The sequence below is a fragment of the Macrosteles quadrilineatus genome, unplaced genomic scaffold (genome assembly GCF_028750875.1).
Source record: "Macrosteles quadrilineatus isolate MER2022 unplaced genomic scaffold, UCM_ALF_1.0 Scaffold_9__3_contigs__length_116548681, whole genome shotgun sequence".
In the NCBI taxonomy this organism is placed as follows: Eukaryota; Metazoa; Arthropoda; class Insecta; order Hemiptera; family Cicadellidae; genus Macrosteles; species Macrosteles quadrilineatus.
The window spans coordinates 103,277,637-103,341,490 of NW_026542602.1; the positions used below are offsets into that span (position 1 = coordinate 103,277,637).

The 63,854-nt window shown below is 35.1% G+C and overlaps 3 protein-coding genes across 4 annotated transcripts; 2 read left to right on the top strand and 1 right to left on the bottom strand.

The window, feature by feature from the left end:
- Nucleotides 1-447: 447 nt before the first annotated feature.
- On the bottom strand, nt 448-19,851 carry LOC129003768 (A-kinase anchor protein 17A-like). Of its 2 annotated transcripts, none has more exons than XM_054432062.1 (8): nt 19,644-19,851; nt 14,482-15,269; nt 12,438-12,586; nt 11,113-11,320; nt 10,053-10,130; nt 8,777-8,861; nt 6,055-6,153; nt 448-1,896 (listed from the first exon to the last, which is right to left on the bottom strand). In XM_054432062.1, the coding sequence occupies exons 2-8, from the start codon at nt 15,244-15,246 to the stop codon at nt 1,127-1,129; spliced, it is 2,154 nt and encodes a 717-aa protein (XP_054288037.1). In that variant the 5' UTR covers nt 15,247-15,269; nt 19,644-19,851; the 3' UTR covers nt 448-1,126. The 2 variants fall into 2 exon arrangements, with proteins under 2 accessions (XP_054288037.1, XP_054288036.1); XM_054432061.1 differs by having other exon boundaries at nt 14,482-15,314.
- An 8,120-nt stretch (nt 19,852-27,971) lies between these two features.
- On the top strand, nt 27,972-50,251 carry LOC129003807 (7SK snRNA methylphosphate capping enzyme-like). Its single transcript, XM_054432117.1, has 8 exons — nt 27,972-28,126; nt 31,435-31,723; nt 32,299-32,562; nt 39,551-39,916; nt 42,030-42,369; nt 45,377-45,595; nt 46,500-46,705; nt 48,120-50,251. Exons 2-8 carry the CDS (start codon nt 31,443-31,445, stop codon nt 49,408-49,410), a joined length of 2,967 nt encoding a protein of 988 aa, XP_054288092.1. The 5' UTR covers nt 27,972-28,126; nt 31,435-31,442; the 3' UTR covers nt 49,411-50,251.
- A 10,164-nt stretch (nt 50,252-60,415) lies between these two features.
- On the top strand, nt 60,416-62,635 carry LOC129003695 (uncharacterized). Its single transcript, XM_054431994.1, has one exon. It carries the CDS (start codon nt 60,416-60,418, stop codon nt 62,633-62,635), a length of 2,220 nt encoding a protein of 739 aa, XP_054287969.1.
- Nucleotides 62,636-63,854: the final 1,219 nt, after the last annotated feature.

Here is a 63,854-nt window from a genome sequence, read left to right on the forward strand (position 1 = left end):
AATTTTTAGCCAAGTATGAATGGCGTGATCTTGTAGTCTTGTTAGTGGACTAAGGCCGACTTATACAAAACCCACACTTTGTGTATGTCAAATTAAGACAACTTAAGTTTTTAACACTAAACAATCAATTAATATGGCAATAACTTTTATCCTACCCTGGACGAAATAGTATATTTCGTACCTAGGGCCGAAAATGAGGTTTTGCCGGCTCGAGATAGTTTTTAAGTTCGAGACAAAGTCGAGAACTTAAATCGATCGAGAGCTGCAAAACCATTTCGGCCCGTGGTACGAACGCTATTTTTCACCACACTATACCCTATTACCACTATTCACCACTATAATAATGCACACTGATAGTCAACACAACTACAACTTTAAGGTTATGTAAAGAAATAATTTGAGGAATCAGCAAAAATAAAAATAAAATAGTTGCTAGGCAACGGCGACAATAACACAATTCTATTGCAATGCTATGGATTTTGATTGTGTATTTAAAATGCATACATGTTTTAAGTAAGCAAGCGGACAGCTGATTTTGCGGCCCCGGCCTGTAAAAACCTGCTCGGTCCCCAAATTTCGATGACAGCTGGCATGGCCAGCAAAACGTAACTTTCAGCCACCAATTAACGCATGTAATACAGCCAAAAACATCATAGTGTGGTGAAAAGGATTTTTTGTCTTTATGTAGCTATGGACAAAGCTACACGAGAGTGGCTGCTTAAACCAGAGATCTGAACAAGAGGTTATCTACTGTGTACCTATTGTAAGAAATTGAAGTCTAATGCTCAATACAACCAAAAACTACTGCTCATTGGTTTATTGTAGCTAATAGCCTAGACATCAATGGTAAAAAGAGAAATATATTTTTTTTAATGTATTACTATCAGTATTTAGATTATCCACTTAATTTATATATCAATCAACCCATCCATCACTGTTAAAAACTATTGTAAGAAAACAATTGTATATAACACAGATATCAAGTTTTAAAAGTACGACACTAACCCTATTGACAATTTCACATGTAGTATTAATATTGTAAGAAAATAAAAAAATAAGATACAATGGACCACAATATGATTTTGACATGAACATAATGGATTGACTAGATAACGACTTTATTAAGTTAATTGTCATCCTTTTTCTTTTTCTTCTTCTCTTTCTTCCTTTTTTTCTCTTTCTTGTGCTTGTGACCAGTTGATGAAGAAGGTTCATCTTTACGTTTCTCCCAAGAGAGAGACCTAGAATGGGAAGGAGATCTCGACCATGTATGTACAGACGGAACTTTCTCTACTGATTTATCTCTTTCTACATTTACTTCCACATCCGATTTCTCTTGTTTCTTGTCACTTTTGTGCGAGTGTCTGGAAGAATGGGATTTGCGTCGAGGACTTCGACTCCGGCGTCTACTTCTTCTGCGTCCCCTGGATCTGGATCTAGAACGACTACTGCTTCTGCGAGAGCGAGAGCGCCGATGTCTCGACCTGCTGCCACTACGAGATCTGCTACGACTCCTTGAGTACGACCTAGAGTAGGACCTCGAATACGACCTGGTCCTGGAACTGGAGCGAGATCGAGAACGAGATTTCGACCTAGGGTGGTTGTTCCCGAATGCGACCTTTTGAAAGTATTTGTAATACGGATCATTTATCAGGTAGAAAGGGTCGATGAAAGGAGGGGGAAAGAAGCCATGGTCTCCTCCTCCTCTCCCTCGCTGATATCGAGGCCATCGAGGAAAGCCTCCTCTAGGAAAGAACCCTCCTCGGTTAGGGAACGGCTGGAAAGGCATTTGAGGATGAGGATATTGATTGCCTCTGAAGTTAAAGTTGTTGCGCCACCTTCCTCTGTTGAACCGTCCTCGACCTCTCCCACGATGAAATCCTTGGTTGTACTCTTCTATAACATATAATAAATATTTATTTATATATGAAATTTCTTATTTAGGGAGTTTTCTTCGACAACATCAGGGTTGCCACCAGCCATGAAAACCTTGAAAAGCTTGAATTATGCATGAATTCTTGTGACCATGAAAAAAGGCATGGATTATGCATGGATTTCTCCAATGGACCATGAATTTTCAAAATCAACAATTATTCAACCAATACCATTAAAATTTCCAAATAAAAAATATTTCATATTTACAGTTCATAGAAACGAACACTATTAAAATAATGTTACGAGATGATTATTTAACATGTTCCACGATCAGGAAACAATTGCTTGGTTCATTCGAAGTCATCCAAAGATGCTGATGTCAGCTGAGACTTCTCGAGGACTGAATATGGTTCGAAAAATCATTAGTAGGCCTAACCCCGTGTATGAAAAGGGGTACAGGGACTTAAATCACAAAAACAGAAGTTTTAGACCATGCACGGAATTGAAACGGGGGTGCACAATAAAACCGAATTACAGACTCTGATACCTGTTTTTTTTTAGCTAATTGGATAAAACCATCATATCTTAGTACGTTGTGGAATAAGATAGGCCTGAATCAGAATGCACATTTTTATGACAATTATGTAGGGGGATAAAACAGGACTTTTTTTGGCTGAGTGAGTGGGATTTTTGTTTTATTCCGGTGAAAAGACTGAATTAGACCTAGACTAATATATTTTACAATTCTTCTCCAATATCTCAGCTTGACCAGTTTTGTTTTCAACTTTGTTTTGAATGTTAATAAATCACTCTAAAAAAGTTGTATATTAAGCAAGTATGAAAGGTTATTCTAAAGTAACACACAAAGAAACTGCCTCTTTAACGTCAGTTTATGAAATCAGCAAAACTTATCGACCATGAATTTTTTTAAACTACCAATGAAAACCATGAATTCTGCATGAATTTTATCATCCCACTATGGTGGCAACCCTGAACATTAAAAACGCAAAAATATAAATTTCAACATAGTCTGGTATTCTTAAAAATATTTGACTATATCATGACTGTATTAAAAGACCTATCAATGTTTTTAAAAGTTCTCATTGCTTTCACAACTGGCCACTTATATGGACACCATCTATAAAAATAAAATTACAGGTTTGTCTGTACATAGCGTAGAATCATTTATACAGCCTGAGAAAGCCGAAACGAGTCTTATCTCCAGCAATTTCTGATGCCAAAATGCCGATTCACACGGCCTACTCCTAGGAAACTGGTAAGTTTTATCGATCAAGATTAAAACTGTATTCACTGGATTGGTGATAATGTCTTCATATTAAAACAAGGCCAAGCTACTTTAGAAATAAAATAACAAACGTTTGAAAAACCTAGTTTTATTTTATTTTTGTCACATTTTCTCATACAGTAGAACCTCGATAATTCGAAAACCTCTATAATTAGAAACTTTTGTCTATTCTATTCCCATCAGAAAACCTCTAAAATTCAAAAAATAATATAACGATAATTCAAAGTGATTTTTACACTTTAGGCAGCCTCTATAATTAAAATTTGCACGTACCCAAGCCTCTACAGTTCGAATTTATTGCCGTAATTCGAAGTGTTACCTCCATAATTCTAAGTCAACCTCTACAATTCGAACTGCGTTACCGTAAGCCTCTGCAATTCGAATTCACGACAAAAAAATTATCCTGTTGAAACATGAACTGACGCTCTTATTGATCTTCCCACAGTTAGCTCATCAGTCCCCAACCGTTTTATATGCAACGTAGACGTCTTTAACAGTCAGGCAGATTTTGCGGTGTTAGACCTAATTGATTGTTAGTTGATGAGTGTTAGTGCTAATGCAGTAAGCAAGAATGAGTGGTAAGAAGTACAAGTCCTTAACCTTGGCAGAAAAACTTAAAATAATCGATGAAGTGAACAGAGGTGGAAAACGTAAAAAGGATACAGCTGAAGAGTATGGTATCCCCGCCAGCACATTATCTACGATCCTTAAACAAGAGGAACTAGTTGGGCAACAAATGGAGGCAGGTAATTTAAACAATAAGAGAGTGCGTAAATCCGAATTTCCTGAAGTGGAGGAATGCTTTATAAAAATGTTTAAGCAATGAGGATGGGGGCCAATCCTCAAAGAAAAAGCTGAAAGTTTTGCCAAATCATTAGGCCATGATAATTTTCGAGCAAGTAATGGTTGGTTGGAGAAATTCAAACAAAGAAATGACATTGTTTTTCGTAAGGTGTGTGGATAGAGTGCAATCGTTGATGACAATGTATATAAAAACTGGAAAGAGGAACTAAAAACAATGTTGAAAGACTATGATCCTAAAAACATATTTAATGCTGATAAAACAGCATTGTACTACCAATGTCTTCCCGATAAAACTTTAACTTTCAAAAACGAAAAATGTAATGGCGGTAAGAACAGTAAAGTTCGAGCAACACTTTTGCTTGCGAGTAATATGACAGGAACAGAAAAGTTAAAGCCGTTTATGATCGGTAAATACAAAAAACCGAGATGTTTTGCTGGTGTTAAGTAATTTCCTTTTGAATATGACGCAAAGCTAAAAGCATGGATGAATAGTAACCTTTTTGGGCAATGGTTGCTTAAGCTAGACAAACAAATGAAGAAGGAAAAACGTAAAATTCTTTTATTCATTGACAACTGTAGTGCCCATAATGACATCCCAAAGCTTGACGCAATCAAAGTTCAGTTCCTTCCTGTCAACACAACGTCAAAACTTCAACCGCTGGACCAGCGAATAGTAAAAATTTTCAAGACTACAGGAAAGAAGTTGTTAGACATATTTTATCAAATATCGAAGAAGAGAACGCCATCGTTCCAATCAATATCCTACAAGCGATGAGAATGGCAAACAAATCATGGGAAAATGTAACTCAAGAAACAATTGTTTTAAAACGTGTGGATTTGTAAATGGAGAAACTGAACCAGAAATCGTCACAGTTACACCAGATCCTGTTGAAGATCTAATCGAGAGCGAATGGAATGTTTTAATGACTCACTGTAACGTAAATGACACAACATTTGAAGATTTCGTTGAAGTCGGTGCAACGTTGACAGAAGACGAGATAGTGGCCGACAGGGACCAGGCAGAAGCAGAAGACGATGGGTTGGGTGGAGACGACGAGACGGGAGCAGACGACCAGCTTCACTTCGTTACAATAAAGGAAGCGCGGCGTGCGATAGAAACCATTCACAATTTTATCGAACAATCAAGTGACACTGGTGGTAATGTTTTTTCAGCCATTGTAACCATTGAAAACAGTATTGATATTCAATGCAAAAGAGCCTTAAAACAGTCACGAATAACATACTTTTTTAATACAGAATAAACAATGTTCTATTTCATTTTCTTTGATTTAATATGTAATTTTTTAATACTGTAATTCAATATGTCCTGTACGGTAATATATAAACAGTATTTTGTCCAAGAGATGTGTGTTTAAATTGTATTCTGTTTAGCTTTTAAACAATAAACTTGGACCTCTATAGTTCGAACTTTATTATTTTGACCTCTATAATTCAAACTCCCCACACATAAAACTGGGACCTCCATAATTCGAATTTTATTCATTCTGACCTCTTTAATTCAAACTCTCTATATTTCAAACTTCCCATAGTTCGAAGTATATTGACTTTCCGGTGAAATTCAAATTAGCGGGGTTCTACTGTATTAATTTACGTTTAAATAACCTCGTTTTTCCATATTTTTAAATCCGAACCCATTGACAGACTACACCTTCACTCATAATGTTTGGGCCATACACCGCACACAATTCACGATGAATTTCAGCCGCTGTGTGATTCTTCGACTACAGATATCTGATTACACCACACACTTTACACTTGGCGGAAATTTCTATGGCGGCACTCATGTTTTTTTGTTATAACAACAGAACGCGTGATTGTACGATGCTCTCTCTAGCACAACTAAAAGCGTACTGAATGGCTCCGCACGCCAATGTGAGAACCAGGGCCCTACCCCCACTACTTATCGCACCACACCCAGACGGCAGTTACTTCGTGGATATCCCTTGTAATAAGTTTTCAACTGACTACCCTCGTCCGTATAACAGGCAGACTGCTAGTATTACATAATTTTGTGAAACTAGAATAATAATTTTTAAGTTAAAAGGTACCTTGGTCCATTTCCAGATCATTGTACGCCTCCGGAGCATCAGAAAGATCACAACCACTGCTAGAACCTCTGCCTTCATCTCTGTTCATGTGAGATTTATCTACAAAACATATTTAGCTTTAAACACACTTTTGGTAATGAACACTTACATTATTCCAAACTTATTGTATAAAAAATCAAAGGGCAAATGTCAGGGTCTTTCTTTAGTCATGTAAGTGGATGTCAGCTAGGTAAATGATAGTACAGTAGAACCTCGATAGTTCGACACTTTGTGGACTTAAGGGGTGTCGAACCATCGAAATTTCGTACTATAAGGAGTAAATGGAGTTTAATATACAGGAAAGTAAAAACACAAGTCTTATATAGAAATCACCCGAATTTATAAAATACTAAAAAGCTTAACAATTTCACTGTTCATTAGTTAAGTCTCAAGTCAGCAATAAATGACAAATTAATGTTCAAATCATTTTACATCACAATAGTAACCATTTAATATAACTTGACAAAATAGCTCAGCCCGTGTCGAACTATCGAAGGTTTACTGTAATCATGATGTAAATGGGACGAAAAATAATGTATGTTGAACTGACTGTTTTTTTTTACAAGTTTAATCTTAGGCTTTTGGTTTGGAAACGATAGGGAGTTGAGGAAATGTTGCTCTAGTGTTGATCCGTTTGTAGAGTTTGTAGTCATAAAGGTAAAGTCATGCAGAAATAGTTCAAAGAAAGGTTTTTACGATTGCTCAATAAAATAACTCTAGTCTTGATAACTTAGATCTACATTCAGTTCTTTAGCCGTACTCATTTATCAAAGTCTAATGATGGAGGAGAACAGCTGGATCTAGTTTCAACCATCATAGTGCATTGAAGTTTCCTATGGATAGAACGTAATCTTCATATGACTTTTCAACCACTTGTCATATGAATGAAAGATCAATTACTGAGAATTAATTAACGACCCAGGCCACTTAATCAAAAACATAGTGTTTTAAAATAATTATATTTAAAAAACCAAAATCGTAAACAACTATATTTGTATTTTTTTATTATCGATTGTTGCCTGCTGAAGTAATTAAGGTTACGTACTGACTATCGCTTAGTCTATCACCAGTCTGCTCCCCGACCGAAATGCTATAAGTTTTTTAACCCTTAGCGGTCGGAAGGCCAAGAGATCCGTAACATGCTGACAAGTTGTAAAATATACGAAGATGCCTATAACTCAGCTGGACCACTCATATTGGCCCCCCTCCTTTCCTGGTTTGGCCGCCATTTTTACTACTCTTTTTTACCTCTGAGGCTTGGATTTAAATGCCGTGTTGCAAGCCTTTTAACTCCAAAACACTGATCTTTAACCTAACATATTATAACTGTAAACTTGGTCATCATTAGGATTTAATTATGTACACTAATATTTAATAACAACACTCAAAGTATCTTTTACGGTTACAACTGAATCAAAAATAATGCAAATGGTTAATTTACAATTATCAGCCTGAGCATTCTCAATGTTAACGATGTTATGTCTCTGGCGTCACTTAATAAAGTTGTTTGTGCAGTTATAAAATGTGAGATGGAAAGATCGTCATCTTCATCAACTTGTAATAAATCTCGTATGGTATAGGATGTTAGGTCTCTATTTGAGGACATTTAAAATCATAAATATAAATTTATTACAAATTAAAAGGCATTAAAAGGACTATTGCACAACACACTAAGGAAAACGAGATATATTGCTATAAGCTCATAAAAACAACAGCTTGGTGGATAGTTCCGATGGTTGTCGAGGGAGCGCAGCACCTCCCAAGCGGAGGGAATCGAAAACAAGAAAAATAAAGAAACAGGTGGCCACTATGGGGTAGCTAGCCGAGCTGATCAGAAATTGCTTAAAGGGCCTGCCCGAGCTGTGGGGCTACCTTAAGGGCTGACAATGTCGTGTCATTAAACCAAATGGCCACTAAGTGTGGCCTTTCCGATCCATAGGGAAGGATAATAGAACAACAAATACGACTGCAAAGGGTTAAATGGTCAAATTTATGTTTAAACGTCATTTATGTGTATGTCGTAATCCAAAAGTAATGAATCTGCAAAGAGGATGTTTCATGTTTCTGTAGACTTGATGATGGGTTTAATCCAACCCGAAATGTATACGTACAGAGTCAAATGTACTTGAAAAAGGAATTGCCTGGGCTGAATAAAATATGTAACCTTGATTAAATAGTAGTTAATGTGCCAACAATCAAGGTTATTCTAACCACAGAAACTAATATGCCCGTAAAGTTCTTAAAGGACACTGTACAATAATGAATAACATATCCCTTAAGAGGTTGTACTTGCAGGGATAGCCAGAACTCTTAGCATGTTCAACTTAATAAATTTGACATGGTTTGTTATTGGCTTCAAAGGTAAGTTGTACGTAGTTGACAATACAAACCATTTTTTTTTTTTTTTTTACTAGGTGTAAAACTTAACTACTAATTTTAATTAAATTAAACTCTAGGATCAATATTTAAATGTTCACTGTCTACCAAAAGAGTTAACAGATCTTTGGATTAACTCTTCCCCGTACCCGTGTGGTTTCTTTAGGTCGAAAAACTGCTACAAGTATATAGATCTATCAATACACCTGTATGCAGATATGACCATTTTTTATGTTCAGGGTTTGGATCATTCTCTTACGAATAGTTTATTTAGTTACCAAACAAAAGGTATAATAAATGCACTCACCCTTTTTATCATCGTGCTTAAATTTGTTGACAAGTTTATCTCTAAGCGCTTTCTCTTTTTCTTGAAGGTCATTCCCTGATTCTTCCTGTAATAGACAAGATATATATTTTTCTTAAAACTGCATGGAAATGATCACATTGCCACACTTGCAAATGTACGCAAAATAGCTCATTTCCATTTTATTCATTCTGCTTGCTAAACGAGCTGACTTCACTGTTGGCGTTTCTATTAAACACTCTCATTCCTTCTTAAGTGGGAAAAACTTACAATGCACTACTAATACAAAATAGCTATTCCAACCACATTGGATATTGATAACCTTTAATATTTTAAACATTGGGGAAAACAAGGCTAATACCTGTCTTAATCTGTGATGGTTACAACCAACAATAATGGTAATGACTGCCGTGACACAAAAAAAAATTACAACCATCCACCGCACGCACTGACTCCAAAGATCGTGCAATAGGAAACCGCTATTGCCGCGATCGGGCATCACGACGATGACGTTTCCATGACCACAGGAGTGGATGATAACGTCTCCATGACCACAGGAGATGTTCATGATTTTGCTGCGATCTCGCAAGACGGCGATGACGTTCCGTGACCGGTGACCGCAGGAGGCGATGATAATATCTACATGACCACCAGAGATGTTCATGATTTTTCCACAATCGGGCATGACGACAATGACGTTTCCGTGACCGCCGGAGACAATGATAACGTCTACATGACTGCGGGAGTTGTTCATGATTAAACCCGCGATCGTGCAAGACGACGATAACGTCTCCGTGACCGCGGGAATGGATGATGATGTTTACACAGTTGTGGGAGATAATCAGATTTAGCGGAAGACAACAATAATGTCTAAACGGCCGCGGGAGATGTTTATGATTTTGCCGCGATCGGGCATGGCGACGATGACATTTCCTTGACCGCGGGAGGCGATGATAACGTCTACATGACCACGGGAGATGTTAATGGTTTTGCCCAAACCGCAGAAGACCTCCCCAGCCAAAAGACGCCAGATTACTGGGGTGCTAGAGTGGTGCAGTGCCGGATTAGAGAGGGTAACTGTATTGTTGTTTCTAGGGAAATACCTGACCACTTTTTTGGTACTTTCAACACACTTGTGCAATATTATCACTGAACCTAAAAACTTGCTGAAAATGTGACTGTCAAAATAATGTGTGGCAATTAAAATGATATACAAAATAACAAACATTAAAAATCACATCTCATAGCGGATGTAAATTTTATTTTTGATTACACTCACCGATCCTAGTTTTTTCACACCATCCGACTGTTTTTTCCACTTCTCTCTTTTATTGTATCGTTCATTTTCCTTGGCAACCTAAAATAAGAAAACAATTTAAAAAATGCTTTTGTAAATGGTTGTTTTGAAAAGCAAGGACCTCAGCTAAAACTTCAAGATACAGTGCCACATTTCCTAGTTCAGAATACTTATTATTTGGAATGAAGATCTTATTTACTTCATCATTTACTTTTACTTTATTTTATCATTTAAGTAAATTATGATATCATTTGCACACTATCGAACTATTTATACCATGTTAATGTATAGGTAGAGGTTAACAGTAAGAAAGGACCATGAGGTTCTAAGTTCGCCTCAATAAAGAAGGATTTTCATTTTATTTCATTTCATTTTCATATATTAAAGAAACAACATGAATTATTTCATGGGTTCCAGGAAGAAAAATAATTGGCCAAAGATTTAAAATTTTGACAAAAAAGGTTTTTAAATGAGTATAGGATAATGTCATATTAGAAATAAAAATTCTTAACCTTACATAGATTGATAGGAATGATAGGTTGCCGATTTCATCCAACCATGAATTAAAATGTGGAGTTCTAATTGAGTCTTACTTGTATCAAAGGTATATTGTTTAAAATTCGAAGATATCTATCCACTCTTCCCTATGTCTATGTGACTCATTGAACTAAATAATTTGTTAATAAAAAAAAGGCTGCAGGTTCGTATAGAAGGGATTCCTACATCAGCAGCCAAAAGTCAAAGAACTACCTCCTGATACAGTTTCCAGGGATATTGTAAACCCTGACACAAAAATACTATAAGTAATATGTGAATAACCTTGCCCTAAATACCTAGCCTTAGAATTGTAAAAAAAAATTTAGTCTCCGTATCACTTAGTGAACGTCCTAAATTGTAGATCATTGTTGACATAGCTAAAGCTGACAATAAATGGTTTTAGTCAACTTTGGCTGAATTTTAATAATTTGATTTGACTACACATAACCGATGAGTGTTATTTGCGTAGTGAGTTAGTTAATGTTTTCTTCTTTGACCACCAGACCTTGAGCCGGTTGAACAGCTCTCCCAACAGTCTAAAGGACTCCAGTCTCCGCTGAGCCATGAGCAAGAGTCTTTCTTCTGTCGCTATCTTTTTGTTCATGTCGTCCGCCTCTCGGTGCTTGAGTCTCTCCAACATCTTGGCCTTGCGTCGCTCCTCCCGTTGCCGCTGTCTCTCCAACTTAGCTGCCCTCTCCTCCTCGGCTCGCTTTCTGTTGGCAAATAAGTTGATCAAGAAGGTGTTTTAGGCCATTATGCATTGGCAAAGCATATAGGCTACATAAAAGGAAGTTACACGGCATTTTCTTCTTCAAAGTATCTCTAAAGTTGATACAACGCAAAATAGGTCTTTGAAATGATTCAATATTTTTTGGGCTAGAATTTTAACAAGTTTTACGTTAATGTTATAAAAGAGATACCTTAGTCAGGAACAGGTATCATCTCAACTTTTTCAAATGATTTTTAATATTTTTCCTTGTGTTGTGTTTTTAAAGTCTTTCCTTTTTAATATCATTCCCAGACAAGAGGCAAATACTAGAAATTAGAAAGATAATTAAAGATATAATGATTTAGATAGGCTACTTCAAATCAAGATATACTAATGTCAAAAACTGAAGGGACAAGCAGTTAAGAAGGGTGGCCTGCTCTTCATCATACTCCATTCCACCAGGCGTGGAACCTGACAGATTAGAAGACCTTTTACTCATGAGCTCCTTCGTCTGACCTGCCCGGCCAGACAGGGGACTCAATAATTGGGGTGTCCACTGTCCAGTAATCAAATTTTAATGTTGTATTTGAAATTGTTGTTGAAATTTTTAGAGAAAATGAGATCAAACACTACATGATTAGCCTATGTTAATGATTTGCTAACATAATTTAAAATACCAATTTTATTTTATAACTAAAATATTTACTTCATGATTTTAACTAGTGTCACCAGCACAAACCTCTAAATATTAAATGAAATTAGTATAGAGTTTTAATCATTCAAAAAGTTCATTCACTGTTAATATTTGACTACTAGACATGTAATGAATACATTCAACAGAGACCTTAGCAATTATTGTTAACTGTTACCATAAAACTTCTGTGGGTAATTAGTGAGAATATTTCGTGTGAATACTCTGTTAACGGTTGTTTGGACCCTACCATGACTCAAGACTACTATACAGACTCACGTCCTTAACTATACCAAGAGAGACTAGAGAGGTCTCACATACATCAGTATTCGTATAGTATTGGGCTCATTGTTGTTTTGGTAGTGTTTTATAGTTTACTGATGATGTCCTTAAAGAACATCAGCAATGGACAATGTGTAATTTCACTCACCTCTCTGCAGCCAATTTACGTTCTTCTTCTTCTCTCTTCTGCCGCTCTTGGTCTTCTCGCTCCTGTTCTTTGGCCATGAGCCGCTCTCGCTCGACTCTCCTACGACGAATGCTGCTGTCACTCAGATGTTTTGTCTTATCAAAGTCCACCTGTATATAGCGTCTAGATTAGTCATTATTCCTGCACATGTATTAGCTCAGTAAGCCCATTACCTTAAACACTTGACATAATACTAGGCCTATTACAATTTTTTTAATTGTTTTTTAATAAATAGCAAATAACAGAATCAATTTAATTCAACAAACAATTATTCAAGCTCTCTACAACCACTTTGGTTAGTAATAAACTAGTTCCTATATATTCATGCATTTAATTAAATTGATCCAACTTTTAATTAAATTTGTGCCCCTTTCCAGCGGGCAAAAAGTAAACAATAAGGCCCAGCACACACGGAGTAACCAAAATTGTGCAAGATACAGTTTTTAAGCAAATATCACGGTTTGCGACAATATCGAAACAATTTTAAACCAGATTCAAGCAACTAAGCATACTATTGAGTACTGTGACTGTGGCACACTTCTGTTGCAAAAAATCACAAGGCGTTTTGCTATGCTTCCGGGTGTGTAGTTCTTGTTTTCAACATGACTTCAAGTAGTCATCATAAAGCCTTTTGAAGGTAAGGAGAAATAGAAAGTCTCAATCTTCTATAAGTTTTTTCAAACCTAAAAAATGTTGTGTTTACAACCAGTCCATTATCTCAACTGTGTTAGGCCTATTGCTAGAAAGAATGTTTTTGACATTTTGTAAACTTGCTATCTCATTGAGAGAGCTCCATATCAGAGCAACAAATAAAATAGAGTTAACATTTTTGCTTAACAGGTTCACTACCAGCTCCATCACACTACTCTGTTTTACACTGTAGACATTCATTAATATGGATCATTTTTTTGTTCGATATATTAATAGTTTTGTTTTCCTTTACGATCCATAATCCTCCTTTTTTAACACCTTCAAACGCATTTTTAAATTACAAATTGACAATAATAATGGTTTAATTTACCTCTGTCAATATGGTCCTTGCGTAGTTTGTCACTACTGCAGTTTCGTGCTCGTGGAGCACATCTTCAGGTGAAGATCACAAAAGTTAAAACATTTTCTTCATGTAAAGGTCGTCAATTTTTGAAATGTTTTTTGTACCATTCGTGTGTTAGCCTATTTATGTTTTCGATGTTTTTAAAAAAATTGACGACCTTTACATGAAGAAAATGTTTTAACTCTTGTGATCTTCACCTGAAGATGTGTTCCACGAGCACGAAACTGCAGTAGTGACAAACTACGCAAGGACCATATTGACAGAGGTAAATTAAACCATTATTATTGTTGCTGTATGGTCCAGAGGCTACCCATCATGAAATTACAAATTGACAACTGATATTGTTTAGGCAAAAATAATGGATTAAGAAATGAAACTGTTCTAAACTAACCTAATATAACTAACCAAACTTGCTGTACTGTACTATTTCAAAATTCCCTTTGATAACAGAAAAAGACATGTGGAGAATATCAAGTTACAGCAAGTTGGGTTAAGCTAGTTAGGTTACAGTAACTTAGTTTGGAACAGTTTCATTTCAATATAATTTGTTTTTAATTGTTTGTTGATACTAAACAATATTTATTTAGCCTATGTAGTTGTCAGCTGATATTTTTCAATCCGTTAATATTAATATATCAGATCAAAAAATAAAATATCGAAATATCAGAAAAAACTATCGATAATAGAAATGTTCCCTTTACAGTAAAAAGTACCACCATTCTTTTAAACACTACAGGCCAAAATGTTGCCCTTGTGGCAAAATGAATGAAATGATTCAAAAAAGCTTACGGTAACTAAATTAAAACAATATTCTTGCTGAAATATGTTAAATTTTAATAGGTACCATTTCTCAAAGAGGTTACCCTATTATTTGTGATAATGAACTCTGTAAAACATAAGACTCTTTAAATTACTACCTAATGCATGATTATATTAGCCTAAAAAACTCACCTTAATACTAGCAGTAAAAGCCTTTCCGGTCTCGTCCTTGTGCATTAGTTTCATTCCGCGGAGAGCATCCATGGCTTTCACAAAACACATATACTCTTTAAATTGAACATAAGCCTCAAATATTAAGTTCTGGTTATTGGAAAACATCTTAATACCAGATATGTGAGATTTCATTTGGCTTCTGAAAGGATCCAACATTGGAATATCAACACATCGAACTTCACCAAAAACTTCAAATACTTTTCTCAAAACATATTCACTCGGCTTTGAAGCATCAGATTTTGCAGCAAACCATTTACAAGGAAGATTAGTGATATGAATTGTGTCAGGTCTTTCACCAGGTTTCATTTCATTCATGTTTTTTGCATCCCGGAAGTAAGAATCCCACGAATGACGATTAGGAAAATCAGGTTTAGCTTCAGCCGCTCTCACTTTAAGGCTCTCATGGAAACCTGAGAGTTTCAGAGATCGCCCATTGAGTCGGGCCAAGACGGCCAGAAGTTTTGAGCGGTCTTCTATCTCTGCTTCGAACCTCACTACTTCTAACGTACTCTTGGCTACTTTCAGATGATAGAGCTCTTCTGGCACGGCATAATGTCGCAGTTTCTCCATCACTTCCCAGTTGGAGATACTTTTTCCAGGTGTTTTCAAGTTGGGGAGCTGTACGGATATGTTTAATCGAGCTACAGGTTTGAGGTACAAGCTCTGAGGGGAGGAGAGAGGGGTCGCATCGCTGGTGTTGCTGCAGCTTTGGAACACACTCATCTTGATACCCCATCCACAGGCTCCTGACAAGGTGGTTACAACAACACATCTTGAAGAAAACTTTCCACCTGGTTTTTAAACAGCTAAAACTTTGCATTAATCCTGGAAAAACTAGGCTTCTCATTAGTAGCTTTATATAATTGGTAAATAGAAAATCTTAAATAAATTGACACACTCTAACAATAAAAAGGAGGTACTCTACCGGTACCTTCTTTGCTATATGGTTTAAACTAATGACGCCATCATTTCCCCATGGGGTAAAAGATGAAGAACCGGTAATAAGGTAATAGTAGGTAATAAGGTTGATCCATGTTTAAAAAAAAAAATACTCAACTTTCTTAAAGGCCTACCCAACAATGACGAGCTGTAAAAAGGCCTTTTTACATTAAGTAACTTAGTATACCGTACTATAAAATTTTGTAGCTACGACTTGAACTCTAGTGATTTGACAAAACTAAATCTCAAATCCATAAAAACTTTGGAAAAATTTGGTTTCAAGACTCTACAATCGTGAATCGACAAGTTTTCAGATTCTAAAGTTTTGATATTTAAGATTTTGACAGTTTTTTCACTGTTGACATATTTGTGTGTCATTATCATTGTTTAATAGGTACCATTTCCACAAAAGCTGGCAGCAATGAAGCAACAGCAAACAGTTCACCACTAACAACTAGGCAAAATTATATTTTTAGGCATACAACACCAATCAATGATGTCCACTAAGTGTTTAGGTAATCTTAAATTGATCTAAAGTTCTTGTTAGCCTAAGTTAAGTTAGTGCCAGAAATAAGTAGTTTGATGTAGTGTTTGTGTCGTTTTTGAAAAATAATATTTTTCAGGTTTAAAATGTACTTAGTCACGTAACTTTTAAAGTTTCCTACATATTATTAATATAGGGAGGCCTAATGTCAGGGCCAGGATTCGATTAGCATACTTTCAGTTTTGAGCATAATTCATAATTATTTTATAACTCAGGGCCGCTTTCCCCAAATTACGCTTTTAACTTGAGCTAGTTTAAAATTAAGCTTGAGCTTAAGCCTTTGTTCGTTTTCTCCATGCCCACAGGTATAAGGTTTAGTTTAAGCGTCCATTTGTTTTGGTTGGCTGCTCTGCTTGTGTTGTTTTCTTGTGGATTGTGTTTGATCAACTGTCAAAAGTTATGTTTTATATGTTGCATTAAATATTAATAACTGTTTAATAATTATTTTTACGAAGAAGTAGACAAATTGGTTGGAGCCAATTCAGGTGGGCCTATATCCTCGGACCTTCCAAACTTCAATTTGGTAGATTTACCCAATCATGAAATATTAGAACTAAAACATACAAATGAAAAAGAAATAGTGGAAATTGTACAAAAAGTATGTCGTAAATCTAGTTCAGGTGTGGATGGGGTTCCGTGCAAGGTACTGTTGGCTTGCGTTGATGTAATCGCAAAACCATTATCTGTGATCATTAATAAGTCTTTTGACGAAGGAAAATTTCCAGACATAATCAAAACTTCAAAAATCGTTCCTATACACAAGAAGAATAGTAAAGAGGAGGTAAGCAATTATAGGCCAGTGGCCATACAGTCAGTTTTTTCAAAAATTTTTGAAGTGGCATATTTAAATAGATTAATACCATACTTGGAAAAAAAAGACATTTTAAATTCTAATCAATATGGATTCCGTAAAAATAAGTCAACAATTGATGCTGTGTTCTCGCTGATTAACCATGTACATGAAAAGGTAGATTGCTCGGAAGAAGTACTTGGACTATTTTATGATATGACTAAGGCTTTTGATTGCCTAAATCACTCGATCCTAAGATTAAAACTACAAAAATTGGGTATAGTAAATGCACCTTTAAATTGGATTATGTCATTTCTTGGAAATAGATCTCAGTTAGTAGCCGTAAATAACTTAGGTGCTGATAATGTCATAAGGCAATACAGATCAAAAATTCAGAATAACATCAACACTGGAGTCCCGCAGGGCTCAAATATGGGACCTGTGCTGTATTTGCTATATGTCAATGATTTACAAGAGACAATACAAGAGGGAGCTCTTTGGCTTTTTGCGGATGATGTTTGCCATATAGTTAATAATAAAAACTCTGAGGAAACAATACGCAAGTCCCAGATAGGCGTTCATCAGATGGTGCAACGACAACAAATTAGTACTAAATGAAAACAAAACATCAGTTTTAAATTTTTTCAACACAAAGGCACCTGACCATAGCCCTCTCTTAAAATTAAAAAATCAAAACTTAAAAATAAATGATAACGTAAACTATCTTGGAATCAAAATAAGCAATAACCTTAGATGGAATATCCACATTGATCATATAACCTCAAGACTTGTGGTAGTATGTTGTCTTATGCGCAGACTACAAAACATAGTGGATCATCATATCCTGATGAAAGTTTATTATGGCTGCTTTCATAGTGTATTGAGTTATGGCATCGTACTTTGGGGCAACAGCAGTGAAGCAAACAGAGTCTTTCTACTACAGAAGAGAATTATTAGAATAATTTGTAAAACCCATTTTTTAGAACATTGCAGACCACTTTTTATTAATCTTAAAGTTCCCACCCTTACCTCCGTTTATATATTGGAATCAGCTATGATGATATGGAAATTTCCGGAAGTCTTCAAACGCAACCACGAATTACATAATTACAACACCAGGCAACAAAACCATATACACCTGAATTGTCACCGAACATCATTAGTGACAGCTGGACCACATCACACTGCAAGTAAGATATATAATAAATTGCCGGAAGAAATAAGAAGCTGCCAAGACAAAAATTTATTCAAGAAAAACCTCAAAAATTATTTAATAGAAAAGGCCTATTACAAGCTGGAAGAATTTTTGGAGGATTAAGAGAAGATAGGCCCTACCTGAAAATTAAACAACTTTGACGACCACGGCTGGAAAGCTACTAGTGGGATCAACACAAGTATACAAGTAAGTAAGTAATAAATATTGAGCGAGAGGTTAGGATACAAAGATAGTGTTATAACTGCTGCTGAGGTTTCATTATATAATTAAAGTTCAATTTAATATTTCATAAGCAATTCATCTTGGTTAGGTATCCTTTTTTAACTATTTAGTTTAGTAGAAGAATCTGAAGTGATGGAAGAATCTAGGCAATGCCGTTCAGAATACTCGGTGGTCAGAACATTGTGTGTCTGTGGGAACAATTATTTGGCTTTGTAATTTCTGTTCTTTTTTCGTTATGTTGTTCAAAGAATTGAAAGAAACTTATTTACTTTCGGGCCAGTGACATAACTTTTTTTTAAGTGTATGGTATGACCCATAGGCCTACAGTTTCTGTTAGCCTATAATAAGTTAGGGTAACTTACTATTTATTTGTGCTATGTAGGTACCTATAGGCCTACAATTTTGCCAGCCCGTTAACTTTTATGGTAATTATTTGGACGTAGTGACTACTCGCAAAAGTGAAATTTTTTTCTTTCATAATGACCTAAATTTCACGCTGAATCCGAAAATGGCATTTTTATTTTTCGGAAAATACCGGAAATTCCCGAAAAAAGGGAAAAACGGGAAAAAATATTTTTTACTCAAAATACGTCATGTGGGTACTCAAAATACGCGGGATATTGTGTAGATTAAGAATATGCAAGAATTTTTGATGAAAAACACCGGGGATAGGGCGAAAAAACGGTGAATAATCGGTTAGGTTAGGCTTGGTTAGGTTAGGTTAGGTTTGGTTAGGTTAGGTTCGGTTAGGTTTGGTTAGGTTAGGTTAGGTTCCAAATAAATCTTAGGTTCTCTTAGGTTCTACGTCCAAATAATTACCACTTTTATTTACTGGGCTGCACTTTACTTTAGGTCCTACAAACAACCAAATGAAAATATCGATTATTCAATTGTTTTATTCGATATTTTCATTCGAATGAGTGTAGGACCTAAAGTAAAGTGCAGCCATTTACTGTAGTGTGGGCCGCCAGCTAAAATATCCTCTTTTTTTACAAATTACCATATGGCAACCCTATTATAAATGACACATAGGGTACGGTAACTTTAACAGCAAGGTGATAGGAACATTCCCACTTAGGCCTAAGTTTAAGTAGGCTAACTTATGCTGCTTAGGCTACCACCTAAGATAAAATTAATGCAATAACTTACTTGTCAGGCTCAGGCATAAAGGTTAAAAACTGGGCTACTTAGCCTAGCCTAGGTAACTTATCTTAGGCTATTTGCGAGGAGTCTGATTCTTATTAGAATCAATAGTCCAACCTAACCTCCAAAATTAAATTTCAACAAATGGTCGTCCTGTGAAAATATCAGCTATGACAAGGTGTTAATGATTTGTTTCTAAATTAGGGCCTATGTACATTTATAGACTATGCTAGCCTTAACGTAAAAATAATCTAGTATTTGCCTACTTTGGAGTGATCTAATCTGACGAGTTGAGTGATGGATAGTAGGCCTACAGTTTTTGCATGCAATGAATGACTATCTATCTGACTAGTGACTGGAGGTCGGAGGACTTAAAAATCTCCTGATGTGGTTGAAGAAGGCGAGACGAGTTCAGAGACGTTAACAAAACCAACTTGATGTAGCCGTACTACCATAGCCTATAACTAAGAGTACTTTTAATCTTAATTTTACACTTTCACCACTGATGATAGGGATAGGATTATTATATTCATTCACTCACTAGTCACTACCGAGACCGAGTCACTACACTACACTACATAGCCTAGGCCCAGGCCTATTGAACTTCAATTCAAAAACATCGACTGAAAATGAAATGAACATTGGAACAGAAAACAGAACAACGGTGACCTCAGTCCAGTTCGTGAAGTTAGCGACTCCGACTCTTTTTTTTTCTTTACGCTTTTCATTTTCATCGCCGCTTTTTTACTTTCTCCCCCTATACCATAGGATATGGAAAAAGTATTGTTTTCGTCAAAATTTTCGAGTTTGAGTTTTGAGTGGATATATTCGTTTTGGGTCCCCCTGGACCCAAAGTTTTTTTCCGAGGACTTTTAGTATGTTATTCCGGAAATAAATTTCAATATACGTACCAAGTTTTATACTTATAAGAGTTTTTTTAGGTAATTTCTCAATATGACTAGACTACAAGGTGATTCAGTGTACAGTACAATCATAGATAAAACATACTCCTCAAGGACTACATATACTCCTTGAGGAGTATGTTTTATCTATGGTACAATATATCTAAATTTAAATAGCCACTTAAATGAAAATAAAAGCTTTATTTCAACTTACTCTTCAAAATCTAATCTTTATTTCACAACTTAAAAATCATCAATTTTTTAAAAGGGATTTTTAACAATCCAGTCATACAGTTTATTTTTTTTTTAATACTGTAAGATACTAAATTTTGCTTCTTCAGTCAGCTTATTAAAAAACATTATACAATTTAATTTATGTGAATGTTTGGTTTTTGCCAATCTGTGCTGCAATATATCTATTTTATCCCTACCTCTTATAGTGGTTGTGTACGTCTTTTCGGAAGGAGAATTAATCTAAGTTTGACTTTGTAGGTATATTAGAATTTGGAATATTTAAGATTTACTATGGTTGGTATCCTGAAATTAATGAAAAGAGGTTTACAGTGTGTATCTGAGCATTCTGCAGCAATGCTTTGAACAGATTTTTTTTTAGTAAAAGGATGTCATTAATATGTGGGGAGTGGCCCCACAAAATAAGACCATATAATATGTGTGATTGAAAGAGTCCAAAATAATTGAAAGAGGCCAAAAACACCATCCGTTCAAATCTATATATATAAAAGCACAGATAATAAACCCCTACTAGTAGGGGTTATATTATCTATATATATAAAAGGCAAAGCCCTCACTGACTGACTGACTCACTCACTCATCACTAATTCTCCCACTTCCGATTTATCTAGGAGGCTGAAATTTGGTACACTGATTCTTTAGGCATTAAATAGGAAAACTAAGTTGTTTTTATTCTGATCGGACTCTCGGACTCCGCCCCAGTGGCTCTGGAGTTTCCCATGTTAACATTATGAGTACTCATATTTAAATGGAATTTATGAATCTTAACAGCTGTTTGAATTAAACAAGTTGGTTCTGTTCTATGATGTTCAATACCATTAAAGTTACAAGGATTACCAACTGGGTGCAGCACTATTATTTTATTAAATTTATGACAACAGCTAATTTGCAATCGAAAGGTGAGTGAGCGTAGCGAACGAACTTCAACCTGGTGGCGAGTTAGCGTAGCGAACGAGCTAACAGGCAAGTGAGCACAGCGAACGAGCTCCAACCTAAAGGTGAGTGAGCGTAGCGAACGAACTTCAACCAGGACGTAATTGAGCCATGCGAACGAGCTCACTTATGAAGTAAAACGGGGCAAAGCCCGCGGGTACAGCTAGTCTGTGATAAAAGGCAAAGCCCTCACTGACTGACTCACTCACTCACTCATCACTAATTCTCCCACTTCCCATTTACCTAGGAGGCTGAAAATTGGTACACTGATTCTTTAGGCATTAAATAGGAAAACTAAGTTGTTTTTATTCTGATCGGACTCTCGGGCTCCGCCCCAGTGGCTCTGGAGTTTCCCATGTTAACCTTATGAGTACTCATATTTAAATGGAATTAATGAATCTTAACAGCTGTTTCAATTAAACAAGTTGGTTCTGTTCTATGATGTGCAATAGCATTAAAGTTACAAGGATTACCAACAGGATGCAGCACAATTTTTTTTTAAATTTATGACCACAGCTAATTTGCAACCAAAAGGTGAGTGAGCGTAGCGAACGAACTTCAACCTGGAGGCGAGTTAGTGTAGCGAACGAGCTAACCTGAAGGCAAGTGAGCGCAGTGAACGAGCTCCAACCTAAAGGTGAGTGAGCGTAGCGAACGAACTTCAACCAGGACGTGATTGAGCCATGCGAACGAGCTCACTTATGAAGTAAAACGAGTCAAAGCCCGCGGGTACAGCTAGTTCATATATACAGGGTTAGTAAAAAGTGTGGAGACCCCCTGTTATTTTTTTAACGGCCCATACTAGAAAAACTAAACTCGGCACACCTTATGACATGTGTTGATGACATGTTATGAAGTACTTTTTGGGCATAACCATCACTTGGTGTACATCCCCAAAATGGGGGAAACTCAAACATTTCAAATACAAAGACCCATCGAGTGACCCCTCATTTTGAAGGTCCTGGTAAAAGAAACCCAACAACGCAAACTAGAGGTCTTTATCCCAATCCAGTAAAAAATGGCAGCCAATTGAAATTCTCAGAAGTTAAATTTAACTTAAAGCTTTCCAAGTCTGGAGACCCCCTGTAAATTTTGTAGCGGCTTACACTAGGAAAACTAAACTCTGCACACCTTTTTGGCAGGCTATGAAGTACTTTTTAAGCCTAATAGCCACTTGCTTACCAAACCCCAAATGGGGTATTTTGGGGGAAACTCAAAAGTTTTAAATGATAAGCCCCATCGAGTGATAAAAGAAAACTAACAACGCAAACTAGAGGTTTCTATCTCAATCCAGTAAAACATGGAAGCTGATTGAAATCTTAAGAAATCGGAAATACCTTGTAATTTTATATTCAATTGGGTGCCATATTTTACTGTGTTAAGATGAGACCTATAGTTTGCGTTGTTAGTTTTCTTTTATTATGACCTTCAAAATGAGGGATCACTCGATAGGGCTTATCATTTAATACTTTTGAGTTTCCCCCAAAATCCCCCATTTTGGGTTTGAGAACTTATGAGCTAACTGCTTATGAAACTTATTGGCTGCTATTTTTTTACCGAACTGAGATAGAGACCTCTAATTTGCGTTGATGGTTTTCTTTTACTAGGACCTTCAAAATGAGGGGTCACTCGATGGGTCTTTGTATTTGAAATTTTTTAGTTTCCCTAAAAATCCCCCATTTTGGGGATGAACACCAAGTGGAGGTTATGCCCAAAAAGTACTTCTTAATATGCCATAATGGTGTGCCAAGTTTGGGTTTTCTAGTTTGGGCCGTTAAAAAAATAACAGGGGGTCTCCAAACTTTTTACTAACCCTGTGTATATATAAATATATATACATATGTGTGTGTGTGTGTGTCCGTTAGCGGGATAACTCTATCAAAAATGATCCGATTTTGATGAAACAACGTGTACAAACGTGTAAACCTACGTTTATTCGAACCAGTTCGCGATCCAGCATAATCGGACCATATGGGAACGGGGGTTTATGGGGTAAAAATGGGGTTTTCCCATTTTGACCCTAAAAACAAAAAAATGCAATTTCTTTCTAAACCGTTTTTTGAGCTTAAAAAAAAAATAATTGAAGTGCTGTTGTATGCCTAACGGTCACGGAAAAAATTCAAAAATAGTGTAATTTTAATTCCCATGTTATTCATGGAGAAAATAAACATTGTTATACTGTAGTTTACTTTGTTTATGGATATACAGTATATTGATAAAATTTAGTAAATTTATTTATTTCATCCTATACTATTGACGGTAAAAAAAACACTTTTTACCTTCCCCGTAGCAGCAAACCTAAGCACTCGTTAAATCTAATGTTATTTAAATAGGGAATAAATTTGCCTTATTTATGCAAATATTTTAGTAAAAATGTAATCAGACAAGTTGAAATTCGCTTAGTCTGCAGGTTTGCTGCGGCGGGGGTATTTTTATATTATTAGCGAATTTCCCCTATAGGGAATAAGCTATTACCGTAGTACTCATGGTAAGACCTGGACCCGGGACCGATTTACTTTTTCGTGTTGAGGTCCCTAGAGACCAAAAACACCATCCGTTCAAATTCATATATATATATACTAGCGACAGTGCCCGTTGTGGTTAAATACAACGGTCTCTAGTAACATAATGGTTATGAAATCCATACACCACTTTACTCACTGATATGAATGGTTTATTCTAAAGTTATGAGAACTTTATATAACATTATTTTTAGCCCATTTTAACATTGTGCATTTAGAAACTAAGAACATAATCGCAAAATAGTGCTAGATAAAGATTTATGTATATTATGTGGTGTATAATTATCTTTATCTAGCACTATTTTGCAATTATGTTCTTAGTTTCTAAATGCACAATGTTAAATGGGCTAAAAATAATGTTATATAAAGTTCTCATAACTTTAGAATAGATCAAGATTTTTAAAAACGAATTGCAGCATCGTATTCAGCATAAAAAAGTAGTTTAAAACGATGGGTCACAACCCTACCTTTACATTAAAAAAAAAAACTTTGTATCCAATATGGCGGATCCAAGATAGCGGCCAAAAATTTATACCCAGTCAAAATGAAGTACTTACTACTCTACAATGATCTGACGTGGTCCGGAGTTGATATCTTAAGGAATGTAGAAAAAAGTAGGGGGGGGGACTCATTTAAAACTCACCCTGTATATATAGAATAGATATATTTATATACGTGTCCGTTAGCGCGATAATTTGAGCAAAAATCATCCGATTTTGATGAAATTTGGTACGTTTATTCGAAGGAGTTCGCGAACCAGCATGATCGGACCATGGGAACGGGTGTATGGGGGTTTTATGGGGGGAAATTGGTTTTTCCCATTTTTTGCCCTAAAAACTTAAAATTTAGCATTTCCTTTCCAACCCATTTTGTAGAGCTTAAAAAAACCAAATAATTTAGTATATTGAAGCGTTATTATGGGGGGAAAATAAAAAAACTGTAAATTTAAAATTCCAATGTTATTCTTATGGAGAATAAGTAAACTGTTGTAGTTTGCTTGTTTATGATCATATTTTGATCAAATTTGGAAAATGCATTCATTTCATACTAAACTATTAACATTTAAAAAAAAAACACCTTTTCACCCTCCCTGTTGCAGCAAACCTAAGTACTCGTTAAACTAATGTTATTTAAATAGGGAATAAATGTGATATTTTTAAGGAGACACTTTAGTGTAAATCCAATCAGGCAAATGGAAATTCGCTTAGTCTGCAGGTTTGCTGCGGCGCGGGTATTTTTAATGACTGATGCATTTCAACACTAAGGCCATGGTCACAGTCTTTCACAATGTTATTAAATCTAACATGTAAACAAAGAAAATAAATACAATCACATGTTTAAATTTTAACTGAATCTATCTAGTCTTGGAAAATTATATAATTTTTCCTACAGTTACCTAACAATGTAACACCAATGATCACCAATGTTCTCTCACTGATTTGAGAAAGCAAAGTGGGCAATTCGCTCATCAGTGAGACAATGTTAACATTGTCTCACTCTAATTACTTTGTCTCACTCCAGATTTGCAACGTGAAGGCACGAAATAGTGACCGCGTAACATGCAGACAAGGTCGTATGCGCGCGAAATACGTTGGCAGCGCTGGCTGTAAATCAGCTGGTCAGCTGTTGTACTGTTGTATTTGTCACTTCACATTAAATGTTATATTAAAAGTTCACTTAAATAGGTTATGTTTCTTCACAATTTTATTTGTTTTATGGTAACTGTAGGAAAAGTATAATGTGCAACTCGAGTTCAAAGTACAATTGCCGCACTCGAGAAACCATTCATCACTCGCCTACGACTCGTGAGTAAGGATTTCTCTCGAGTGAGTCAATTGCTCACAAATAACTATTGAATATCGTTATGCCAATGGTTTTAATTGTTAATTTTGTCTTAATTCTTGGATCTTTTCATAAATTGGGTTTAAATTTTGTGTTTGAATTATGTTAAGGATGTTGCTTCCCACGTGTTTGTTGCGTTCCTCCTAGATCCACCTATATTGATCTAATTTATTTGATTTTAAATTGAGTTCGTGTTCAGTTCGAAATAAAAATCACATCGTATAGGAATTGCTACCAAGTCCATTTCAATTTCAGTGCATGAAGAGGTCTGAGTCAAGTGGGGGATACAATTCTGGCCCGTATAGTTGTTTAAATGCCGGTGAATTTAATCGAACCACTCGTGCATAAACAGTATCAAAGTTCTTTGAGGGGAGAGGGGGTTACAATTTCAGCCAGTACACGCTGTTTTGACCGAGAAAAAATACGTCGTCGTAGTATCAATCACCAACCTGGGTACAATTCCGCCACCCCACAGAAAACGTACGTTTTCTGTGGCCACCCCGAAGATACTATAATCAACTTACGATCAGCTCTCAGTGTAGGATCAGCTGGTGCAGCGTTTCCCGTGTCGCAATTAGCGACTTGGCGTGCCATAACCAGTGCAAGGAAGCCCACTTTGTCAGGCAACTGTAGGAAATAGTTATTTATTTGTGTAGCTAGTGGGACAGCAAAGGTAGTTTGCACTCGTGTTACACATTATATTTTTCCTACAGTTACTATAAACCATATAAATAATTAGTCTTTCAAACTTACAACACGTTTTTAGGTAAGGTTAAATCCACACAATGAACGAATTACGAAATGGGAAACGCTGCACCACCTGATCATAGTCGTAATATCTTTAGTGTTGCCAACTTAAATTTTCAAGCGTACACGGGTTACGTGCATAATAAAAGCTCGCTGTTTTGTGTTGTTTTGGTTGGAATATTGGTGTGCGCCGAAGTAAAAACTGTGCCTGTGCGCCAAAGTAAGGCTAACTGTACTATAATCTGTGCAAGGAAGCCCACTTTGTCGGGTGACTTTAGGAATACCCCCGCTGCAGCAAACCTGCCGACTAAGCGAATTTCCATTTGCCTGGATTGATTTTCAATTACTCAATTAAATTTCCATTTATGTTTAACGAGTACCTAGGTCCTAGGTTAGCTGCTACAGGGAAACTAATTAAGTGTTTTTTATTAAAATATCAATAGATTAGTATGAAGTAAATAAATCCGCCAAGTTTGATCAAAATATATCCATAAACAAGTCAACGACAATATTTTACAATATTCTCCATAAGAATAGCATGGGAATTTTAAATTAACAATTTTTTAATTTTCTCCGTAACCAATAACCGTACAAAAACACTTTTGATATAGTAAATTATTTAGTTTTTAAGCTCTTTAAAAAGGTCTGGAGAAAAATTGATAAATTTTGTGTTTTAAGGGTAAAAAATGAGAAAACCCCATTTTTACCCCATAAAACCCCCCTAGGCTAAAATGAATTACACAATTAAACTATGGGAATGATAAATTAAAAAAATACATTAAAAAAGAGATTAAAAACTATCATCTAATTTAATCAGCCTAATAGATAAACTATTATAACTACGTGTTGACCAAATCTAAATTTAAATAATAAGTTAGTGTAAGTGTAGTTTGTAAACACAATTACAGTATTTTGTTCGCCATGTAGGATGCGGAAATGAGAACTGTATTGAAAGCTCGCCATAACAGTTTACCAGTGTAGATGATATTTGATTACTCTTTTAAAGTGAAGTGAATAAACGATATAGTTGAATAAGATATATTTTACATATCAACATAAATACAAAAAACGATAGGATTTAACATAAAAACTCTGATTATCAATAATCTTGACACCTCCAGTCTAAAGTTAACAGTATCGCCAACAAAACGCTAAGGAGGAAATAAATAGTTTTATCATAACACTATTACTTAGTTCCACAGTGTAATGCTTTACTATGATAATGTTACGCAAGAAACATAAATACTCGCATATTACAGCAGTACAGAAAATAATTGCTTTGTTTTAAGCACCTTATTAACCTTTTTTCGAAGACGTGAAATAGTCTTCGGTTGGCAGTTTTGGGAATGAGTGCTTTTGGAGGGGAGAGGGCGAGAACGTTTCAGAACGTTGGCACTATCGGACATTCGCCATATTTCATGGTTGCTCCGTTGGGAGTCAGATCGTGGTAAGGGGTTTAGTGAGAGTTTTTCAGTTAAAACCAGGAGTTTTATCGGTTTTGGGACAATATTTAGTTATTATATGATTTCGTCAGTGAAAGAGTTTATAGAGGTGAGTTTTAATGGACATATTACGCTTTATAAATGTCCTTATTGTACTTGTTTATTAAATGAAATTTTCACGATATGGTTAACAATATGGAGAGCAGACTTCGCGCATGCGCAAAAGTCAACATACGATCTTTGTCATTCCATTCCCTCTCCAAGTTTGAATGGGTGTTTTCGTGTTGAACTCGTCGATTTATTTTTAAATTTCTTAGAGGAGGTAAGAAATTAATAACTTTAAATTGGCAGTCAATTATTGTGTATTATGAATGTTTAGGTTAATAATTTTTCACGATTTTAGTCCAGTAACAATAAAAAATCCGATTAAATATTTGATTTTTTACCTTATAGCCTGTGTTATGGAATCTGTGTATTTAATTGGTATTTAATTAATTAAATACAATTTTGCTAATTTATTTATTTTATCCTATTTAAGTTACTTACCTACTAGTTTTTCTTAACTTAAGTTAGGCTATGTTATTAACATTTTGATCTTAAATCACTTGTTCCCTTCCCTATCAGCAAGCGTATTTACTTAACTTACTCATTAACAAATAGGTACTATAGAATAAATATGACATTTTTAAGGAGCTATTTTAGTGAAGATTCATACATTACTTAACCCTCCGAGTGTCCCTAGTTTTGGCCTTAATGTTTGCCTATTTTTTGCGCATTTGCAAGGTTTTATTAAAACGGATCTGAGAAGCTTAAAAACAATGTTAATTAGGCCTATACTGTTCTATAAGTATACCATTTTGTTTGGAAAATCATGGGCTTCAATATTATACATAAAACATATAGAACATTTGTTTAAAAAAAAATTTTTAGGTAAAAAAATATATTAGAAAATATTAAAAAAAAAAAAAAGTTTGCGCTCAATGAAATTGTATAAATTATAGGCCTATAAATATTTGAAAATAGCCACTTTGTTCTAAATTTTATGAGGATTACAAATATTTAATAATATAAGGAAGTAGATTTGCAAATAAATAAGTTATGGGCAAAAAACAGATTTCAGTACAGCGTTTAGCTAAGAATGCATAGCCTAACCATAGCTAGGAATCTGGCTGATAATTTACATCAATATCACTACCTACTTCTTCAGGATCATCAACCAGCCCTTTAAAATCACTTAAATCTTCTTATAATGCACCACGTATACTTATCACTACTTTTGATTTTTAACACTAAAACAATGATAAATGTAATAAAACACATCAGTCATCGGTGCGAGGTTAACCAAGCTGTTTACAAATACGCACGTCAGCTGTCTGCTACAATTATGATCGGCTCGAGAAAAAAAAGCGCTTAGAGACAGACCTCGGGAGAAAGCTTAGAATCTGCCAAATAAAACAATACCTAACTAGATCCAGTTCAATCCGATTTTGTCAGTCATAGAGCCTTCGCCGTAAACAGTGTTTGTGTGTCGAAAAATCGACACATAACACTCGGAGGGTTAAATCTGTAGGTTTGCTGTAGGTATTTCCCTTTTAATTTCTCAAATAGGCTAGGCCCTAAGTAAGAATTTAAGAAAAAAATAACAGCCTAAGCTATTTTTTTTAAGAAACAAATTTTTCTTAAGAATTAGGCATTACTACACACAATGTACATTACTTAACTTAAATCTGAAACGGACTGTACTCAAAATTAAATTATTCAGTTAAAGGCCTAACTCACAGTTTTGGAGGCTAAAGAGGATGGTCCTAGAACAGCCTTAGTCCGGTGGGGTTTCGGCTCCCTGGACTGTAGGTAACATCACAAAACTAACTACCTAACAGTTTGCTCTTTTAAATGAAAAGCTTTGCTAGCACAACCTCGATAGTGTAACTGACACACAGATGTTTTTAAAAGTTACCAATTTAAAATAGGCCTAATGAATCTAGATAATGGGGATAAACTAAGTTAGTACGTTAACATCCACTGATTTAGATTTTATTCTGCTAAGATGTTTAAAAAAAATGTTAAGTTAGCCTACCTATGTTAAATGGTAAGCTTACATTGATTTCGGCGAGTAGGCCTACACCTAAGCTTTAAGAATAAGTCCCTTGAACTTTACAAATCTTTCAATTAGGCATTTAAATAAGCTATTAAACTTGACATTGTAGGCTATTTGGTGAACTAGCCTTGATATAGGCCTAGTCTTATTTAAGGTTTCAAGATCAGACTGAAACTCTATAGGTACAGTATAACCAAACCAGGTAATTCATTAAGATAAGCCTTTCAAGTAGCTCTTAATTCTTAAGCTTAATTTTAGGTCTTTAGTTTCTTGCGCTGACTGTAACTTATTTTGGTCTTAGGGCGGTAAATTGTGCAACAGTCAATTAAGATATAAGTAATACATTCATTCCGGTATGTTTTTTCCTTCGTGATGGCATTATTAATGTTATTCTTAGGTTGTCGGTTACTCATCACTAAAATAAATTAATCACAATTTACTAAAAAATGTCGAGGTATATTTCAAGTTTACATCAAAACTCATCTTCAGCCTCTAGTAACAACATATCAAGTAAATAAACTATGATTTATAATGTTTGTTTATAAATTAATTAACATATGTTTGAATTATTTTAAAATTAAGTTAGTAGGAAAAAATTTTTATATGTATATATTATGTAGATGTCACAATTAATTTATTATTGTTTTTCCAATTTTAATTTTGTTCTCAACCTCTTCTCGAATTAAAGGTATAAACATAGGGCTGATGGCGGTTGATAAAAGAAGCATATCCCAACCTAGTGCTACAATCAGCCCTATGTTTATATACCTTTAATTCGAGAAGAGGTTGAGAACAAAATTAAAATTGGAAAAACAATAATAAATTAACTGTGACATCTACATAATATATACAATATAAAAATGTTTTCCTACTAACTTAATTTTAAAATAATTCAAACATATGTTAATTAATTTATAAACAAACATTATAAATCATAGTTTATTTACTTGATATGTTGTTACTAGAGGCTGAAGATGAGTTTTGATGTAAACTTGAAATACACCTCGACATTTTTTAGTAAATTGTGATTAATTTATTTTAGTGATGAGTAACCGACAACCTAAGAATAACATAAGTAAACACCTAGGATGTAACAAAAAGAAAAGGCTACCTAAAATTTGATATGGATTCATTGTCAGCATTGATTTTTATCTCTTGGATTTGGACACCTTCACACAATTATGGTTACCGGTACAGTGTAGTCTTAGGCCTACCACATGTTTTTTATACATCTCTGAATTATTAGTTTGCATGCATATTAACTAAAAATGATTGTGTAATAATAAAAACCCGATTTGTCTATTAAGATTTGTTTATAGATTGAGAAATGTCTACTGACGTGCAAACAGTTGATACTGGACTTGACAAACAGTCCCGGCGGCGTAGCAAGGATACGGAAAAAGCCCATCGGCGATCCTCCAATTTCCAGAACAAGAAATTCAAACATGACCACAAATTCCGAAAGAAGATTGCCGCTAATGGGAAGTTCTTTCCTCCCTACAAGAAGCGCAACAAAGACTTCATCATTCCACCCACCAAATTTCTACTGGGTGGGAACATTACTGATCCACTGAACCTCAATAGTCTTCAGGACGAAGATATAAACAGGTTTGTTATCTATTTAATATAAAAATGGAAGCTAATATTTAGTAGTATAATTTAGAACTTGAGATAACTTTTTAAAAAATATGCCTATTGACTTGTTCGTCCTTATAACTTATAAACCCTAACTTCTTCCAGTTTTGTCATTAGCATTGAAAATTTAGGTTTTTCGTAGTACAGTATAAATATAAATTATTAAGGCTTTGGCTTTATCATCTCCATTTAAAAATGGCCATGGATTGATTCCTCTGCTTTTTGTAAGCTTTTGTTTGGTATCATAGTTTTTGTATGGTATGGTAGTAAAACAATAGTGTATAGGTACTGGTAGTAGAAAGTACTGGAGAACAACCCAGAAAGAAGATCACCCCTTGGTAGACCGAAACTGACATGGTGGAACCAAGAATAAATGGACATTTAAGAAAACTGAGAGACAGTGTGGAGGCCAAGTACCATTTAAGGTACCAGTGGCCACAGCAGTAAGTGAGTAAGGTAGTAAAACATTTCTCCTGTTACTGCAGCTGTATTTTAAATGGTTTTTTTTTACCATCCTTTTCTTGACCAAACGTTATTATCCATTTCAGAGCAATGAATGCTGTGACGCCAAAATCGTCGCCTTTGCCTACACCAAAGCACAGAAAAGGAGAGATTGAAGTGATAATTCCTCCTGATATCACAGATCCTTTGAACCTCATAGCTGGGGACGATGACGCTACTTATGAGGCCATGTTAATATCTCCCGTCAAGAAAAATGCCAAGAAGCAGAAGAACAAGAAGAAACGGCATAGAAATAACCGGGCATCGTCTGGCCCAGGTTCGGGGAAGGAGGACTCAATCGAAGGGGCCAAGTAAGCAATAGTCATTGTATGCATAAATTTTGTCTACTAAGCTATAACAACAATCAAAGTGGCTACCCCCAAAGCAGAATGGTTCCTACGTGTCTGCAACGGCCTGTGAAAACCTCAAAATGTGTCCGCAAGCGCTAAAACTAAAAAGCTAAATAATGACTTATATACCGGTATATATATATATATATATATATATATATATATATATATATATTCACTCTTTAGGGCTACTAGTAATATAGTTAAATAAAATAAGTAAATTTCAATAACTTGTATAGCCTACTTTTAAAACAAAAAACTAAAAAACTATTAAGGGGTAGGCATAATCAGGTTATTTAAATTTACTTTTTTTTAAATACGTATATATATATACTAGGGGTCTGCGGTACAGAAAATTTAAGGTCGGTACGGTTCGGTACGGTACAGTATTTTATACCTCGGTTCTCGGTACAAAATCGGTACGGTACGCGGCTACCCGTATTTTTGCGGTTTTCTTCTCAGAACTGTATCTAAACCATTATTTTTAACTTTAATACATAGACATTACTATGAAAATGGATAGTATCCTACATTCATGGTTTTCTAACAACAATTACAACAAGTACCACATATTATTAAAACAAAACCTTTTACTACTACGAGGATTGTGTCAAGAAAAATCACAGTTGAGATAAAGGCTTTACCTATTTTACTCTGAGATACTTTGAATAGCCATGATAAAGTAGTTTAAAAATAGGATAAGAGTTTTTATGAATAAACATGTTTGAAACATTTATTGACAAGATAATTTCACAAAACTGGTAAATTATTTCCAACCGACACAATGTCTAGTTGTTTTTTATTTTATTTTAAAAACATATAAAAGCATTCAGTAGAAGACAATGTAGTTTTGCCAGCTGTTCAAAGCAGATGACAATGAAAAACTGGAGGTTATGATGAAGTAATGGCAAAGACCATTTTTTTTTATCAGCTTCAAAACTAGTTAAGTTATAAGATGGATAAAATTCTTGCAAAGTTTTTTTCTAAAACTAAAATTTGGATTATCACAGAGTAAGAATTCATGTTGGGCAATTAGACTTTATAACTGTGTAAAAGGTGTGTATCCCTGATTTTATAAATTGCATTCTACACTTATTCACTGCCAAACATAATTCAGTAGAACCTTGATGAACCGAGAATTACACTAGCCTACATAACTTCATTACCCCAAGTAAAATACCAAGATAATTTTTATAATTGTATTTGAATCGTATAATCTTAGTTTGTTAAAAATGGATTGTATGTTCAACAATAATTGCAGTCCATTATTGTTAAGCAGTATGGTCCCAAATTATTGTTTTTGATTTTGAAACATCACAGTTCATTTGACAAAATTAATTATAGTTGAAGCAGCTCAATGTCAAGTCACGCTTGTGCAATAGTTTGTTTACATGCTTTCTCCAGACCACGGGGGAGGGGAGGGTCTGATAAGCCGTCTATTGTTCACCCCCAAGAAGGTCCGACCCTCATTAGTGCCGCTCGGCTGCACTCAGTGGGGAACCCAATACCACAAATCAATCTTTTAAACGAATACAAATATTTGGTAATAATTGTTTTATTAATACTCACCTTGAAATTTCAATAAATTTGGTGTAAAATTTGACAAAAATCTGCCATTTAGACAGATTATTAACAATGCCAAATACCAATAAAGTAGTACATTCATTGGTAATTAAATAATAGGTAAAAATTTACTGATTTTCTTCAAGTTTTACCCCCTGCTGTGCGCTATGTCACAAAAGCTGATAACGACATGGGTGATTAGTAACCATGGCAACTTGTTGAATGCGTGATGAAGGGAAACCCAAGAAATAGAAGAACAAAGAGAAAGAATAACGACGTTGTTATCTTTATACCCTTTTTACAATTTCCTATCTTTATGTAAGATTTTATGATTTTGTTTTATAGGTTTATAAAATAATTCTTTTTAACTACGGGAATATCAATTTATAATTTATCAGCAATACCGGATGCATAATAAAGGTCAATGGCCTAAAATATCACGATTGTGCAATATTGTATTTTGATGTTGAAATTAAAATCACGACAAAAGTTTGTATATATCCATGGTCGTCAATAGAAAGATAAAATATCCATAACAAATATTTTAATTTATAAAATAAGATTGTAGATTAGTTACAAGTTTAATATGTAGCCATAAACAGTTTTATGGCAGTAGGCAATGGCCAGCGGCAAATTCAATATTCACGAAAATACTGATTAAGTTAGAGATAACATTTAACAGTCATCATAAAACTATTATTTTTATGATAAAACAGAATTGGGGAAAGTCGTAAAGAAATAAAAGTGATAAAACTCAACAGTTCTTGGAAGTACTTCAATACAACAATTATTGTCGTGATAAAATATTAATGGATTTGGGACTGCTAATGGGTTTTTTATTGCATCATCACGCTAGTAATAAATTATGAAGATCGTAAACAAACATCTGATAAGACTTTTATGTGCTCGGAACCAACTGCCGTTGACTACAATAGTAAACTGAAAGTAATTTATTATTATAATAGGCTGTACCGAACCGAATTTGTACCGTGTAAAATGCTGTACCGAACCGATGACGGTAATTAAGCTTGTACCGTACCGTACCGACTTTTTCGGTGCACCGCAGACCCCTAATATATACACATACCTTAACAAGTGTTAACAAAGTCTTTAGAAGTAAAACTTTAAATGTACTATAGTTTCTTTATATAAATACACTAGGGATGGACGGGATTGAAATTTTAGTTCGGGACGGGACGGGATTTTTATTTCCTTCCCGATTTTCGGGACGGGATGGGACAGGATTTTTTTCTGTGCATAAAAAAAAGTACTGTATTGCAGTTACCAAAAAAGACACACGAAATCAATGTTTACCATTTGTGGCACTGATCTATAAAAACCAAAAAATGGGTAACAATTTACAGGTACCTATAGAAACTTGTGACTCGCGGGTCACGGGGTGATCGTCTGTAGAACTCACGGTCACGGCGCGATCGTCGTCATGACTCGCGGTCACGGCGCGATCGTCGGTATGACTGCGGGACTCCGCGGTCACGGGGTTATCGTCGGTATGACTCCACGGTCACGGCGCGATCGTCGGTATGACTCGCGGTCACGGCGCGATCGTCTAGACTCCTCATCCCATTGTAAATTTTGAAGCTTGTTTTTCATGTCTAGTTCATGTACGTCCACACTGATCGCTGGGGTAGACCACATTTTGTTTCTATTATTTTAGGGTTATTTTCATGATTTGTGCTTTACTATTTGGTTATAGAACTAGGGGACCAGTTATTCTTTATGATTAAATCGTTTTATATGATTAAATGAGGTTTTAAATGACTGAAATAACAAGAAACAAATTGTAAACACAACATAACCTCTACAGTTGGACGTACAGAACAAACAATAAAATTGGCTTCAGCTGTTCCATAAGGATGACAAATCTACTAAGGGAGTATGATTTATCTATGGTATGACTCGCGGTCACGGCGCGATCGTCGGTATGACTCGCGGTCACGGCTCGATCGTCAGCATGACTCCGCCATCACGGCATGATCGTCAGTATGACTCCGCGGTCACGGCGCGATCGTCGGTAGGACTCTGCGGTCACGGCGCGATCGTCGGTAGGACTCTGCGGTCACGACGCGATCGTCGGTATGACTCGCGGTCACGGCGCGATCGTCGGTAGGACTCCGCGGTCACGTCGTGATCGTCGGTATGACTCGCCATCATGGCATGATTGTCAGTATGACTCCGCGGTAACGGCGCAATCGTCGGTAGGACTCCGCGGTCACGGGGCGATCGTCGGTATGACTCGCGGTCACGGCGTGATCGTCGTTATGACTCGTGGTCACAGCGTGATCGTCTGTAGGACTTCGCGGTCACGGCGCGATCGTCGTTATGACTCCGCGGTAACGGCGCGATCGTCGGTAGGACTCCGCGGTCACGGGGCGATCGTCGGTATGACTCGCGGTCACGGCGTGATCGTCGGTATGACTCGTGGTCACAGCGTGATCGTCGGTAGGACTTCGCGGTCACGGCGCGATCGTCGTTATGACTCCGCGGTCACGGTGTGACTGTCGGTATGACTCCGCGGTCACAGCCCGATCGTCGTTATGACTCGCGGTCACGGTGCGATCGTCGGTCCAATAATCGCGGCCACGGCGCGATCGTCGTTATGACTCCGTAAATGTGTCCGCAGGCCCGCGTTTCGTGTCCGCGACAATGTCGCAGCGTCGCTCGTTGTTCTGCTTTGGGGGTGGCTACTAGACATCCTAAAAGCTAAAGTTCTTAGAGCTTCGCAATTTCAGCACTGTACTGTATGTCTTTTACGGGTAGGCCTACCTATAATAATTTAGATGATATAGAGTAAGTTATTCTTATGGCTCTAGGCCAGAATAGGTTTGGTTTAGTTATAGATAGGAAGAAAAAACTAAACAAATTTTATGTTTGTCATGTTGGACTTGACCCCATGAAACCACTTAAGGATACAAACTCATCCTGGATGTTAGATTCATTACTTTGCTGGGCTTCCTTAACAGCAGAAAATCTAAATTTGTTTGTACTTAAGTTAAGTTAAATACTTAGTAAAGACAAGTAAGATGTATTGCATGACGTTCAAGTGCCACGCCATCCAAAAGTACAGTAACTGCAAAAAATATAGTCTTTCTACAAGCTTTGGACGTTGTGAAACAGTGCACTCTAGAATCGTAAAAAAGTATCATTTGTACCACATTTAAAGCCGCTGCCAGTTGCACAACGTCCAAATGCCACGACCTCCAAAGCCACTGGTGCCAGATGCACGACGTCCAATATAGTTCAGCGCTGTAGCACGATGTCCAGAGCTCCTGCATACGGTGAATAAACTGCAGACCCGCAATACATGAATGAGTGTATATTGCGTGCTTAGTAATGAAGTCATCAAGCATTGTTAAATATCAAAACCCATATACTGTATTTAATTACGTAAGGTGATTCTTTGCGGAAAAATTGTGGGCTACTGGGAAGTCGTAGAACTACGTGAGAGGGCTCAAAGTAAAGTTTGATATCCCGTGACGGATAGAGTTTCTCCCTCTTATCCGGACATCGGTTTAACCGGACTACACTTGGTAGAAATGACATCTCTTTAACAGGACAATTTTTATCAGCACATTGGTTTAAAGGGACTAGATCGGCAGGAAGTGGGCGGTACTAAAACGACTGTTTTCATGGGAAAGATTTGAGACCAGTGATCACGTGTCTAAATACATTGCTCTTCTAAATTTAAGTCGAATATCACATTTTAAAGATATTTTAAAGAGTTTTTGGGGACGTCGGTTTAACCGGAAAACCCGTTATCCAGACTGGCCTTGGTCCCGAGGAGTCCGGATAAGAGGGGAGTCTACTGTATATGTCTGCTGCCTTTAGCACTAAGTAGAGTTAAACCTCTAGAAGGATTCATATTATTTATTGAAAATAACATCAACTAAAGCAGCAAAGAGACTGTTTTTTAACACAAAAGATATGGATATCTAAATATAAATTTGGTGTCATTATAGCTCACATTCCGGATTAACAGACACATTCTTATCTCAAAAACCCTTTTGGTTGCTGCCTCAGTGGCTCTGGAGTTTCCTATGTTAACCTTATGACCAAACTTTCTTAAACTGTGTCCTCTCCCATTGTAAACACAAGCACATAGATATGCCATCAATCAAACCAATCATTTGAGGCTAGACAATGGACAAGTATTCTTTTCCTTCAGCTTTGAAAAATCCAAATCTTCTATTTGTGTGACCATCCTGACAGACACCATTGAATTCTACGTTTCTTCGTGTATAAGGGCATATATAAAACCAATGATAAAACTATGTTAAAGGTCAGGGTTAAAGGATCATTTGTAAATTGCGTTTTCAATAGTTCGATCTCTCCTCGGTGACAACTACGTCTGTAAACAAGGCCACTAACAGATGTCCACTAATAGATACATCACTTCAAACATAGTGTTCAAACATGTCCTGTAAACCCGTATATAGCTATTCCTTATGTTTTGAAAAGAGAGAAATAGTCTAAAAAATTAAACAATTGAATAATTTGTATAGTGTATATTGATTAATAATTTAAATAATTGAATAATTTTAAACATTAAACGAAGATAAAGCGGTTGACAACTTGAAACAGTTGTTAGACTGGGCCTAGTTGCCTTCAATAATTGCAATGCAAACTGTATGCACTGAGGGCGGTAAACAGTGTTCACAGTATGCAGGCACTTTGGACGTCGTGAAACAGCTCAAACATATTTTGGACCTCGTGCAACTGGCACCAGCAGCTTTGGACAGTCAAATATTCTATATTGGACGTCGTTAAACACCTCAAAAATTATATTTTGGACATCGTGACACTGACTTATATTATTGGATGCCGTGGCACTTGGATGTGGTGCAAATGATACTTTTTTAGAGCAGGCCTATATATAGTGCACTGTTTCACAATGTCCAATCTTATGACATCCAAAGCTTGTAGAAAGACTATATTTTTTGCAGTTACTGTACTTTTGAATGTCGTCGCACTTAGACGTCGTGCAACAGTCAAATATTTTTTAGTGGACATCGTGCAACAACTTAAAAATGATGTTTTAGACGTCGTGGCACTTAGACGTTGTGCAACACTCCTGACAAATAATTAAGCAATTTTAGCCTTTCCTGTAGTGACTGAGTCTTCTCAATAATAGGAAACGCGTTTGAAATTGAACTTCTTCTATTTTGTGTGTGTGAATATTTGTAATTTGTTTCCTATAGACAAAGACTCCTCCATTATAAAGGTAAACTTGGATGATATTAAGTTATGTATAAAATGCTAAAACATCAACAAGATTAAAACTAAAACCTCATTTCATGTCAAGTGTTTGATCTAACAAAATATTTATGTTCACAAAATTGTACCAAAAAGTTGTTCATACGTTTTACAGGCTAGATGAAACGGAAACTCCTCCCGCCAAAGAAGAGAGTGCTGAACTCAAGGGTGAAGCGAATAAAGATGTTAAAACTGAGGATGAAACTAAAGACACAAAAGAAACGCCTCAAGGGCCACCGCCTGCAAAGCGCCACAAGTGTGAACACAACAATAGAGCCAACCTGCGCAAGATTGAGCTGAAGGAAAGGAAAGCCGACTTGGACAAGATAGTGAGTCCTGTCATTCCACAACCAGGGGCTTGGAATGACCGTCACCGCTTTAGGCCACCTCAACGCACACCTCAGCTAGACAAGTCACAGGCCAAGGAGATGCCTAAATTCAAGGAAAAGGATGCTAAGTTCCAGTTTGGCAACTATTGCAGGTAAAAACTTAATAAAATAAACAGGTTACTGCAACAGTGATATACCCTTGTTTATAATTTCTTACTACCTGATGGGTCTAAATGTTCAAAATCCTACTTGGTAAAACTTTTGGCTTCACATTGTTTGAGCGGTTGGACTCAGTTAATTTTGGATAATACAATATGTTAAAAAATGTTAAAAAAATGTGTGCTAGTCCAAGATAAACCTAACTTACATACTCCTTTGGCCAAACCCAAGATGATTTTTAGCCTCTCCAACAATCCACCTCCGTTCTTCTCAATCTTCTGTCACTTCCTCTCTTGCTCCCAATCTTCTTACATACTTCAGCCTTTGGTCTCTCCACCGCAGTCTTGTCTTCTTAAAAGTCTTCTACCATTGGGTTTACCATTATAAGTCCGTTTTATCAGGCTGGAGTTATCCCTTCTTAATACATGACCCAGCCACCGCAGACGTTTACTTTTTACTATCACAGTTATGTATGGCTTATGATAAATCTGTCTGAGTTCTCTATTTTTTCTTATCCTCCACACCCCTGCTTCATAAATAGGTCCAAATCAGTCTTCTTAGTATGCCTACCTTGTTTTCAAAAGTTAAGAGCTTTCTTTCTGAATTCTTTTAATGCCCAAAGCTCGAAATTTTGAGCAACATGTACACTAGTAAATCCTTATTTTAGTTTTCTTACTTAATATTTTGCTGTTGAGCAGCTTGTTCAGGTCCCAGTAGCATCTTTCTGCGGCCCCAATTCTATAAATGGTTTCTTTTTCTTCTCTATTACTACTAACTATTGTTTGTACTTTTCTGTTAAAGGGGACATTCATTATCAGTGATTTCTTTTCAATATATTGATAGTTTTGTATTCCTTTACGATCCATATTCCTTCCGTTTTAATATCTTCAAACCCAGTTAAATTACAAATTGAGAACTAGTCTTGTTTAGGCAAAAGTATGGATATGGATTAAGAAATGAATCTTTTCTAAACTCACTTAACATAACTAACCAAACATGCTGTACCATTTCAAAATTCCGTTTAATAACAGAAAAGGCATATGGGGAATATCAAACGGAATTTTGAAATGTCACAGCAAGTTTGGTTAGCCAGGTTACGTTAGTTTAGAACAGTTTAATTTCACTATAAGTTGATTTAAACTTAATTTTTCATTCGTTAATATCTGTATATCGGATCAAAAAATAAAATATCTGTATAGGCTATCGAAAAAAATCTATAATAACGAATGTTCCCCTTAACAGGAAAGTACCCTATTGCTCCTCCTTAAGTATTTAAATTCATTAGCTAAATTAAAGCTACTAGTGGCTGGTAGGGACATAAGTCCCTGAAAAGCTGAAATGTAAAACTAATTATTGTAATAAATAGTAGCCTATTTAAAGAAACTCATAATCAAATTTTCTCTTTATCAAATATTTGAACAGCTATACACAGTTATACAAATATTTGACTTGTTATCCAATTTTCTGTTAAAATATTTGTAGCCTAACTTCATTTTTTTCAGCCATTCTAAGTTCAATTTCTTTGATTTGAGCCATCTGCCATGGTTCTACTACTTATCATATGCTTATCATATGCTTACATTAAAATACGAATGATTTCAACATTCCTAAGACATAACAAAAAAGTCTGATTATAAGTAATGCTGTCCCTGATTTTATATAGTATCTAATCAAAATGTTAATATTGCGTACTCTGCTTGATAATAAATCACGATCAGCTGTATTGAAGTAAACAAAAACCACCTGTGAATGGCTTCTAATGCCATTATAAGGGACACATTTTACGTTATATCTTATTTTGCGGTAACATTTTGGGAATTTCACTATTTTTCCCGCCGTTATGGAATGGAGACCTTTAATTTGAGCCCTCCCATCGTTCTACGACTTCCCCGTCACCCACAGTTTTGACACAAAGAATCGCCTTGCGTAATTAAATCCTATAGATGGTTCAGCACATTTAATGATAAACTAGATAAACCTTGCCCTTTGAAAATCCCAATCAAACTTAGTATGTCAATTCAATTATATGTATCATTTATGAGCATTAATGTACTTGTAGTATCCTAAGACAGTTGACAGTAGCATTGATAACGTCTGTGTTTGCAGGTATTACGGCTATCGGAATCCTCATCATGGGCCGGACACGAGGCTCAGATTGTTTGAGAAGCACAAACACCTGTTTGAAGGAAAAGATGTTCTGGACATTGGTTGCAACACGGGCCACCTGACATTGGCAGTGGCGCGAGACTTGCGTCCTAACCGCGTGGTCGGCATGGACATCGACCGCTCACTCATTAAGGCCGCACGGTCCAACATCAGGCATTACGTTAACTGCGGCAGGGAGGATAAGTTCTTCCCTGTTTCAATGCCGATTGTGTATGGTCCGATTGAAATACCCGGTGTGAATGAAGAGAAAGGCTTTCCTCACAATATTACCTTTGTTCACGTGAGTATTTAAAACAAAATAGATTCTGTTCCTTACTTTACCTTTGAATACAATGTATTCACATACAATTTGTAGTCATCATGATCGTTTCTCTATTTTGTTTAAAATTCATTTGGCATATGTGTATGGCATATCAGGCACCCTCCCATCATTAATATTTAAAGATGAGCAGAAAATTTTAATTAATTTGTCATAGCTCACTGTACTGTTTACAGAATATTTTTGCTATGCTTACTCACTATAAATTTGTGGCACAATTCAGAAACCTGAACAATTTTTGAAATTTACTGATTGCATGACTGAGATAAAAAAATGTTATAAGAAAAGTAACAGTAGTTGAATAACCCTTTGTGGAAAAGGTATTGGTCAGATGGGTTTAAAATATGATTTCGGCTAACTTTGAAATTTGTGTATGATTGTTAGGCTACTTTTATTTCACTAAGCTCCTTAAAAGTCATGGTGATTATTGTTACCACCCAGCCTATAATAAAAGTCCTCGGGCTTCGCCCCACTGGCCATCACAATCCCAATGTATTTCTTATGAAGAAAAGATTTTGTTTACTTAAACAGAGGAATAATTTGTATTAACAAGTTAACCTGTTGCTTGAAATCAAGCAATTGAATTCGGGATGAAAATGGAAAGTAACAACTTAATTTGTTTTATTATTTTATTTTGTAACAGTAAAGAACTGTTACAGAAGTTTGTCTGGATCATAATAACTCGCCGTATACTATATTTTTGATACCCTGTTAACAGTTTTAATTTGATCTTTGGTGTTTTATGTAACCAACCTAAAGAAGCAATTCCACTTCAATCATAAAATCAAAACAAAACAGATTCGATTTCAAAACCTTTTATACCCCATGTAAACCTTATGGGAGAAAATCCAACTTGGAAGGAAGCACCTGCCCAAACTAAACAAACCTTAAAAAAAACATTTTATAAGTCAAACTCGATTTATAATAACCAGGTTTTATCACAAACATAGGAAAATATCTTTTTTTATTGAATGTATTACAGAATGTCATCAACTATTACATTCATCATGTTGAAATCTCCATTGGGCAGTACCTTTATGCTCCTTATTTGTTAGTAATGAAGATTTTGACTCCTTTGAAATACTTAGATCGGCTTAGAGCAACATAAAGCTACTTTATTTAACGATTGGCCTTGTGCTTTAATTATGGTCATTGCAAAAGCCAAAGACACTGGGTACTGTTCTAGTTGCATTTTGAACGGAAAATTAATTTCTGATGGACACATTTTAGTTCTTGGTATCAGAATCACTTCTCCCATCCCATTACTCTTGCTGCTCGTGGCATTTTATTTAACCACGGAAAAATATAATTGAATTCTGATATTCTGATATTTATTTGTATCTCACCCAATACTTGCTTTATACTAAAACCATGTGTTGTTTGTTTATATTCAACTAACAATGTGTACACATGACGCAAAATATCTTGACACTTGACAAATTCCATTGAAGTGAGATTTATTAAACGGCTGGGTTAGTAAATTTTTTTCATAAGAAATACATTGGGATTTTGATGGTCTGTGGGGCAAAGCCTGAGGACTTTTATTACAGGAATTTGTGAAATGGGGCGTATACACAAAAAATATTTAATTTTGATTTTGACACATCGTTTGTAAAAATCTGTCCATTATTAATAGATGAGTAGTGTTTCGTAGAAATCTCCTTCATGCAATATATTTAAGGGTGTTTGGTCAAAAATTTGATGTCTTATTTTTTGTTATTTTTCAATTGTACTAAAAATTAGAGATACAAATATATAAGAAAAAATTATTTATTTTGAATACTAAGCGAGATATGGAGCTTGAAAGTAGTAAATTTTTAAACTTTGGTACCAGTTCACAGGGAGAATGGGTAATGTGATCCTCACCAAAATTTGCATTCAGGTGTGGAAAAATAAGATAATAATCACTAGCTATTTAAAATTAAAAAATTTAAAAAAAAAATTATTTTTTATTTTTTATAAATTTTTTAAAAAATAAAAATTTTTTTAAAAATTTAAAAATAGCTTTTTGTTTTTGGGAAAAATGTATCTGTATGTTGAAATAAAAAAAAATGTGAAATGTTAACTCGTTTGGGCTGTGAATTCGTACCTTTGATGCCTTGCGCTGTCGGAGCACTACTCGTTGAGAGTGTGTACACTAACACCGGGGCTCTAGAATACAACGATAAACGTATTCTTTCAATGTTAAAGGATGTTAATAATTACGTGATGTTAAAGTATTCTAAAGCCCCGGTGTTAGTGTACAAACTCTCAATGAGTAGTGCTCCGACAGCGCAAGGCATCAAAGGTACGAATTCACAGCCCAAACGAGTTAACATATCACATTTTTTTTTTATTCCAACATACAGATACATTTTTCCCAAAAACAAACAGCTATTTTTTAATTTTTTTAAAATTTTTTTTATTTTTTTTTAAATTTATAAAAAATAAAAAATAAAATTGTTTTAAAAATTTTTAATTTTAAACAGCTAGTGATTATTATCTTATTTTTCCACACCTGAATGCAAATTTTGGTGAGAATCGCATTACCCATTCTCCCTGTGAACTGGTACCAAAGATTAAAAATTTACTACTTTCAAGCTCCATATCTCGCTTAATATTCAAAATAAAAATTTTTTTCTTATATATTTGTATCTCTAATTTTTAGTACAATTAAACAATAACAAAAAATCAGACATGAAAATTTGCGACCAAACACCCTTAAGGATTGCATACTAAAATAGCTGTTCATAGTAAATACATTATTATGATACACACAAGAGCGCTCATTTTCAGAGTGAGTTTTAAGTTGTTTTGTTTTAAGTTTCGATAACTGGAGTGGAGTGATTGGTTGTCTTTGTGTTGACTCTTTTAACTCATTGGAAATTATGACTGTTTTTCGTTTTTAAATAACGCTTGTAATACTTTGCAATCGCTTGAATTCGAGCAACAGGTGCACTAATAATTATAAAATGTTTGAACATTGCAGGGTAACTATGTGCTGGAGTCTGACGTACTGGTATCGCTAGAACAGCCTCAGTTTGATGTGATCCTGTGTCTGAGCATCACCAAGTGGATCCAACTCAACTGGGGTGACGCGGGGCTCAAGCGAGCATTCAAGCGCATGTTCGCCCAGCTACGCCCTGGAGGCGTACTCATACTGGAGGCGCAGACCTGGAGCTCGTATAAACGCAAACGCAACCTCACAGTAAGTAATACGTTGCCCTTAGCTTAGAAATAGATAGTCCAAGGAAATGTATTGTAGATTTTTCACTTAGCACACAGTAAACAGTAGGGGTGGGCGAGCTAGTGATTTTTAAATTTGAGTTGTTGAGTAAAAAATCTAGTATTGAGTCGAGTAGTTGCACATAAAGTAGGCATAGGCCTTAAGAGGTTAGTTTTTAATGGCTTCTTACATTTAAAATTGAACAAAATTTTTTCTATAGTTATCTAATAGTATTATTTAAAATATGGCCTAGGCCTACTTGTAGGTTGGCTGCTGCATTAAATATAGACTACTCATCATCACTTATTATTGTGTGTTTTAATTATGCTTACCTTTTCTTTTTCCTCACTTACATGATACTTAACCTAAGAACCTTAAGAATAATTAAAATACAGAAACAGCATTTGTACAAATAAATTTATTAAAAAGCAGAAAATAGAACTACACATATATCCTAAGTTAAAAACATGAATATGCAATAAGGTATTTTAAAATTATCACTTGGAATGACCAGCCAGTGCTGCCTTGAGCTTGAAGGTTAGGACTACTAGGGCTAGCCTACCCTTCTCTTCACTCACAACTAATGTGGCCATATATTTTGGGCTCCAAAGCGGGACCGCCAGCTAGGCAGGGGGTCCGGGGTTTATTAGAATATTATATTATTTATTAGACGTTCATCATGGTTTCTGTTTATGCCTAGTAAAGAAATCCTAGTAATGCTACAAATGATCTCATGTATAACGTATGTAATACCAACATTGTAATGTAGACTGATTAATTTAGTTCTAGCCCAGAATGTGCCTTTTTTTGGCTGAACAGGGGGGTAATTTATAGGTACCAAATTTGTTAATGACATCCTACTTTAAACAAGTAAAATGTGTTTCAGCCGGAAACATGGAAGAATTACCACGCCATGGAGTTGTTTCCCCACCACTTCAGCCAGTACCTGTTGACGGAGGTGGGTTTCAGCAAGTGTGAGGTGATGGGAGCCCCGGTACATCCAGTGAAGGGGTTCCAGCGACCAATCCAAATGTATATTAAAGAGGACCCTTCGTTTGACACCCCTCGCCCCCTTGGTAACAACACTGAGAGGTAAAAATAACTTATTTGTTGCTTTTAGGTAAAAAATCTTTATACTAGTGAATTCTAACAAACATTCTAACAAACATCAGTTGTTAGTATTTAAAATATTTTAGATTCTTTTGCTCAACTTTATGACAAGTAGGCCTAATATTGGCAATGATTTTTTTTTCTAAAATAAAGGTGTTTTACAATTAAAGTTAACTCTAGTTCCAAGACTAAGAGCAGATTAAAAATTGTCAATGCATTTAATAAGCTTCAACTGTTTAAGAATATAAAAAGAAAATTTTAAGGGAAAAAATCATAAGGTTTCTTATTCCCTACTGTTATTGAGTTAGCCTGATTCAATCATTTTAAAAGCTAGGAAAATTAAATCCATCACACCTTTTCTTTGTGATTTATATTCTTTCAGAGCCAAAAATAAAACCTTTGAAAGAATAAGATTACCTAGCTACAAAAAAGATTATGAAAAATAGATGACAATGAACTAAGCTTAAAGCTTATTTTCTTTTTAATTTTAATTTCCGTTTAAAACTTATCTCCGAGGCATAAACAATTGCAATACCCTTTTACCTTTGATTACTTTGAGGCAGAAAAATTAACAATTAGAAATCATCATCATATAAATGGTGCATGCTCAAGATAATCATTATATCACCAATACAATACTACTACTATTTTACAATACATATGTAAATTGTAGATATACCATGAGAGTTATTTACCTACCTCAATCAGGGTACAAAGACCGTTGCCTATTGAATATTAATTTTCATGACAGTTTTGTCTCTTGTTTACAAACTAACTGTGGCTGAAAATTCAACTGAAGATAACCAGCTGTTAAATTACAATTCACATTTTAAATTATTTAATATTATTTGCTGAAAGTTGGTCAGCAGCACATGCATTTTTGGAAGTTCATTCTTAAAGTAAATCAAAGGTTAGAGGGGGCAAAATCCTAAAAATAATTATCTTTTTGATTACCATACGTTCCTGCGCTAAATTATAAGCTTTCAAACATACCTCATACGTAAATCTCGGTTATGTAGGGTGGGTGAAATAAGGAGGTTTTTCAGAGAAACACATTATTGTATTGAGTAAATAGCAAGGAGACCTGTGCGCATATTGCACATTTTAATCTGATTCAAAATTTGTCTCCAAGGCATCCTGTAATGAATAATACAATAGGCCTACCCTTTTGTATAGGTAGCTCTTTTGTACAGTACAATTTTTAATACTGGGTCAAGAAAATTCAAAATGAATTTTTTGAGAAAATTTGTCTATGTGGAGATGCAAGGTTGAAAGAGGCTGCCACCCTCTTTTAGTAAAAAAAAAAAACAAACATTAAATTGTATTACCTACATCCATAAATGAAAGGTATGGTAAACAGCTTAACTAATTCAATATTTGTGAACTTGTCCATCAGGTTTGAAAGCTACAGTTTCCGGCTGCCCGACAGCGTTCATTGCTCTGAAGACCTCAGCGGAGACAGTAACTTCCCCTACGAGACCCCCAACTCATTCAACTCGCCAGAGAGTGGGTTTTCCGAGGGATTACACCCGAGGAGGTATCCCATGAGGTTTCCTATGTTCGATATCATGGTGGGTGGAGGAGGAGGAGGGGAAGGACCGAGTACCTCAGAGGAAAACACTGCGTTGTCAGCTGATTCTAGCAGCCAGGAGAATGTCACCTGTCAGGAAGATGACCAACAACAAGAATTAAGTGAACAGAATGAACAGAAAGAGACAATTCCAAAGAATGAAGTTGTACAGGAAGAGATAAGTGAAAGTGATATGGTCGTTGAACAGGAAAAGACAAATGAACATGATGAACAGAAAGAGACAATTCCAAAGGATGAAGTTGTAAAGGAAGAGATAAGTGAAAGTGATATGGTTATTAAACAGGAAAAGACAAATGAAGAGGATGAACAGAAAGATACTATTCCAAAGGATGAAGTTGTACAGGAAGAGATAAGTGAAAGTGATATGGTTGTTAAACAGGAAAAGACAAATGAAGAGGATGAACAGAAAGATACTATTCCAAAGGATGAAGTTGTAAAGGAAGAGATAAGTGAAAGTGATATGGTTGTTAAACAGGAAAATACAAATGAACATGATGAACAGAAAGAGACAATTCCAAAGGATGAAGTTGTAAAGGAAGAGATAAGTGAAAGTGATATGGTTGTTAAACAGGAAAATACAAATGAACAGGATGAACAGATAGATACTATTCCAAAAGATGAAGTTGTACAGGAAGAGATAAGTGAAAGTGATATGGTTGTTAAACAGGAAAAGACAAATGAAGAGGATGAACAGAAAGAGACAATTCCGAAGAATGTAGTTGAACAAGAAGAGATACGTGAAGAGTATGGTGTTGATGAAAAAGTGAAGGAAAGTAAAAAAGATCTGGTAGGTGAACAGGATGAAATAAGAGAACAGGAAAGTGGAGATAAACAAGTTGAGATGAATGAACATAATACAGAGGAGATGAATTTAGGCAATGAACAAGAAAATGTATCCGAAGCAATTAAGCAAAAGACAATGGACGGATGCCAAGTGGATGTCAGTGGGCCTGTGATTTTTGAGAAAACAAGTGAACAAGAACGATGTGAAAATGAGAGGGTTAGTTCTAAAACCAAAGATAATAGTAACCAAACTACCAAAAAAGATGACAGAGATATTGATTTAGTCATCGGAGAAGTTGTTGATAATCAGTAATCTGAAGGGAAACAGAAAAAGAAAGGCTAAATAGTTATTTCAGCCTTGTGGAGAGAGTACCTACGATAAATAGGGGAACTGTATTTTAAGTGATATTTTGCTAAAGCAAATAATTTTGAGTTTTCTTTAGTTTCCTTGGAGTATTTTTCAGACTCAGCAAAGACCTTTAAACCCTAACCTGTTATATATGTATATGATGAACATTGTTTTCTTTTCAAAGGAAGTATATATGCTTTTTTCATTGTCCTGTAAATAGTGAAAAATATTGTATAAAAAATATACATTTCACTTGTAAATAAATATTGTTTTGTTATATCTTGTTATCTATGCAGTTAGTTAAAGATGTATTTAATTAGTTTTTTATGTAAACAAATTAAAATAACTTAACATTTAAGTAAAAATTAAAATCAACTTTGTTTTTAAGAAAAAAGTTCTGTTGAATGATTTTGTCAACAAATTGTAGCAAAAAGCAACTGTCGGTATTTAAAATAACAACGACTCAGTATTTTACTTCCATTCTAGTAACAGTCACTAAACGTTTTATTTTATTTTAATTATTTATTGTTAAAAATTTTACAAAGGTTACAAAAACAGGATAGTTTTACTTATTTGCCTGAATTCTTTAATTACTTAGGTACATACTTAACAGAACTGCACATCATAATAAGTTAGTTTTAGCCTTTTTTAATACACTTAACAGCCTACTGGTTGCACATTTTTTCATCATACTGTCCGGAAAGCAGCCGTTTTTAGTTATCTTAATCGTCCGCAAATTCATAGTTTTCGGGTAACTTCAAATAGAAAACAGAAAAAAAACATATGGTAATTTTTTTGTTTCGCTAACCTCAAATTACTGTATATCAGTGCATTATGAAAACACTGTTAATCACACAATATTTAAAGTATGTTTGCAAAAAACATAAATTTAAACATTTATGACGACTTTGTTTAACCTCAAATTATGTGAGTCTAATTTTGTAACCATTAGAAGGTTACACACTATGATGAAAATAGTTGTTCATCACACGCAGCAAAAGTGTCTTTTTGGTACTTCATTGTATTTTCAAGCTCGGCGGAAAAAGAGCCACTTTCGCTCCTAGTGATGAAAACTACTATTTATGACAGTTATTATTGTACTATGTCTCAATTTACACAAACCTTTCCCCTAAAAAAAAATTTATTGAGTTGATATTTTCCATATTAAATTTCCAAAAAATAGCACCCTTATGGTAGTTACTATAGTATGCCTACATACAACAAAGTTACCATTTCATTTTTATAAATTATTTGTAAAAATTGATTATTATGCTGAGTTGCAAAGAGAAAAACATAATTTGTAAAGCTTATATTTAACTAAAATATAATAATTGTGTCATACCATAGAGAAGTAAGATACAGAGGATACAAGCTTATGGGACAATCGTGCGCCTATAGCTCTGGTATGTTGGGGCGGAAATGTACTAGTATTGAGCAAGGAAGAGCCCGATCAGCAATGGTCACAAAGCATATGTGTACAGCAGTTTAGCGCACAGGGTCTTCCTACTGCGCGAGTGCTGTAGTACCTGATGGCGAGGGGGGAAATGGGAGCGGTAAGGAACAATGAATAGAATTTGCTCTAGACATCGACTGGTGGTAGACCACTTAAGTGTACCGTTGAATGTTTCCTCTGTTTCTTACTTCTCTGTGGTTATACAAAATTAAATGAGGGGTGCATAAGGTTTGTATCTGTATCTTAACAAAATTAAAAAATAGTTTTTTTAATTTCTTACAAAATAAAAATATAGAGCCTAATAAAATAATAAAGATTAGATGAAGAATTTGTCTCTAAGCGTTCTTAACTTACCGTACCTTTTAATTTTTTTCACCCCTACAAAAATTCTATTACTTTAATCATGGTTTTGATACTCAGAACTAGAAAGTTTGTTATACAGTAGTAGTTTATGCAACGACCACGTAAAGATAGTGTTAATGACACAAGTAGAAATTTAAGGTATGAGCCGTGGCGATTGCCCTTAAAACTTCTGTGAGTGTCGTTAAGACTATTTATGCGAGTTGCGTTCTTATTTTACCTACGACCGTTTTTAATTACTAACAATCAATACTCGTAACTTATAAGTGAGGTCACGTTTTCGTTTATAACCTCTCATTGGCACTGACAGTGATGCAACGACTCATTGTACCAACCACTAATTGCACCGATCAAACAATTAAACTTGTAAACAGCTGATTAGTTAAAGTTCAAAGCATTACAATTTTACTTCTTTTCTCTCAATCCTTGAACCTCATTGGTCATAACAACGACTCAGTATTTTACTTCCATTCATGTTGTTAAGTAAAACGATGCTGCTATGTAAGTAAACAATGCTGTTAAGTGAATCTTTTCAATTCTAAGAACTGACCTGAAACGGCTAGTTTAAAAAACGGCCGAAGGTAAAAAATATACACTAAGTTTGTTTAACGAATATACAATTTAATTTAGAAAATTGGAATGGATAAATAGTTTACCAGTAATAAAATGCAATAATTAATTTATGAATACAGAATGTTTTTAAGTTTTGCGGTCCTAGTTTGTATATCTATGTCAGTTACAATAATGTCACATTTCCTAAATCAACTGCTTTACAACTGAGATGCTACTGTACATCTTGTCAGGTTAGCAATTTTGCCAAACTTTTAACACACCGGATGGAAATGATTTCACACATTCATGAACAGAGTATTTAACAGAATCTAATATATGTATGAAGAATTTAAAACTTGCACTTGTTATAACCGTTTTGTTACTAATATGTGACTTGGTTCAGTTTTACGAACAAGAAATATGTACTTTTAAATCAAAAAAGTAAAAAATTAAACGTAAGAAAAACTATTGTTTTTTTATTTATTTTGTAAACAAAATATCCCTTTTACAATATTTATTTTGTGTTGAATACAATACGATTCCACATTCATTTGGTTTTACTGAATACATTTGTTTAGGATCAGTTCAGAATATATATTTTACGTTAGCTCAGAAGTGGTGCATTGTTGTTAATTAAAGTAATTTTGTTACCTATCGGACAAAGGTTTTCTGATAAATTAAATTTGAACTTCTGTATTGGCTCAATTTTGCTAGACAATGTTTCTTCAGGTTACGAGGCCAATTTGTTTTGGACTCTTGCCACTGCCTCTTACTGATAAGAAATTTATTGGAAAGTGTTATATACTATGTTATAATGTAGTAACCGAAGTATTCAGCCATTACATTTATTTTACAATTTTCATTTGTACAAACACAGGGTATCCTCTCAACTTTGAAAACTCTATAACAATGAACCAGAAGGGGGGGTTATACCGGTAGAATCAAGGAACTATTGATTCTTGATACTTTGTAATTTTGGGTTAAAACTGATTCCAGAATCGAGAATCTCGTCAACGATAACGGTGATCTTCCGCCATTTTGTTCTGTGTATTATTTAATAATTTTCTTAGTTTGTTTTCAACTGCTTTGTTTTCTTATGGTTAGAATCTTTACTTTTTCTATAATCGCAACAGAACAGAATGCAGAATAGATGCAGGGGCATCGTCGTACTGCTTTCATTTGAGTGGAAACCCTGAAATATTGAGTATTACAATAGTTAACTTATATTCATTATTTCACTGCTCTGCGATAATCGTGAATGTTGTGTTTCAAATATTCAAAAGCAATATTGTTTCATTATTGTTACATCTACACTGTGCTACAACTTTGTTATGTAAATAAAGACGATTCAATGTGGTTGTCAATTTAAATATGATTTTGGTTTTTGTTTATTTCTGTTGTTTTGTACAATATTGTTATGTAAGTAGTCAACTAATGAGTCACTGTTTAGTTGTGAGCAGCACTTCTTACTTCACGCCTTCACACTAGCAACTTCAGCACAATCTTTGTACAAATGTACTACTCTGTAATATACAACTATTGCCATAAACCAGACTTTTATTACCCTTTCAAAACCTGTTTGAACTACATCAACATTAACATATTTTTTGTGCAAGCACTACACTACAGTGCAAACAACTGATTTGAAAGAATAAGCTAGAGTCTAGGATGTCAGCCATACATTATCCATTTTGAAAAACATTGGCTGAATAAGCCATCATTGTTTTTTTTTGTTAAAATATTATTAGTGTTTATCATTTTAGGTACTGTTTATTATTTCAATCTATAAATTATATATATTATATATAAATATATATATAATAGTTATATATATATTACGAGGCCAATTTGTTTTGGACTCTTGCCACTGCCTCTTACTGATAAGAAATTTATTGGAAAGTGTTATATACTATGTTATAATGTAGTAACCGAAGTATTCAGCCATTACATTTATTTTACAATTTTCATTTGTACAAACACAGGGTATCTTTTTAATAATTTGTCAAAAAGTGAATTTATTTTCTTAATAATAAATAATAAAACTAATGAGGAAAAGGAGAATGCTTGTCATTGGTCTCTGTTGATCTGTGACGTATATAAAAACACAACATATCATTTTGACTCAAAATCTCCATCCAACAGTCAGATTGCCAAGAATATGACCGAAAGACTAAGTAAATGCAGCTTGGGAACTGATGAGATTAATATGTTAGAAGTAGATTGTCTTCAACAACGTGGAAGAGTTGAGTGTGGTGTGTACTGCCTACATTTTGCAAAAATTGTTTGTAACAGAATAATAAACAATAACTTAACCATATCGGACAAGATGTATAAACAGGATTTTCTTGTAGGTAATATCTATAATGAAATTGAATGTCTAAAAAAACAGAGTTTAAAGGTCCCTAATAATAAATGTCAAACAACTAAGATTAGAAATAAATCGTTGGAAGGCATAAAGCAAACCTCAGCTGAAGATCATAAATTTCAAAAAAGTGAGGAATGTAACAGTAAAGTCGATCAATCAAATGATCAAACTTGTGGCGAATGCGGAAAACTCTTTAAAAGCAAAAAAGGATTATCTCTCCATATTTCAAAGAGCCACCACAATAAACATCGTGATCTAATTCTAAACAAGTATTGTCCAGAAAGCTCAAAAACACAGTCTCCAGACAAATTGGATGATAAAACAAGCAATATGTCAAGCAAAGTAAATAGCGAAAGTGATCGCATAAACAAGGATCTCGATTCTTGGTTAACAGTCTTCAATGAACAAACACACTTTGAGTTATTCTCTGAAAATTTTGATAAGTTTTCCAAGTTTTTATCTCACGCTTTACACAATCTTCCTGGGCCTAAACATCCTTCTTACAGGTTTTATAAATTAAGGAAAAAGAAACAAGACTATCCTCAAAATAGTAATTACAAGAAATCATCCAACCCAGAAAGGAAAACTAAAAACGAAAGGAAAAAGAGAAAAGAAAAGTATGAATATGATCTGATCCAATTTGAATACTATAATAGGCGTAGGAAAGCTGTGAGAAGGATAATTGGAGATGGTAATAAAGGATGTGAAATTGATCTAAAAACATTACACGAAGGTTTTACCGAACGTTTCTCTAATCCAAATGAAAATATGAAAATGTCATATAACAATGTGGAAGACACAATAGTGAAAGACTTAGATTCGCATTATAATCAAAAAATTACTGTAGAAGAAGTCGTGAGAGCAATAAATGCAATAAAAATTGACACTTCTCCGGGACCTGACAATATATTAATGAGAATTGTAAAACTTAAGAAAGTAGCAAAGATCCTCTGTTCAATTTATAACACAATACATCTTACAAACCAGATACCTTCATCATTTCAAAGAGCACGAACTATTTTAATTGATAAAGGTGGAGACAAAAAAGAGATTAATAACTGGAGACCAATCACAATATGTTCTGTTTTAAGGAGGATATTAGAAAAAATATTGGACAAAAGACTAAAAGAATATATAAAATTTAACCAGTTTCAAGGAGGTTTTTCTAATACCCCGGGTTCCCATCTTAATACAAGTATTCTAAATGAGGTATTGAGATCAGCAAAATCAAAGAAAACCGACTGCTGTATTATGTTTCTGGATATTGAGAAAGCGTACGACAATATCGGCCATAACCACTTATCCTCAGTCTTGCAGGAGCTGCCTATTCCTAGGAAACTGATTGAAATAATAATTAAACTCCAAATAGGCAATGTTACAAAAGTTGAAACTCATAGAGGGAAAACAAAAGACATCAAAATACAGAGGGGTGTAATGCAGGGATCTCCATTGTCACCCACTTTGTATAACCTATGTATTGACCATATCCTCTCTGAAATGTCACAACATGCCGTAAGTGAGGAGCTAGGGTATAAGCTATGCAAGGACATGCCTTCTCTAAGTATTCTAGGATTCGCTGACGATACCATTTTAATTGGTAAGAATAGAGAAAGTGCTCTTGTATTATTCGATTCGATTTGTGACTTCTTCAGAGAAATTGGATTAACTATAAATATATCAAAAACTAAAATTATTAACATTGAAAAAGGTAGATTACAAGAGGAAAACTTCCAAATATGTTCAAAAGAAATAAAATCTATAACATTTAATGAAAAAATTAAATACTTAGGAGTAAATTTTTCTGAAAGCATAGTATTTGACTCTGAAAAAACAATTAGTTCATTGATAAACAAAATTGAAAAATTTACATGTTCTCCTTTTTTAAGGTCTGAACAAAAAATGTATGTATTGAATCATAATATTTGGCCATCTTTAATATATCCTTTTCAAACCGCACCAATTAAGAAAATTACAATGAAATTCTTTGACGATGTTGATAAAGTGATAAGATCAACAACAAAGGAAATCTTAGATCTTCCAAATGATATGCCAAATTCTATGTTTTATACAAGTACTAAAAACAAAGGGATTGGGTTATGTAAATCAATGTGGGAATCATCAATCCAACATATAAACATATGTCGCGTATTAAAACAAACGGGAAACCCCTACTTAATTAATATTCGTCAATTTGACGAAGAAATTAGGTTTTGTCTGGAAAAATTGAATTTAAGTATTGAATTTATCGAATCAAAACCCAAGATACTGCGAGAAACCTTACGAGACTTAGAGTATCAAAATTGGTGTAAACTTCCATACAAAGGGAATGGGGTGGTTCTTTTCAAAGAATGTAACAAGATCAATAACAATTTGGCTAGAGGTTGTGGCCTCACAGAAGCTGAGTTCAAACAATACTTGAAAATGGTCGGAGACGTTATTCCTCTTAGAAGTCTTCATGGGAGATCCAGGGACGGGAACCAGTGCAGGCATTGTCCTGTATCTGAGAAATTTACTCTTGAAACTCTTGCCCACGTCCTTGGAAAGTGCCCATTTAGTAGTCTTCTACGAAATACCCGCCACCATACCATCAGAAAAATCATAGCTGATCAATTCAGAAAGAAAAGTTACGAGGTCTATGAAGAGGTCACGGCTATAGAAGAAGAGGGCTCTGTGAGGCGGAGTGACATCATTGTTATAGACAAGGAGAAAGATTTCGGTCTCATTATAGACCCAACAGTTCGTCTTGAGACAAATGAAAATCAGCCACAGGAAGTCCACGAAGAAAAAGTTAATATTTATAAGAAAACTATCCCATATTATTCAGAGAAATATAAAATATCAAAATTCGAAGTATATGGACTACTCATTGGATCAAGAGGAACAATTCCTCAACAAGTTGAGAAATTTTGGAAGAAATTCAAGTTAGAAAATCAAGTGCTATATCTAATATCTTTAACAGCCATAAAATTTTCTATTAATATTATAAGAAACTACCTATATAACAATTATCATAATTAGGTTTAAACAAACTTGCAAAATTTAATGTAATATTATTCTTTGTTCTACAGCAGACTACAATGTGTAGTAAGATTTCAATTTTTTAAATAAATTTGAATTTATATATATATAACTAGTTTAGTTATTTATTGGAAAGCAAATATTTCACATTGCTTGACTAAGTTACCCGTTGCATCTTACTATGTATCTTCAAACAAACTAACCAAATTACATAGTGTCTCCGTAAGAGCTGTTCGTTAATAACAGTAGAAAGCTTGTAAAGGCAAAATTATGAAATAAACGGTATCAGCAATCTGATACATACTTTCTCCCATTAGCTTGACAACAACCTTTATCATGGGTAAGCTATGGGAGGGTGGCGTCCTTTAATCCAGCTACTAGGAGGTCACGAATTGTGGATATTTATAGGCATGCACAGTGGATGCGATACTCTCTGGTGTGGATTACAGCTGCACGAGTGAGTACTACGACTATCCGCAGTACTATCCTGATAATTAGACCAATTTTGTATACACCAAGGTGAAAATGTGGTTCGGATTCCACTATAAACTGTAGGTCCAGTTGCCATTAGCTGTATGGGCTATTAATAAAACAGCTGTGTCTAAGGAATGGCGGCCTTAGTCACTACCAAGACTACAAGATCGCGCCACTCATCCTACACTCATCTCCATTCATACTTGGCTTAAAATACCTACTTTGTATGGTCGCCATTTCATTGAACAGTATTAACAGTAACCAAGATATTTTAGGTAAAAGCAAAAATCACGAAATTGCAATAACTTCTAAACCGTAATGGTTACAGCTATGAGAGATTGCACTATTTTGTTTAAAACTACAAGGACCATAACAAGCTTTTTCCCAAAATTTTATTTTTTTTATTTTATGGTTTTTTATGGGAACCGAAAATTACATAATTTACAATAACTTTTACACCTGTTACAAAATGGGCACTCACTAGGAAAAATGGAGGATAGTCTAGATATTTTAAAGAATTGTAAGAAAGGATATGTAATGAATGCTTGGGAAGAATTGTATATTTATAAGGAAAAATGTAAAGATAGAAATAAGTTGATTAATGAACAAATACATTTTGATTCCAGTTGTACTTATAAAAATGTATTGGCCGGTGCTTCCGGTAGCCAATAGGGTATAAGTAGGGACGCCATTCAAGATTCTTGTCATTCGCCTATTGGGTCTGATGATGATTGGAGTGTCCAATCGAAATCGATCACCACTTACCACCTTTTTTGTATATTTACCGTCTTGTGAGTAACAGTATAAGCGTAAATATATGTTTTAAGTGTTATAAGACGTTTCTTTTATTTACTTTCCCTAAATTTAATAACACGTACAATGCTGATCAAGAAGTTATTTAATAACTTTTAAACCGTAATTTTTAACATGAATAGGAGTTCTACCATTTTCTTCAGAATTTAAAGGGCTACAACATACTAAATTTTTATCAAAATCGTTCGGCCGTGAGAAAATTCAATTTTTCCGTTATTTTATGGGAAAATCACCATTAAAAATCAAAATTTCAAAAAATGCCTGGAGAAACCATGAATTAGTACCTACATACCAAATGTCATCAAAATCGGACCACAGGTGTAGTCTGTAGCTCGGTACACATCTGTAGTAAAAAAAACATGTGTCTCCAATTCTTTATTATTGTTTTGTTGTGTTTGTAAACAAGTCCATTATAATTCAATGTAGTATTGTTCAAGTTATTAAAAACCTTTCTAAAGGTAATAAAAGTTCTTTTCATTCATTCTTACTCTCATTACAATTTTAATAACTTGATATTGTGAAATGGATACGATCCTAAAGCCAGACAAGTTTAGTGTAGATCCAAGCTCATCATCTGCAAGTAAGGAATGGACACATTGGCACAAAACATTTCAGAATTTTGTTACCAGCATCACACCACAACCATCCGACTCCGATAAACTCAAAATACTTATAAACTTTATTACTCCAGAAATCAACGAGTACATAAGTGAAAGCGGTACGTATAACGATGCTATATCTGTGCTAAGAAGTATCTATGTAAAACCCGTAAATGAAGTATATTCCAGACATAAACTATCTGCACGTCAGCAGCAACCTGAGGAGACTATTGACCTTATAACACGTCTTATAACACTTATACCAATATCTCCAGGCTCTAAAATTACTAAGTAAAGACTGTCAGTTTAAAGCTGTCATAGCAGAAAAGAATAGGGATGATTATATCCGTGACACATTTATTGCTGGAATAAAATCTTCTGCAATTCGCCAGCGCTTACTAGAAAATGTTTCGTTGACACTAGATCAGGCATATAGTCAAGCCAGATCCCTAGAACTTGCACATGAGCAATCATTAGCTTTTCAATCTTTCCAATCTATAGTAAATGCAACTTCGTCCCAAGAAACTCAAGCGAGCAATCAGAATGTTGATGCAACTTCAAGCAGTTTAGAAAAGTGTTCTCTAGCTGCTGTGACTGAAAAATGTTTCTTTTGTGGTAATCTAAGACATCCTAGGGTCAAATGTCCAGCTAAAAATACAATTTGTCATAACTGTGGTAAACAGGGGCATTTTGCTAAGGTCTGCAGGGCAGGTAAACTACAAACCAAGCAATTGGATAAATCTAAAGAAGTAATGAACTCTATTGACCTAGCAGCTTCGCCCGGTGGGTTAACAAAGAGTACAGTACAAGCCCTAGTTAATGGTAAATCTGTCTTTGCTTTGTCTAAGTTTTATAAACAAATCTACTGCTATTAATTTAGGTATTCCTATAAAACCAGGTAGAGGTACTGTCTCAATGGCTACTACATCAATCACATCCGACATAACAGGTCAATGCAAAGTAAATCTTGTCATTCTTGGTCACTTTTACAAGCAAGTTAATCTTTCATTGTTACCAGATCTTTGTGCAGATATAATTGTTGGACATGATATTTTGAAAAACCATGCAAGTATTAAAGTAGTCTTTGGTGGCAACAAGTCACAACTAACCGTATGTAGCGTGGCAGCCTCAACTGTAGAACCGGTATCTTTGTTTTCTAATTTAAAACCGGAATGTAAGCCAATCGTAATCAAGTATCATCGCCATAGCACCGATGATTTAAAGTTTATTGAAAACGAAGTAAGTAAATTGCTTAAAGACGATGTTATAGAGCCTAGTATGTCTCCATGGAGGGCTCAAGCATTAGTAGTTAGTACTGAAAATCATAGAAAAAGAATGGTCATTGACTACTCCAGGACTATAAATCGTTTTACATTACTGGATGCTTACCCACTACCTAGAATCGATGATATCATTAACAAAGTTGCAAATTATGAGTTTTTCAGTACTATCGACTTGAAAAGTGCGTACCACCAAGTAAAGATAAGAAATGAAGAAAAGCACTACACAGCTTTTGAGGCCTGTGGTCAACTCTACCAGTTTAAGCGTATCCCGTTTGGGGTCACTAATGGGGTGGCAGCATTCCAACGTGTAATTGACCAAGTCATCCGAACAGAACAGTTACAAGACACTTACGCCTATCTTGATGATGTCACAATCTGTGGAAAAACACAAGAACAACACGATATAAACTTAAAAAAGTTTATTGAAGCTGCATCCAAATACAACCTAACTATTAATAATGAGAAGTCTTCATTTTCACTGCGATCGATCAACTTGTTGGGCTATCATATATCAAACAAAACTATCAAGCCTGACCCCAGTCGCCTAGATCCTTTGAAAAATTTACCTCCACCCAGAGACACCGCATCACTGAGGAGGACCCTTGGTATGTTTTCACATTATGCATCACTTATACCAGATTATGCTACCAAAGTGATTCCACTTGCGCGTACTACATTCCCTTTGTCCAAAGCAGGGCTCCAGTCTTTCGAAACTATAAAAAGTGAAATCATCGGATCTGTAGTAAGCTGCATTGACCCTGAAGCACAGTTCATTGTAGAAACTGATGCATCTGAGAGTACCATTGCTGCTACTTTGACTCAATCGAACCGTCCAGTCGCATTCTTCTCAAGGATACTTTCTCCAGCAGAACAAAGACATTCAAGTGTCGAAAAAGAAGCACAAGCTATTGTGGAAGCACTGCGGAAATGGCGTCACTATTTGGTTGGTAAACATTTCAAGCTGATTACTGACCAGAGGTCGGTTTCTTTTATGTTCGATAACAATCGTCATGGCAAAGTGAAAAATGAAAAGATAATGAGGTGGAAACTGGAATTGTCGTGCTTTCATTATGATATTGTATATAGACCCGGTAAAGATAATATGGCTGCAGATGCCCTGACTAGAGTATGTTCTTCAATCCAAAATCAAGAAAAACTGTTGATTGATTTACATGCGAATCTATGTCATCCAGGTGTGACACGTTTGTACCACTGGGTTCGAAGTAAAAACTTGCCCTACTCGATTGATGAAATCAGACGAATAACAAACTCCTGCAATGTGTGTGCTGCTGTGAAGCCTAGATTCTTCAAACACAAAGGGATTTTGATTAAAGCCACTTCTGCATTTGAACGGCTGAATATCGATTTCAAAGGCCCGCTGCCTTCATCAAGTCGAAACCGTTACTTATTAGTAATAGTAGACGAGTTTTCACGGTTCCCTTTCGCTTTCCCTTGTTCAGACATGTCATCGTCAACAGTTAAGTCGAAACTAAAAACATTATTTTCTACTTTTGGGGTACCTAGTTACATACATTCGGACAGAGGAACATCATTTCTGAGCCAAGACTTAAAAAGCTACTTGAACTCACTTGGAATCTCAACTAGTAGAACCACTGCGTACAATCCAGCAGGTAATGGGCAAGTTGAAAGATATAATGGCATTCTATGGAAAACAATTGAACTGGCGTTGAAATCACTTAACTTAGAAATAAACCAATGGGAGACAGTTTTAGAGGATGCCCTCAGCTCAGTGAGATCATTACTTTGCACAGCCACAAATCAAACTCCTCACGAGCGTATGTTCTTACATCCACGTAGATCTGGGAACAATGGTGTTTCAGCTCCTTCGTGGCTTCTAAATTCCGGCCCTGTCTACTTGAAGAGATTCAATCGTACGTCCAAGTATGAGCCACTTGTTGAAGAGGTCCAACTTCTTCACGGGAATGCCGAGTATGCTCATGTTAAGTTGCCTGACGGAAGAGAAACTACCGTGTCTACACGTCATCTTGCTCTGGTTGGTGAGTACCAAACCGACATAGAGCAAACCGATTTTGAGAGTGATGAAAATATTCCATTACCCACTTCTCAACCTGAACCTGAATACTTTCCTAGTCCATCATCAACACAGAACCAAGAAGATGAAATGAATACTACTGCCGAGAATTTACAACTTAGACAAGAAGCTTCTAGAGGAGAGAACCATAACACGTATCCGAGAAGAAGTTTCAGAAGCAGAAGACCTCCTAATTATTTAAATGACTACGTTCATTAACATTAGGGAGGAAGAATGTAGTAAAAAAAACATGTGTCTCCAATTCTTTATTATTGTTTTGTTGTGTTTGTAAACAAGTCCATTATAATTCAATGTAGTATTGTTCAAGTTATTAAAAACCTTTCTAAAGGTAATAAAAGTTCTTTTCATTCATTCTTACTCTCATTACATTTCACTATTGGATTACATACCACACAGACATCACTTTGAAAACCACTTTTTTGGGTCCAGGGGGACCCAAAACACATATATCCACTCAAAACTCAAACTCGAAAATGTTGACGAAAACAAAACTTTCTCCATAGTCCATATACTATGGTATAGGGGGAGAAAGTAAAAAGTTCATTTTGGGAAACAGCCTAAGATTAGTGTAGTATTACACATAAAATGGGTCCAAATACAAGGTGTTAATAAAAGAATGCCAGGATTTTAAACGATTGTTGCTCGGGGACTATTCAAGATAATTAAAGGATTTATGTGGTATTCCCAGTTTCAAGAACAAAATGATTAATTATATTGGTTTACTTTATGATTGCAAGGATCATGAGCTTAAACTTCTACATTCATCAAGAACCTGGCAATCATAAGGTAAACCAACATAAATAATTAAAGGATTTAAGCGTCAAATTGAAGGGAAAAGAACAAAGTTTTTTCTCATACTTTGATACAGTTCGGAATAATTTAATAAAATTCAAATTTTCATCAATCTTATATGAGGGTAAAACTGGCTAAGTTTGTACGCTTAGGGTGATTGGCGGGTTTATCTGATGTCTTAAATGAATCTTTTTAGGCACAAAGAAAGACTATTTTTTACAGATAACATCGTGAAGTGTTGACTTTGTCGGGCAATCGATTTTTTGGGGCTTCTGATGCAGAATTGTCGGATTTATTCGACTATGTCATAGCTCGTTCACAATCGATATAATCTCTGTGAACCACGGATTACACACTTTGAAGTTATTTAGCTTCAATTTGATGTTGAATAGTATCCAAGCAAATACCTTTTACAATCCCGGCATTCTTCTAAAAACATCCTGTATTTTTTGATCCGCTATTTTTACTTTCTATCCCATATGGAGAAAGTACTGTTTTTGTCAAAATTTTTGAGTTTGAGTGTTATGTGCGTTTTGGAAACCCCTGAAGTTTTCCAAGTGATGTCTGTGTGTGTGAGTTACAGACCACCCCAGCAGTCTGATTTTGATGAAATTTGGTATGTAGG

Coding starts and splice junctions, on each gene's coding strand:
- LOC129003768 (XM_054432062.1), bottom strand. CDS start 15,246: ATGAGTGTGTTCCAAAGCTGCAGCAACACCAGCGATGCGACCCCTCTC. Junction 12,587..14,481: donor CTTTTACTGCTAGTATTAAG/GTGAGTTTTTTA, acceptor CGCTATATACAG/GTGGACTTTGATAAGACAAA. Junction 1,897..6,054: donor TGATCTGGAAATGGACCAAG/GTACCTTTTAAC, acceptor TATATGTTATAG/AAGAGTACAACCAAGGATTT.
- LOC129003807 (XM_054432117.1), top strand. CDS start 31,443: ATGTCTACTGACGTGCAAACAGTTGATACTGGACTTGACAAACAGTCC. Junction 32,563..39,550: donor GACTCAATCGAAGGGGCCAA/GTAAGCAATAGT, acceptor TACGTTTTACAG/GCTAGATGAAACGGAAACTC. Junction 45,596..46,499: donor AACGCAAACGCAACCTCACA/GTAAGTAATACG, acceptor AATGTGTTTCAG/CCGGAAACATGGAAGAATTA.
- LOC129003695 (XM_054431994.1), top strand. CDS start 60,416: ATGGTCATTGACTACTCCAGGACTATAAATCGTTTTACATTACTGGAT.